Genomic DNA, 72,089 nt, shown 5'->3' with positions numbered 1-72,089 from the left:
ATAAAGATTTCTTCTTCCACATGGGTGCGCCTCCCTCAGTGTCATTCGGAACAGCTAGTCTGTTGGACCCTTTCCAAAGATTACGTGTAAATCATTGACCATAGCAAGGACGTGATCACCGTGACGTATGACGGGCTTCTTCCGGTGATCTGCCTCGCCTTTGAAATGCTTGCCTTTCTTTCGACATTGATGGTTGGTCGGAAGAAATCGACGATGGCCCAGGTACACATTCTTCATGCATTTGTCCAGGTATATACTTATGGTGTCAGCTAAATAGTGTGTGCATGCGTGGTATCCCTTGTTTGTTGATACGTCTCCAACATATCTATAATTTTTAATAGCTCCATGCTATATTATCTACTGTTTTGGACATTATTGGGCTTTATTATCCACTTTTATATTATTTTTGGGACTAGCCTATTAACCGGAGGCCCAGCCCAGAATTGTTGTTTTTTGCCTGTTTTAGGGTTTCGAAGAAAAGGAATATCAAACGGAGTCCAAACAGAATGAAACCTTCGGGAACGTGATTTTCTCATCGAGTACAACTGAGGATACTGGGACCCTACGTCAAGCCAACTAATAGGAGGCCACGAGGTAGGGGGCGTGCCTGCCCCCCCCTAGGCGCGCCCTCCATCCTCGTGGGCCCCCTGTTGCTCCACCGACGTACTTCTTCCTCCTATATATATCCACGTACCCCCAAACGATCAGAACAGGAGCCAAAACCCTAATTCCACCGCCGTAACTTTCTGTATCCATGAGATCCCATCTTGGGGCCTGTTCCGGAGCTTCGCCGGAGGGGGCATCGATCACGGAGGGCTTCTACATCAACACCATATCCTCTCCGATGAAGTGTGAGTAGTTTACTTCAGACCGATGGGTGCATAGTTAGTAGCTAGATGGCTTCTTCTCTCTTTTTGGATCTCAATACAATGTTCACCCCCTCTCTTGTGGAGATCTATTCGATGTAATATTCTTTTTGCGGTGTGTTTGTTGAGACCGATGAATTGTGGGTTTATGATCAAGTCTATCTATGAATAATATTTGAATCTTCTATGAATTCTTTTATGTATGATTGGTTATCTTTGCAAGTCTCTTCGAATTATCAGTTTGGTTTGGCCTACTAGATTGATCTTTCTTGCAATGGGAGAAGTGCCTAGCTTTGGGTTCAATCTTGCGGTGTCCTTTCCCGGTGACAGTAAGGGCATCAAGTCACGTATTGTATTGTTGCCATCGAGGATAACAAGATGGGGTTTTCTTCATATTGCATGAGTCTATCCCTCTACATCATGTCATCTTGCTTAAGGCGTTACATTGTTTTTAACTTAATACTCTAGATGCATGCTGGATAGCGGTCGATGAGTGGAGTAATAGTAGTAGATGCAGGCAGGAGTCGGTCTACTTGTCTCGGACGTGATGCCTATATACATGATCACACCTAGATATTCTCATAACTATGCTCAATTCTATCAATTGCTCAACAGTAATTTGTTCACCCACCGTAGAATACTTATGGTCTCGAGAGAAGCCACTAGTGAAACCTATGGCCCCCGGGTCTATCTTAATCATATTAATCTCCTACTACTTAGTTATTTACTTTGCCTTTATTTTACCTTGCATCTTTATCATAAAAATACCAAAAATATTATCTTCTCATATCTATCAGATCTCACTCTCTTAAGTGGCCCTATAGGGATTGACAACCCATATTTGCGTTGGTTGCGAGGATTTATTTGTTTTGTGCAGGTACGAGGGACTCGTGTGTAGCCTCCTACTGGATTGATACCTTGGTTCTCAAAAACTGAGGGAAATACTTACGCTACTTTGCTGCATCATCCCTTCCTCTTCGAGGAAAACCAACGTAGTGCTAAAAGAGGTAGAAAGAAGGATTTCTGGCGCCGTTGCCGGGCAGGTCTACGCAAAAGTCAACATACCAAGTACCCATGACATACCCTTATCTCCAGCATTACATTATTTGCCATTTGCCTCTCGTTTTCCTCTCAACCCAATTCACCCTTGCTGTTTTATTTGCCCTCTCTCTCTCTATCCTCCCTCTCCCTCTCTATTTGCCTCTTTTTGCCCGCTTCCTTTTTGTTTGCTTTCTTGTTGCGATGGCTCAAGATAATACTAAATTTGGTGACCTTCACCTTAAAAGAGTAGAAGAGATCGAAAGCAATGTTAAGAGTTTCATGGTTTTGCAATTTGAACATAATAGTTTCTTCAGAAACGAGCTTAAAGAACAGAAAAGTTTTATGAGTTTTATGAATAAATAGCTTGATGAGATGTCTAAAGAATTCGACGGTTTAAGATGCCAGCTTGCTTATCTTGAGAAATTAACTGCTAAAATTTTGGACAAGCAGGCTACCTTAGTTAATAAGATGGCCGCTAAACCGAGTTGCTATGAAAATAATGATGAAGATCTAAAAGTTATTGATGTGTCCCCTATTAAATCTTTGTTTTGCAATATGAATTTTGTTAATGATGGGACTGAATATGATCCACCTTAACCTAGAAGGTGTTCCAAGAATTCTGACTCTTTTGATCTTGATGCTAAATTTGATAAAAGTGAGATTGAAGAAATTAAAACCCTAGATGTTGCTAAACCCACTATTATGGATTTCAAGGAATTTAACTATGAAAATTGTTCTTTGATTGATTGTATTTCCTTGTTGCAATCCGTGCTAAATTCTCCTCATGCTTATAGTCAAAATAAAGTGTTTACTAAACATATCGTTGATGCCTTGATGCAATCTTATGAAGAAAAACTTGAATTGGAAGTTTCTATCCCTAGAAAACTTTATGATGAGTGGGAACCAACTATTAAAATTAAAATTAAAGATCATGAATGCTATGCTTTATGTGATTTGGGTGCTAGTGTTTCCATGATTCCAAAGACTTTGTGTGATTTGTTAGGTTTCCGTGATATTGATGATTGCTCTATAAACTTGCACCTTGTGGATTCCACTATTAAGAAACCTATGGGAAGAATTAATGATGTTCTTATTGTTGCAAATAGGAATTATGTACCCATAGATTTTATTGTTCTTGACATATATTGCAATCCTACATGTCCTATTATTCTTGGTAGACCTTTCCTTAGAACGATTGGTGCAATTATTGATATGAAGGAAGGAAATATTAGATTACAATTTCAGTTAAGGAAGGCATGGAACAATTTCCTAGAAAGAAAATTAAATTACCTTATGAATCTATTATGAGAGCCACTTATGGATTGCCTACCAAAGATGGCAATACCTAGATCTAATCGTGCTTGTTATGCCTAGCTAGGGGCGTTAAACGATAGCGCTTGTTGGGAGGCAACCCAATTTTATTTTTATTCCTTGCTTTTTGCTCCTGTTCAGTAATAAATAAATTATCTAGCCTCTGTTTTGGTTGTGTTTTTTGTGTTTAATTAGTGTTTGTGCCAAGTAGAACCGTTGGGAAGACTTGGGGAAAGTCTTATTGAACTTGCCGTAAAAAACAGAAACTTTAGTGCTCACTAGAACTGCTGTCATTTTTATTTGGAAAGTGATATTTAGTTAATTCTTTTTGAAGATTATTAATAGATAAATTCCTCACGTCCAGAAATTTATTTTAGAATTTTTGGGGTTCCATATCTTGCGATAGCTACAGATTACTACAGACTGTTCTGTTTTTGACAGATTCTGTTTTGCGTGTGTTGTTTGCTTGTTTTGATGAATCTATGGATAGTAAAATAGTTTATGAACCATAGAGAAGTTGGAATACAGTAGGTATAACACCCATATAAATAAAGAATGAGTTCATTACAGTACCTTGAAGTGGTCTTTTGTTTTCTTTCGCTAACGGAGCTCACGAGATTTTCTACTTTAAGTTTTGTGTTGTGAAGTTTTCAAGTTTTGGGTAAAGATTTGATGGATTATGGAACAAGGAGTGGCAAGAGCCTAAGCTTGGGGATGCCCATGGAACCCCCAAGATAATCTAAGGACACCTAAAAGCCAAAACTTGGGGATGCCCCGGAAGGCATCCCCTCTTTCGTCTACTTCTATCAGTAACTTTACTTGGAGCTATATTTTTATATACCACATGATATGTGTTTTGCTTGGAGCGTCTTGTATGATTCGAGTTTTTATTTGTTAGTTTACCACAATCATCCTTGCTGTACACAACTTTTGAGAGAGCCATACATGATTTGGAATTTGTTAGAATACTCTATGTGCTTCGCTCATATCTTTTGAGTTATATAATTTTGCTCTAGTACTTCACTTATATCTTTTAGAGCACGGTGGTGGATTTGTTTTATAGAAAATATTGATCTCTCATGCTTCACTTAGATTATTTTGAGAGTCTTAATAGCATGGTAATTTGCTTAAAATCCTAATATGCTTGGTATGCAAGATTAATAATAAAACTCTCTTATGAGTGTGTTGAATACTATGAGAAGTTTGATACTTGATAATTGTTTTGAGATATGGAGATGGTGATATTAAAGTCATGCTAGTTGAGCACTTGTGAATTTGAGAAATACTTGTGTTGAAGCTTGTGATTCCTGTAGCATGCACGTATGGTGAACCGTTATGTGATGAAGTCGGAGCATGATTTATTTATTGTTTGTCTTCCTTACGAGTGGCGGTCGGGGACGAGCGATGGTCTTTTACTACCAATCTACCCCCCCTAGGAGCATGCGCGTGATACTTTTCTTTGATAAGTTTTAGATTTTTGCAATAATTATATGAGTTCTTTATGACTAATGTTGAGTCCATGGATTATACGCACTCTCACCCTTCCACCTTTGCTAGGCTCTCTAATACCGCGCACCTTTTCGCCGGTATCATACACCCACCATATACCTTCCTCAAAACAGCCACCATACCTACCTATTATGGCATTTCCATAGCCATTCCGAGATATATTGCCATGCAACTTTCCACCATTCCGTTTATGACACACGCCATCATTGTCATATTGTTTAGCATGATCATGTAGTTGACATAGTATTTGTGGCAAAGCCACCGTTCATAATTCTTTCATACTTGTCACTCATGCATCATTGCATATCCCGGTACACCGCCGGAGGCATTCATATAGAGTCATATCTTGTTCTAAGTATCGAGTTGTAATTATTGAGTTGTAAAAAAATAAAAGTGTGATGATCATCATTATTAGAGCATTGTCCCAAGTGAGGAAAGGATGATGGAGACTATGATTCCCCCACAAGTCGGGATGAGACTCCGGATGAAAAATAAATAAAAGAGGCCAAAGATGCCCAAATAAAAAAGAAAGAAAAGAGGCCATAAAAAAGAAGAGAAAAGGCCCAAATAAAAAAATAAAAAAATGATAGAAAATGAGAGAAGGGACAATGTTACTATCCTTTTACCACAGTTGTGCTTCAAAGTAGCACCATGATCTTCATAGTAGAGAGTCTCTCATGTTATCACTTTCATATACTAGTGGGAATTTTTCATTATAGAACTTGGCTTGTATATTCCAATGATGGGCTTCCTCAAATTTCCGTAGGTCTTCATGAGCAAGCAAGTTGGATGCACACCCACTTAGTTTCTTTTTGAGCTTTCATATAACTTATAGCTCTCGTGCATCTGTTGCATGGCAATCCCTACTCACTCACATTGATATCTATTGATGGGCATCTCCATAGCCCGTTGATACGCCTAGTTGATGTGAGACTATCTTCTCCCTTTTTGTCTTCTCCACAACCACCACTCTATTCCACCTATAGTGCTATATCCATGGCTCACGCTCATGTATTGCGTGAAGATTGAAAAAGTTTTGAGAATGTCAAAAGTATGAAATAATTGCTTGGCTTGTCATTGGGGTTGTGCATGATTTATATATTTTGTGTGGTGAAGATAGAGCATAGCCAGACTATATGATTTTGTAGGGATAACTCTCTTCAGCCATGTTATTTTGAGAAGACATAATTGCTTTGTTAGTATGCTTGAAGTATTATTATTTTCTATGTCAATATGAACTTTTGTCTTGAATCTTTCGGATCTGAATATCTTACCACAATTAAGAAGAATTACATTAAAATTATGCCAAGTGGCACTTCGCATCAAAGATTCTGTTTTTTATCATTTAGCTAGGTGGGGATGAGCAGGAATTAAGCTTGGGGATGCTTGATACGTCTCCAACATATCTATAATTTTTTATTGCTCCATGCTATATTATCTACTATTTTGGACATTTTTGGGCTTTATTATCCACTTTTATATTATTTTTGGGACTAACCTATTAACCGTAGGCCCAGTCCAGAATTGTTGTTTTTTGCCTGTTTTAGGGTTTCCAAGAAAAGGAATATCAAACGGAGTCCAAACGGAATGAAACCTTCGGGAACGTGATTTTCTCATCGAATACAACTCAGGAGACTTGGACCCTACGTCAAGCCAACTAACAGGAGGCCACGAGGTAGGGGGCGCGCCTGCCACCCCCCCCAGGCGCGTCCTCCACCCTCGTGGGCTCACTGTTGCTCCACCGATGTACTTCTTCCTCCTATATATATCCACGTACCTCCAAACGATCAGAACAGGAGCCAAAACACTAATTCCACCGCCGTAACTTTCTGTATCCACAAGATCCCATCTTGGGGCCTGTTCCGGAGCTCCACCGGAGGAGGCATCGATCATAGAGGGCTTCTACATCAACACCATAGCCTCTCCGATGAAGTGTGAGTAGTTTACTTCAGACCTACGGGTGCATAGTTAGTAGCTAGATGGCTTCTTCCCTCTTTTTTGATCTCAATACAATGTTCTCCCCTGTCTTGTGGAGATCTATTCGATGTAATATTCTTTTTACGGTGTGTTTGTTGAGACCGATGAATTGTGGGTTTATGATCAAGTCTATCTATGAATAATATTTGAATCTTCTATGAATTCTTTTATGTATGATTGGTTATCTTTGCAAGTCTCTTCGAATTATCAGTTTGGTTTGGCCTACTAGATTGATCTTTCTTGCAATGGGAGAAGTGCCTAGCTTTGGGTTCAATCTTGCGGTGTCCTTTCCCGGTGACAGTAAGGGCATCAAGTCACGTATTGTATTGTTGCCATCGAGGATAACAAGATGGGGTTTTCTTCATATTGCATGAGTCTATCCCTCTACATCATGTCATCTTGCTTAAGGCGTTACTTTGTTTTTAACTTAATACTCTAGATGCATGCTGGATAGCGGTCGATGAGTGGAGTAATAGTAGTAGATGCAGGCAGGAGTCGGTCTACTTGTCTCGGACGTGATGCCTATATACATGATCACACCTAGATATTCTCATAACTATGCTCAATTCTATCAATTGCTCAACAGTAATTTGTTCACCCACCGTAGAATACTTATGGTCTCGAGAGAAGCCACTAGTGAAACCTATGGCCCCCGGGTCTATCTTAATCATATTAATCTCCTACTACTTAGTTATTTACTTTGCTATTTACTTTGCCTTTATTTTACCTTGCATCTTTATCATAAAAATACCAAAAATATTATCTTATCATATCTATCAGATCTCACTCTCGTAAGTGGCCCTATAGGGATTGCCAACCCCTATTTGCGTTGGTTGCGAGGATTTATTTGTTTTGTGCAGGTACAAGGGACTCGCGTGTAGCCTCCTACTGGATTGATACCTTGGTTCTCAAAAACTGAGGGAAATGCTTACGCTACTTTGCTGCATCATCCCTTCCTCTTCGGAGAAAACCAACGCAGTGCTAAAAGAGGTAGCATTTTTCTGTCCTGAAAGGTTACTGAGAGCAGGCCAATCTTTGATGGTTACAAATAGCAACGCGTGCAGGTTAAATTCCTGCTGTTTGTGCTCATCCCACACACGTACACCATTTCCATTCCACAGCTGTAAAAGTTCTTCCACTAATGGCCTTAGGTACACATCAATGTCGTTGTCGGGTTGCTTAGGGCCTTGGATGAGAATTGGCATCATAATGAACTTCTGCTTCATGCACATCCAAGGAGGAAGGTTATACATACATAGAGTGACGGGCCAGGTGCTGTGATTGCTGCTTTGCTCCCCGAAAGGATTAATGACATCCGCGCTTAAACCAAAACCATACGTTCCTTGCGTTAGCTGCAAACTCAGCCCAGTACTTTCTCTCGATTTTACTCCACTGTGACCCGTCAGCGGGTGCTCTCAAATTCCCATCTTTCTTACGACCCTCTCTGTGCCACCGCATCAACTTGGCATGCTCTTCATTTCTGAACAGACGTTTCAACTGTGGTATTATAGGAGCATACCACATCACCTTCACAGGAACCCTCTTCCTGGGGGGCTCGCCGTCAACATCACCAGGGTCATCTCGTCTGATCTTATACCGCAATGCACCGCATACCGGGCATGCGTTCAAATCCTCGTATGCACCGCGGTAGAGGATGCAGTCATTAGGGCATGCATGTATCTTCTGCACCTCCAATCCTAGAGGGCATATGACCTTCTTTGCTGCGTACGTACTGTCGGGCAATTCGTTATCCTTTGGAAGCTTCTTCTTCAATATTTTCAGTAGCTTCTCAAATCCTTTGTCATGCACAGCATTCTCTGCCTTCCACTGCAGCAATTCCAGTACGGTACCGAGCTTTGTGTTGCCATCTTCGCAATTGGGGTACAACCCTTTTTTGTGATCCTCTAACATGCGACCGAACTTCAGCTTCTCCTTTTGACTTTCGCATTGTGTCCTTGCATCGACAATGACCCGGCGGAGATCATCATCATGGAGCACATCGTCTGGTTCCTCTTGATCTTCAGCAGCTTCCCCCATTGCAGCATCACCGTATTCAGGGGGCACATAGTTGTCATCGTCCTCTTCTTCTTCGTTGTCTTCCATCATAATCCCTATTTCTCCGTGCCTCGTCCAAACATAATAGTGTTGCATGAAACCCTTATAAAGCAGGTGGGTGTGAAGGATTTTCCGGTTAGAGTAAGACTTTGTATTCCCACAATTAGGGCATGGACAACACATAAAACCATTCTGCTTGTTTGCCTCAGCCACTTCGAGAAAATTATGCAGGCTCTTATTGTACTCGGAGGTTTGTCTGTCACCATACATCCATTGCCGGTTCATCTGCGTGCATTATATATAATTATGTGTGTAAAAGAAAGAAAATTAGACAAGTATCTATCTAAAGTAAGAAATTTTTTTCTTTCAGAAAGAAGATAAGAACAAGAGGCTCACCACGGTGGTGCCGACGACGAGATCGGCGCGGGCGATCGGCGACGGTGAAGACGGGGATGGGGCGTGACGAACCGCTAAACCTAGACAAATCTCGGGAAAAATGGAGCTCGGAGGTCGAGCTTCGAGAGGAGAAAACTTAACTAGCGTGGCTCGGGCATTTCATTGAACACCTCATGTGCATAAGAGGTGAGCTAGAGCACCCAAATGCCCTCCCCTCGCCGGCCAAAAAAACAGAGAAGTGTGGACTGCTCTGCTCGCCGGCCAAAAAAACAGAGAAGTGTGGACTGCTCTGCTCGCTGATGTCTACTACACAACCTTCTCTTGTAGACATTGTTGGGCCTCCAAGTGCAGACGTTTGTAGGACAGTAGCAAATGTCCCTCAAGTGGATGACCTAAGGTTTATCAATCCGTAGGAGGCGTAGGATGAAGATGGTCTCTCTCAAGCAACCCTACAACCAAATAACAAAGAGTCTCTTGTGTCCCCAACATACCCAATACAATGGTAAATTTTATAGGTGCACTAGTTCGGCGAAGAGATGGTGATACAAGTGGTATATGGATGGTAGATAAAGGTTTTTGTAATCTGAAAATATAAAAACAGCAAGGTAACTAATGATAAAAGTGAGCGTAAACGGTATTGCAATGCTAGGAAACAAGGCCTAGGATTCATACTTTCACTAGTGCAAGTTCTCTCAACAATAATAACATAATTGGATCACATAACTATCCCTCAACATGCAACAAAGAGTCACTCCAAAAGTCACTAATAGCGGAGAAAAAACGAAGAGATTATGGTAGGGTACGAAACCACCTCAAAGTTATTCTTTCCAATCAATCCGTTGGCCTTTTCCTATAAGTGTCACAAACAGCCCTAGAGTTCGTACTAGAGACAAATAAACCAAAACCCTAATGTCACCTAGATACTCCATTGTCACCTCAAGTATCCGTGGGTATGATTATACGATATGCATCACACAATCTCAGATTCATCTATTCAACCAACACCTAGAACCTCAAAGAGTGCCCCAAAGTTTCTGCCGGAGAATCACGACGAAAACGTGTGCCAACCCCTATGCATAGGTTCATGGGCAGAACCCGCAAGTTGATCGCCAAAACATAAATCAAGTGAATCACTTGATATCCCATTGTCACCACAAATACGCACGACAAGACATACATCAAGTGTTCTCAAATCTTTATGGACTCAATCCGATAAGATAACTTCAAAGGGGAAACTCAATCCATTACAAGAGAGTAGAGGGGGGAAGAAACATCATAAGATCCAACTATAATAGCAAAGCTCGCGATACATCAAGAACGTGCCAAATCAAGAACACGAGAGAGAGAGAGAGAGATCAAACACATAGCTACTGGTACATACCTCAGCCCCGATGGAGAACTACTCCCTCCTCGTCATGGACAACACCGGGATGATGAAGATGGCCACCGGAGAGGGATTGCCCCCTCCGGCAGGGTGCCGGAACGGGTCTAGATTGGCTTTTGGTGGCTACAGAGGCTTCTGGCGACGGAACTCCCGATCTATTGTGCTCCCTAATTGTTTTAGGGTATATGGAGATATATAGGCGGAAGAAGTACGTCAGGGGAGCCACGAGAGGCCCGCGAGGGTGGAGAGCGCACCCCCTGCCTCGTGCCTCCCTCGTTGCTTCCTTGACGTGGACTCCAAGTCTCCCGGGTTTCTTTCCTTCCAAAAATAAGTTCCGTGAAGTTTCAGGTCAATTGGACTCTGTTTGATTTTCCTTTTCTGCGATACTCTAAAATAAGGAAAAAAATAGAAACTAACACTGGGCTCTGGGTTAATAGGTTAGTCCCAAAAATCATATAAAATAGCATATAAATGCATATAAAACATCCAAGGTTGATAATATAATAGCATGGAACAATCAAAAATTATAGATACGTTCGAGACGTATCACTCGCCGGCGATGGGGTATATATAGGCAACTCATTTATCCCGGTTTGTGGCTGTAACCGGGACTAAAGGCCCCCCTGCTATCCCGGTTCTAGGCACGAACCGGAACCAATGGATGTGGGCCAGGAGCGAGGCTCATTGGTCCCGGTTCGTGCCTAGAACCGGGATAAATGGGTCCACATAAACCGGGATAAATGCCTCCCGAGGCCCGGCCGGGCCCCTAGGTGCATGAACCGGGACGTATGCCCCCCATGGGTCCTGGTTCGTGACTGAACCGGGACTAATGGGCTTGGCAGGCTCGAACCAAAGCCATGTTTTCTACTAGTGCAGAGCCATCATAATCATGTCCTTCCTCCTCCATTGTTCGATCGCCATAGCCTGCTTCACCCTCTCCTTCCAGACCATCGGTGTCATTGAGATACGACAGGACATCACCTCCGCCAGGGATTATGTCCCCCAACACATGTTCTGCTTCGAAGTCTCGGTGCTCCATAGTTTCTGCAAATAGTACAACTTGGCAATTAATATACAAACATGACAGATGGATATATTAGTGGCAAACGTAGACCTAGCTAGCTAATCACAACAAGGAATTATATTAGTGGCCTCGACGCTTCTAGGGTTTGGGGTGGCCTCGGCAATGCTTCTAGGGTTTGGGGTGGCCTCGATGACAACGCTCTTTTAACTTGGTAAATTTGGGTGGCCTCAGCAGCGCTTCTAGGGTTTGGGCCGGACCGCCTCTCTCATGATTGTACGATGTCCTGACCGACAAGGGATTTAACAAAATGGCGCCATTCTGGATGTGCAGAAAATGGTCCATATTTTTCCTGATCTCATCTAGCCTTCTATAATTCAAGTTGTCTAGTGTCAAAGAATTCAAGAAAATCATGGCTTCATCATTAGCCGGAAATGACACGTGCATAATGGTACGAAGCTCTTCAAAGTTGTTTTGGAATGGAGTTCCTGATAGAATAATTCGCTTTTTGGTACAAAGTTCAGCAAGAGCCTTTTGAATATCGCTATTTGGAAGGCCTTTGCTGAAATTCGTACCAAAAGGTGAATTATTCTATTACGAACTCTGTTGCAAAACAAATTTGAAGAGCTTCGTAGCATCATACGCCTGTTACTTCCAGCTAATGATGAATCCATGGATTTCTTCAATACTTTGACAGACAACGTGACATATAGAAGAATATAGATAGATAGATAGATAGATGAGATTAGAAAAAAAATTGGATCAACTTGTGCACATCCATAAAGGGGGCATTCTTGATAAATCTGGACCCTCGACCCCTCGACGACCCTCGACCCCTCGGCGACCCTCGACCCTCGACACTAGTTCACGACCCTCGACCACTCGGTGATCCACGACCCTCTACCCTAGTTCCCGACCCTCGACCCCCTCATGTCACGTTTGTCTAGTGTCAATGGATTCAACAAAACCATGTCTTCATCATTAGGCAAAAGTAACAGACGCATGATGGTACGAAGCTCTCCAAAGTTGTTTTGGTACAAAGTTCAGCAAGAGCCTTCCGAATATCGCTATTTGGTAGGCCTTTGCTGAAATTTGTACCAAAAGGAGAATTATCCTATCTGGGACTCCATTCGAGAACAACTTTGCAGAACTTCGTACCATCATGCCCCAGTTACTTCCGGCTAATGATGTAGCCATGGATTTCTTCAATACTTTGTCACAAGGCCACCTCTCGACCCCTCGGGGATCCTCGACCCTCGAACCCTCGGCCCCTCGAAGACCCTCGACCCCTCGATGAACCTCAACCCTCGAACCCTCGGCCCCTCGACGACCCTCGAACCCTCGACCCTCGACCCCTCGGTGACCCTCGACCCTCTACCCTAGTTCTTGACCCTCGACCCCTCGGCGATCCTCGACACCCTCGTTCCCGATAAAAATTAAGAAGAGGAAGAAGAAGAAAAAAAGAGGAGAAGAAGAAAAAAAAGGAGAAGAAGAAGGAATAGAGGAGGAGAAGAAAAAATCTAAGGAGAAGAAGAAGGAATAGAGGAGGAGAACAAAAAATCTAAGGAGAAGAAGAAGGAATAGAGGAGAAGAAGAAACAATCTTCTTCTTCTCCTCTATTCCTTCTTCTTCTCCTTTTTTTCTTCTTTTTGCTCTTCTTATTTATTTTTCCTCTTCTTCCTCTACTCTTCTTCTCCTTCTTCTTCTCCTTCTTCCTCTTCTTATTTTCCTTTTTCCTGTCCTTCTTTTTCTTCTTGTTCCTTCTTCCTTCTTCCTCTTTTCTTTCTTTTCCTTATTTTACTTTTTCCTCTCGGATCCACTAACCTAAAATGTACTAACCTAAAATGCACTAACAGTACAACAAACCTAAAATGAACTAACCTAAAATCGATATCTACTAACAACTTAAATAAAAAAATTAATACATATATGAAAAAAACATCATCATATCATCATCTATGAACAAAAAAATACACTAACAGTTTCTTTCTTCTTTTTTTGAGAATTACAATTGTCTAAAGAAACTGTGGTTCACGTCTTGTGCAGTTCACGTCGACGTTGAGAACAAAAAAAAAAGCACTAACAGTTCACTAATTAACCAAAATACATTTTACTATTTTGCTAATCAGCATGTTTTGGTTATTTCGTTTCTTAACTGTCTCGTGCAGTTCACGTCGACATTGATGTTGGTTGCGACTGGGATCCTGTTAATCTCCTTTGGAGTGATGCGTGATCTTCATCTTTCATCCTGACCTGCGTGACTTGGTCTTTGTTGATTTCGCTGTCTTGCTATCAACAGCGGCGATGTTTGTTTGCTCAAAGTCGAGGAAATTAACAAGAACAAGATTGTTCGTGGAAAATGTGAAGATGCCTCAGATCTAGCTAGTCTAGGTCGAAAGCCTGGGTATCTAAAATGCAACTGCCTAACTCGTTTTGTTAATCTATATAAACTTTGACAAACCATATAGAAGAACTTGACCCGCGAAGCATGGTACCTGTGAGCGAAAATTCCTTTCTGCTCCGAAGCTCACTTGAGCTCGGTGAACATTAAAATCGAAAAAAATTCAAAAAACTCCAATTTTTTTCTGGGAGAAACATTGACAAAAGTTCAAAGTGCTTGCAAAAATTCATCGTGAAATCACATTCTTGTAAGATGTGGCAAAAAAATCAGTGCTCTAAAATACTTTCGTAAATAGCATTTTCTGAGTACCGATTTGTTTTTTTTTGCCACGCCTTCTAGAAATGTGATTTCATGACGGATTTTTGCAAGCACTTAAAACTTTTGTCAATGTTTCTCCAAAAAAAATTGATTTTTAAAAAAAAATCAATTTTGTTTTGATTTTAATGTTCACCCGAGCTCATTCGAGCTTGGGTGCAGAAACTCTGCGTCTGTGAACCACTTGTGAGTTCCTCTCTTCTCCTTTTTTGAGAATTCATGGTACTTATGAGTACTTTGGCATGCATGTACAAAGAATGCCCACTTCCAATTGTCCAAAGAAGCCCCTCTCCTTATGTCCCTACTGCAACGCACTGCTTGCCTCTACACCCACCCCAATCTAAAACGTTGGGGCAATGCCCAATTTAAAACATTTAGCACTGCACAGGCCCTCATGTACCTCTACTCAACACTAATGATCAGTCTTGCTATAAGGAAAACACCAACAAACTATATTTTACAACACTAGTAAGTATGCACGTGCAACGCACGTCTTGATGTCATCAAATAATTATGAAAATAGTAATATTGCACATGCAATGCATGGTTAGACTAACATAAATTTAAACAAAAACATTATAAGCTCATTAATGGTAGAGCAAGAAGTAAAACATCAAAATCTATGTCAAGCCCTTGTTTTCATATATCATTTCAAGGGCCTAACATTTAGCGATGTCATGCAACTTTAGTAGAGAAGCAGAAATCATCTAGGCATTGATAAATGGAGAAAATTATCTGTCTCAACATCATGCAACATGCATCGGGAATCTTTATTTAAACACTTGCTTGATAGAAAGTAGTAAGCAATATTTAGGATGCCTTATGTACTTTTGATCTATCGACTATTAATAACACTGTAATTCCTAAAAATGAATCACCACCTAGGGGTTGGTGACCAGTTTGCAGAAGAGGAGCAGATCACATTGTGTCATTTGAAATATCCATGGAGAGAGGAAATGAACAAATAAGTCTCTAGTAAACTCTCACAGGATGGAGACAGCAAAGTGATGAATCAGACGGCGGCGTCGGGATGCGTTGAGCCGTAGCAACCCCTGTCAAGTGGGACCAGTCACACACTGAAGGGATCAGGTTGACGGTGGCGTGACAACGCCCATGTGACATGATGGACAGTGAATCTCATGTGGTCATGCCCACGGGGCGTGATGAAGAGGTCTCAGGCTGCGGATTTTTGGCAGCGTACACAACATCAGCGGCTACCCCGAGCGGCGGCTGGTGCCTTATGGCTCACATCTATCGACATGGCAATTCACTTTTATTCATGCTGAAATTCATTGGAGAAATATTTAGCTTTTAGAAAACCCAAGTGTACAAACTCTAACGAAGATGAGCAAGGAGTTGTCTGCCACACTTGATTCTTGTGAGAGTCCGCAGAAGATTTAAAAATTTAAATACAAATGATAGTCCAAGATAAGATCAATAATTCAGTGTTCTTGTTATTTAGTCAATCGAGAGGAGCAAGAAAAGATTTGTCTTCAGCATGATAGTCAATTAGTCAGGAATACTTCAGATATAGAAGGGTATGAAAAGTAGTGTTTTGAGACTAATAATTGAGATGCCAAGAAGTACCTATTTCGTCTGAAATGTAAGTCTATGCAATACCAATTATGCCTTATATAATTTACTCCACTGATGAAAATGGCTACTTTTATTACAGTAAGTGTATGTAATGAGAAGAGAAAACTACACTACACTTACATAATTTAGCCTGGTGATGCAAGTGGCCACTGTTTTTACAGGAATGCTCATGGGGTTTGGAGAGAGAAAATATATAATGTTCACACTAGAAGATGAGACAGTTCCATATCAATCTCAATATGGAAACTGAAACCATATACATTGACATAACAGGAAGAATTGCAACAATACCCAGCAACAAATATCACATACACTTGAGAGCTATCAGCATCCATGTGACCTTGAAACTGCACAAGGAAATATCATGACAAAAGTTTTATATTGTCGGATAGGATACAACAACCATGCATCTTTTTAAGAAAGTTGACAATCAGCTCGTAAACAAAGTACCTTCCTAATTGCAAAACATCCTCTAGTATCATCTGTGTATTATCATGTAGCAAAGCTCAATACCGTATATTAGCCTAACAAACCTGCCGAAGCTAGCTGCATTTAGCAAACACAAAAGTCAGAACAAGTTAAGAAAATCAATATTAAGAGGAGATGAGTAGTATGCCTACGGGGATAAAATAATACGATGGACCGACATGAACACTGAACAAATAGGGGCACAAATATGCGTTATCACCCGAACCCGAAGACATTTCTACACAACTTTTTGGTTTTTTACCATGAGGATTAAATGAGCCTATGAGTGTGCAGTGTGTGTCAACGGTTCCAAAATCAGGAAGAGCAATATTGAGTTGAAAAACAACACACGCATCACATCAGTACATGCAGTTCAATAACCCAATGCCCTTAAGAATTTCTAGTGCTCCTGATCCGCATGTGTTTCCAATTTGCTCAAATAGGTTGTTACTTATCTTTGGCAAGTGTATCGTGAACTAATATTTGAAACTGACCATAAGTTCAATCAAGAATTTGGGCCCTGAACAATACTGAGTTTGTATTTATCTGCAGAGATGCATCATTATTGTATTTATCTTTCAATTTTTCAGAAAAGAAGTTTGAAGGATAGAGCAGTAGCAGCCAAAAGAATAGTTTAGAATCTAATTGAGTTTCAAACCTAATTTTCACACAAAGCCTCCGTCTTCTCCACCAAATCATTGTATGCCTTCTTATGAATTCTTTTGTTTTCATTTATGATGTTTTCCTGCACTATCAGAGCAGGTTATTTCAAATAAGCCCTAAATAGTCTATGTGAAGCAATAAAGTGGGAATTAGAAAAAATCAACAACAAAACTATGTCTTATGATTTAATAGCTTAAAAGGGATGATATTATGAGTTTAAACAAAGCAGTGATTGACATAGTCGCAAAGGTTCACCTGCCGACTTTCTTCCTCCCAGTAGATATGGAAATGAGAGTAGTCACTGATCTAGAATAAAATACAGGAAAAGAATGATGGAAAAGATAGAGCACCTGTGATAAACACAAACATCAGGGGACTTCAGTGTCCCATTGTTCTCGTCTTAGTCGCCACCACAGCTCTTCCTAGTGGCAACCTGACAAGCGACGATCGAGAGAGCAGTACAAAAGAACACATGTCATTGATGCCCAGGGATACTGGACTGTTGCTATGATTTACTGAAGTTAGTTGAAGGCCTCGACGGTTCCCTGTTTATGTAGTTCATGATGGTATGTTCAGTTCACATAGATGTATGACTTATAGGAAACACATTATCTGCCCTATGAAATGATTGTCAGTACTGCAGGAGTGAGCAGTAATGAAGAAGATATGTTGCACTGTCTTATGTTCCTCAGAAGTGGAGTATTTAACCAAAAACTACCACATTTCATGGAAATGTGTCCAGAAACTACCACGTTACGAATTTGTGCCGAAAACTACCACTTTTTTTGCTAATCTGTGACTAAAAACTACCATGTCGGGAAAATGCCCGATTCGCCTCTTCTAAACGCCTTTCTAACAGAATGGGCCCACAAGTCAGGTTGACCGTTAACTTTGACCGTTATTACAAATGGGACCCACACATTAACCCTCTTCTTCCTCCTCTCTCCTTCTCTTTGGCATTTCCACAAACACCCTGTGTGTGTGGCGGCCCTCAACGCCGGCTGCCCGGTCGTCCTCGAGCTCTCAGCCCCAGTCGTCACGTCGCCGTGAAGCGCCGACCACGGCCAGACCACTCGCGTGATGCTGTCTGCCCGCTGTTCCCGGTCTCCTTCTCTGTCGCCGCCTCCTGCGGCGCCGTCGGCGTCGCGGGGCTCGCACGCTCCGCCCGCTCGTTCTCGGCGCAGTTCGCGAGCATGTAGAGGGTCGCTAGCTCGTTCGTGTTGTGCCTCCCAGGCGATGGTGAAAGTGCAACTATCCCTAGGTGGTTTTGGTAATTCATAACAACATATAGCTCACTGAGCTAATGATATTTCAAGATGATTATTTTAGGAAAGCTCAATGATTGGCATGGCATGGATGTGAAAGTGGAACCCTCAAAATGCTAAGGACAAAGAATTGGCTCAAGCTCAAAAGTTCAAGACTCTTCATTTTATATTTTAGTGATCCAAGATCACATCGAGTCTTTAGGAAAAGCCAATACTATCAAGGAGGGATGAGGTGTTGCTTAATGAGCCTCTTGCTCTATGTGCTTGGTGATATGCTCCAAAATCCTCAACCACTTTTCCATAGCCACAAATGACCTAAACCCTAAGCCAAGCTCGGTCATACCGATTCTTTCATTCCGGCGCCACCGAGTTTCACTTGTCATTTGCCACTGCCAAACCCTAGCAATTTGGTCCTACCGATAAGGATCTCGGTCTCACCGAGATGGGGTTGCAAACTCTCTGTTTCCCTTTCGTAACTTTTCGGTCTCACCGAAAGAGCGAATCGGTCCCACCGAGATTGCAATGCAAACTCTCTGTTTCCTTCTTGTAACTTTTCGGTCTCACCGAAAGAGCGAGTCGGTCCCACCGAGTTTGCCTGACCAACTCTCTGGTTAGCTTATTGCCTAACTCGGTCTCACCGAGTTTGTGCAATTGGTCTCACCAAGATTACGTTATGCCCAAACCCTAACCGAATCGGTCCTACCGAGTTGCATGTCAGTCCCACCGAAATTCCTAACGGTCACTAGGTTTAATATTTCGGTCCGACCGAGTTTTCTGATTCGGTCCCACCGAGATTGGTAAATTGTGTGTAACGGTTGGATTTTGTGTGGAGGCTATAAATACCCCTCCACCTCCTCTTCACTCGTGGAGAGAGCCATCAGAACACATACATCATTCCAACTCATATGTTCTGAGAAGGAACCACCTACTCATGTGTTGAGACCAAGATATTCCATTCAAACCATATGAATCTTGATCTCTATCCTTCCCCAAGTTGCTTTCCACTCAAATCTTCTTTCCACCAGATCCAAATCCTATGAGAGAGAGTTGAGTGTTGGGGAGACTATCATTTGAAGCACAAGAGCAAGGAGTTCATCATCAACACACCATTTGTTACTTCTTGGAGAGTGGTGTCTCCTAGATTGGCTAGGTGTCACTTGGGAGCCTCCGACAAGATTGTGGAGTTGAACCAAGGAGTTTGTAAGGGCAAGGAGATCGCCTACTTCGTGAAGATCTACCGCTAGTGAGGCAAGTCCTTCGTGGGCGATGGCCATTGTGGGATAGACAAGGTTGCTTCTTCGTGGACCCTTCGTGGGTGGAGCCCTCCGTGGACTCGCGCAACCGTTACCCTTCGTGGGTTGAAGTCTCCATCAACGTGGATGTAGGATAGCACCACCTATCCAAACCACGGGAAAAACATCCGTGTCTCCAATAGCGTTTGAATTCTCCAAACCCTTCCCTTTATATTCTTGCAAGTTGCATGCTTTACTTTCCGCTGCCAATAAACTCTTTGCATGCTTGCTTGAATTGTGTAATGATTTCTTGACTTGTCCTAAGATAGCTAAAATCTGCCAAGAACTAAAATTGGGAAAAGGTTAAGTTTTTATTTGGTCAAGTAGTCTAATCACCCCCCCTCTAGACATACTTTCGATCCTACAAGTGGTATCAGAGCATTGGTCTCTATTTGCCTTGATCTCCATTGCTTTTGGTGGTCATAGCCTTGGTTTCACAACCTAGGAGAGCATGGCATCTAGCGAGGGAAATTATCACCGTAGAGGTCCTTACTTTGATGGCACTAATTTTGCTAGTTGAAAGCATAAAATGAAAATGCATATTCTTGGACATAACCCCGCCGTATGGGCTATTGTTTGTGTTGGTTTGCAAGGTGAGTTCTTTGATGGGAGATAACCAAACCGTGAAGCTACCGCGGATGAGTTGAAGATGTTGCAATACAATGCTCAAGATTGTGATATTCTCTTCAACGGATTGTGCCCCGAAGAATTCAACAAAATCAGCCGCCTTGAGAATGCAAAGGAAATTTGGGATACTTTGATTGATATGCACGAAGGTACCGACTCCGTCAAGGAATCCAAGTTGGATGTGCTCCAAAGTCAACTTGACAAGTTCAAGATGAAGGATGGTGAAGGTGTCGCTGAAATGTACTCTAGGCTTGCTCTCATCACAAATGAGATTGCCGGCTTAGGAAGTGAAGAGATGACCGATAGATTCATCATCAAGAAGATGCTAAGAGCCTTGGATGGGAAATATGATACCGTGTGCACATTGATCCAAATGATGCCCAATTACAAAGATCTCAAACCAACGGAAGTGATTGGAAGGATTGTTGCTCATGAAATGTCACTCAAGGATAAAGAGGAACTTCACAACAAATCAAGTGGTGCCTACAAAGCCTCATGTGAAGTCCCCACATCATCAAGTGAGAAACAAAACTTCAATGAAGAATTGAGCTTAATGGTGAAGAACTTCAACAAGTTCTACAAGAGTAGAAGCAAAGATAGAAGCTTCAAATCAAGGTCATACAATGGCAAAAGATCTTCTAGTCAAGAGCGAAACTGCTACAATTGTGGACGACCCGGACACTATTCCAATGAGTGTACGGCTCCCCACAAGAGAAGAGAAGATTCTCCAAAAAGAAGAAGCAAAGAATCACCACCAAGAGAGAGAAGGAATAGAGATGATCGTTATGAACGGAGATACTCACGGAGAAGCAAGGATTAGGAAAGGAAGGAAAAATCATCAAGGAGCTACACAAAACGAAGACATCAAGCTCATGTTGGTGAATGGGTATCCGGCTCCGACTCCGACAGCCACTCCGAGAGAAGTTATCACTCCGACTCCGAAGATACTCAAGATGAAGGTGTTGCCGGTCTAGCACTTGTGTCAACCAACTCCTACGACATATTTGACTCACCAAATGAAGGAATTGGAAGATGCTTCATGGCCAAAGGTCCTAAGGTAACACACCCCGAGTATGTTGATTTTGATAGTGATGAAGATGACTTGTTAGGTGATGATGATTTGCTTGTTGACAACTCAAGTGATGAGTACTATGGTGAAACATCAATTAATCATGCTAATCAAGATAAAACGAATGACAATGATAAGGAGAAGATTGAGGCTCTAACTAAAGAACTAAACACTCTTAAGTTAGCTCATGAAACCATCTTCGAAGATCATCGAGAACTTTTAAGAGCTCATGAGAAATTACGCTTTGAAAAGCTCAATCTTGAGCAAGAGCATGAGTTCTTAAAGGCAATCAATGATGATCTCCGCAAGAAAAGTTCTTCTTACATTGCCAAGCGTTTACTATTATCCACTTACATGCCTCAAGTCAAGTCTAGTAACAAGAACAAGAAAGATTCTTCCTCTAGTAGTAACGATGATCATGCTAAATCCAATATTGTTGCTTCTAGTAGTTCTCTTGATTCCACTAATGATTCTCTTAGCCAAGTTACAGTTGAGCAAGAAAATATCTTATTGAAGGGAATTATAGAGAAAGGTGTTTACAAGAGCCTTGCCGGAAGTAAGCAATTCGAGGAAATTATGCGCAAGCAACGAATGCACCGGAAGAATCAAGGTGTTGGTTTTGAACGAAAGTTCAATGCCAATGGAGTTGAGTGGGAAGAAGATCAATATCCCAAGACAAAGTTTGTTCCTCAACAAGAGAAGTATGATACTTCTTTCAAGGGGACACAAGCTCAAGATGATCTTCCACCACAAGACTACAAGCAAAAAGGCAGGGACAAGCTTCAAGAGGAGATTGATGCATTTGAAGAAGCTCCTAAGACCTTAGTCAAGTGGATTCCCAAGACTACTTCAAGTTCCACTTCATCAAGTACGACTACAACTCCAAGGATTCCCATCAAGATGGTGTGGATCCAAAAGAAGAAGAACTAGAGAGTTCTTGAGGGTGACTCCGCCAACATACTTCACTCTTATCATTTTGGCAAAGAACAAGTGCAATCAACTTCCACATCTTGCACTAGTTCAAGGAGTCACAAACCCTCTTGTTGGTAAGACAAGGGACAAGGTAACCTAAAGTTTTCATGGACCTCATCTTGTGTGTGCATCACTCTATGTCTATGGATATCCTTGTTTGTTCCTTGTGGGACTAACCCATGTAGGTATTGAAAGTGCAATTCACTCAAATGGATAGCTCCAAGAGATCTACATCAACATTGAGCATCCACATCTTCAACATCTACATGAAGTCATCATCGACAAAACCCAAGGTTAGTTCATCCCTCTTGGGGGGGATATCACATCTAGCGGGAGCTTTACTCTAAAACTTGAGTTAAAGCAACTCTAAAGATGTGAATACAACAATGCTTTATGTAAAAGTGGTAACCCCACTTGAGCTTAAATGATGAGTATGACCTACGATCAAGTGCTCTCACTTGACTCCTAAGTCAATATACTCATATATAGATGACCTAGTCATCGCAAATTGCTTGATAGATGCTAGAATTGTTTGTGCATGCTTTGCCACATATTTCATTTGCCATCTTATCGTGTGAGCATGTTGGTTGCATATTTTACTCATTCGAGGACATCCACTTGTTGCTTTGATTGTTTGGCTTTATCTTCTTTTGCCAAGTGGATGGACAAGAATGCCTAAGAACCTCCTCTAGCTATCTATGCTTTTCTCGTCTCAAACTCTATTCATGCTGCATCACAAAATTTGATCAAGTCAGATTCGAACCACTCTGTGTGAGGAGCGCTCGGAGTCCCCGATTCGTCATAGACTTAAACTTCCAAAACCTCTTTATGAATCTCGGTCTGACCGATACCATACTTTCGGTCCTACCGAGTTCATTAAGTTGATCTAGGTTTTCGATCTCGGTGCAACCGATTTGAACATTTCGGTCACACCGAGTTGCAATAATTGTATACAGTTTTGCATCTCGGTGCCACCGAGTTGTTCCACTCGGTCACACCGATAGGGTCGGGCTATATATAGTGACGGGCAAAATTTTGGAAATTTCTCCGAAACCTCTTCGCCCGCGCATAGCTCGCTCTGCCTCCTGGGTCTCCGGATCGTCCTCCTCGCCGCCAGCCGCCTCCAGTCGCTGGTCTCCGTCACCGTCAACGGAAATTCTGCCCCGCCGTTGCCGCCGTAGCGAGTCTCCGCCGAACTAGGGTATGGACTCAATCTTTGTGCTATTCTCCAATCCGATTCCTAGCACATTGTGATCATCATGATTCTTGCCACGTTTGATAAACTCCTATCCAGTCAATGAACTCGTAGATTAGGTTTAATTCGAAAATTTTAGGGTTAGGTTTCCGCCGGAACCATCTCGGACCCACCGAGTTGTAAAACTCGGTCCCACCGATTTGGCTTATGCCATTGCACAAGTAAAACTCGGTCTGACCGAGAATTACTTATCAGTGTGACCGATTTTGGAACTCTGTGAAACCCTAGCAGTCTCGGTGCCACCAAACTGTGACTCGGTCTGACCGAGTTCACTAGTTCTGCTGCCAAAACTGCTTCGGTGTCACCGAGTTTTAAAATCGGTAGATCCGAGATGATTTCAGTGGGAAACTAAAACTAAGTTTTTGAATTAATCTTTTGCAAAAAAGCTCTGCATTTTGTGATGCTTATCCACTCTACCTCATCTATAATCTATTCACAGGGTCAGCAGCCAGATTTGCATCATGTCAGACCAAAGAGACAGCCAGAACCTCTCAGAGCAGCAAGTGGTGATGAGTGAGGGCACTAGCCCCTCAAGCTCTTCAGATGATGGCAGCAGGAGCACCCCCAGCAATCTGCCTAAGGCTGCCACACGTCAAAGGAAGAAGAGAACTTCTGATTCTGAAGATGAAGACTATGTGGCAGAGGAAGAGGCCACATCAAAGAGAGTTGAGCTAGCTCAAGGCACAAAGCCAGGGCTGAAAATCAAAAGGCCAGCAGGCAGGCAGCCCATGTCAAAGGCTAGAGTTTCAACTGAGAAGCCTGCTCCCATTGAGCCCGTTGCTGCTGAGGGCAAAAAGAGGAAGGAAAGGGTCAAGAAGACCGTAGCCAAAGTGCTTGGAAAGGCCTCCATCATGGTAGATGAGGAGGAAGAAGAAGAGGTTGCTACACCAGCACCCAAGGCAGCCAAACTTATGGGAGATGCCATAAGGTCAGGGGCAACTGCATCCAAGCCCAAGGAAGCACCCAAGGCTGCATCTAAGCCAAAGAGTGCACCCAAGAGAAACACAAGAAGCATCCCAGCCACTGAGAAGAACAAGGCCCCAGTGCCTGAAGCTGCTGAAGAAGAGGATGAAGAGCAAGTTCTCAGAAAACTCAAGCCCAAGATCCCAGACCACAATGATGCTCATCCTGTGGCTGAGGACATGAAGCTCAGGAGAGACTCAGGGCTGAGGAAGTGGAGAGAAGCAGATCCGTATGCTTCAAGAAGAAGGACTGCCGTGGATTACAGGTTTCACACCAAGGAGCAGCAGGATTTCTATGAGACCATTTTGCTTGACAAGAAGCCAATCGTATGTGACATGAGATGGGTCGACTGGACCTACATGAAGGAAAATGAAGAGTACTACCCCGGAGTGTATGACAGCTTTAGTGCGTGTGGAGTTGCAGAATTTGTTGGGCAGAAGCTCACAAAGTGGAACGAGGAGCTAATCATGCAATTCTACTCCACAGCACACTTCTATCCAGATGGGAGGATCATTTGGATGTCAGAGGGTACAAGGTACCAATCCACTGTTGAGGAATGGGCGAAGTTGATCAATGCCCCAGAGGAGCAAGCAGATGACTTGGACGTTTATGCCAAGAAGAAGATGGATCACAACTCAATGTCCAACATGTACAAGGAGATCCCGAATGAAGCACTTGACACTTTCAAGTTTGGCTCAGTGCATTATCTTCTCTCTGGACTGCCCACTATCAATTGGATACTAAGGCACACTCTGCTGCCTAAGTCTGGAGATCACAAGATGCTCAGAGGTCACGCGATCAACTTGCTTCATGTCTTTGACGTGCCTCAGAAATTCAAAGTCATGAGCCTCATAGTGGAAACAATCAAGAGGACCGCAGCAGACCAAAAGAGGAGCTGTGGATATGCACCTCAGATTCAGGAGCTCATCAAATCAAAGATGGGCACGGGCATATACTTGTTGGATAAGGAACACCTGCCCATCCGTCCAGATTTTGAAGATAACCAAGTGGTTATGACTGAGAATGAGCCCTCATCTGTCCAAGCACAAGCTAAGAAGGAGAAGGCGAAGAAGGAGAAAGCTGCCAGGATGCCTACTCAAGAGGAGGCATCTGATTACTTCCTGAAAACCAAACAAGAGCAGCTTGGTTACCTGATTGCGTCCACCCTGCGGATTGAGCAAGGATTAGACACCCTGACTCAGAACCAGGCAAGCCTAGAGAGGATCATGGAACAGAGGTTCTATGACTTGGACATCAAGGTGACAGAGATACAGACTGCCGTGGAGCAGCTCCAGGATGACATGAATGAGAGGAGAGGCAGGACCGCGACTGATGCTTTTGCCAGGGTGCCACGAGGTCCGAGGTCGTCTGCACTGCCAGTTGCTGACACCAGAGCTACAACGTCTGCACCAGCCACAGCCTCAGTTCCACCAGCTCCAGCATCCACTTCAGCCTCAACTCCGACCACGTCTACCGAAGGCTTCGTCCTTGGAGTGCTCCGGACTCCACCACCACCTGAAGATCAAGCCTGAGCGTCGACTTAGCACTATGCATTTTCTAGGAACTTTTTGGTAACTTGTTGCCAAAGGGGGAGAAAATGTATAGATCATAGGCTTCGAGAGAGAGTGTTGCTTTTATTCTCTCTTGTTTTTATTTGGTGGTTTTTCGAACTTTGTTTGCTTGTGTGTGAGATACTACGTCCTTATACCTGTGAGACATCGATGATCATGTGTTTGATCATAAGCTACACTTAATGTTTGCTTAATACTATCATTCTATCTATCTTTTGTGATCATTCACTAGTCTTGGTGATGAGTGCATGCATTTCATTCTTATCATTTTTCAGCGCTCCACCAAGATGTATGTGACATGGAAGAGTAACCCATAACTCTAACTCTTTGTGCATTTGCAGTCCAAAGCAAATTCTAAATATGCACAAATTTAGGGGGAGCTCTTACTTATCACATACTTCTCAAAGCGACGATATATTTCATGATTATTATAATTTGTCGAAGCTTTGATCTATATGTTGTCATCAATTACAAAAAAGGGGGAGATTGAAAGTGCAACTATCCCTAGGTGGTTTTGGTAATTCATAACAACATATAGCTCATTGAGCTAATGATATTTCAAGATGATTATTTCAGGAAAGCTCAATGATTGGCATGGCATGGATGTGAAAGTGGAACCCTCAAAATGCTAAGGACAAAGAATTGGCTCAAGCTCAAAAGTTCAAGACTCTTCATTTTATATTTTAGTGATCCAAGATCATATTGAGTCTTTAGGAAAAGCCAATACTATCAAGGAGGGATGAGGTGTTGCTTAATGAGCCTCTTGCTCTATGTGCTTGGTGATATGCTCCAAAATCCTCAACCACTTTTCCATAGCCACAAATGACCTAAACCCTAAGCCAAACTCGGTCATACCGATTCTTTCATTCCGGCGCCACCGAGTTTCACTTGTCATTTGCCACTGCCAAACCCTAGCAATTCGGTCCTACCGATAAGGATCTCGGTCTCACCGAGATGGGGTTGCAAACTCTCTGTTTCCCTTTCGTAACTTTTCGGTCTCACCGAAAGAGCAAATCGGTCCCACCGAGATTGCAATGCAAGCTCTCTGTTTCCTTCTTGTAACTTTTCGGTCTCACCGAAAGAGTGAATCGGTCCCACTGAGTTTGCCTGACCAACTCTCTGGTTAGCTTATTGCCTAACTCGGTCTCACCGAGTTTGTGCAATCAGTCTCACCGAGATTACGTTATGCCCAAACCCTAACCGAATCGGTCCTACCGAGTTGCATGTCAGTCCCACCGAAATTCCTAACGGTCACTAGGTTTACTATTTCGGTCCGACCGAGTTTTCTGATTCGGTCCCACCGAGATTGGTAAATTGTGTGTAACGGTTGGATTTTGTGTGGAGGCTATAAATACCCCTCCACCTCCTCTTCACTCGTATGTTCTGAGAAGGAACCACCTACTCATGTGTTGAGACCAAGATATTCCATTCAAACCATATGAATCTTGATCTCTAGCCTTCCCCAAGTTGCTTTCCACTCAAATCTTCTTTCCACCAGATCCAAATCCTATGAGAGAGAGTTGAGTGTTGGGGAGACTATCATTTGAAGCACAAGAGCAAGGAGTTCATCATCAACACACCATTTGTTACTTCTTGGAGAGTGGTGTCTCCTAGATTGGCTAGGTGTCACTTGGGAGCCTCCGACAAGATTGTGGAGTTGAACCAAGGAGTTTGTAAGGGCAAGGAGATCGCCTACTTCGTGAAGATCTACCGCTAGTGAGGCAAGTCTTTCGTGGGCGATGGCCATGGTGGGATAGACAAGGTTGCTTCTTCGTGGACCCTTCGTGGGTGGAGCCCTCCGTGGACTCGCGCAACCGTTACCCTTCATGGGTTGAAGTCTCCATCAACGTGGATGTAGGATAGCACCACCTATCCGAACCACGGGAAAAACATCCGTGTCTAGCGTTTGAATTCTCCAAACCCTTCCCTTTATATTCTTGCAAGTTGCATGCTTTACTTTCCGCTGCCAATAAACTCTTTGCATGCTTGCTTGAATTGTGTAATGATTGCTTGACTTGTCCTAAGATAGCTAAAATCTGCCAAGAACTAAAATTGGGAAAAGGTTAAGTTTTTATTTGGTCAAGTAGTCTAATCACCCCCCCTCTAGACATACTTTCGATCCTACAGATGGCGACCGCGCGGGCGCGGCAATCTTCGGCGGCGGCCCTTTCTTCCTCACTCGCCGGGCTTACCGGCCGGCAGTCACAACGCTCCTGTCCGAGGGGGTCCCGCTGCGCCGCCTGTTCGCCGGAGACCCTGGCTACTACGTCTCGGTCAGCAATGGCATCGCCATGGACGGAGCGCGTGTGGCATTCACAAGCGCCGGTGCGCTCATCGTCGGCTTCTCCACCACGGTCCGCTACACGGAGCTTCGCCACGACGTGTACCGCCCCTTGATCGCGGCCTTCGACCGCGCCATGGGCAGGAGCGCGAGGAGGGTCAGGCCGGCGGTGGCGCCGTTCGAGCTCTGCTACGACTCCATGAAGTTGCTATCGTCGCAGACGGGGTACTCCGTGCTAGAGGTGGACGTGATGCTGGAGGGCGGGCAGAACTGGACGGGTTTCAGCGGCAACTCCATGGCGCAGCTGGCTTCGACCGAGCTGACGACGTCGTCTGGGCCGACGCCGAGGACGACCTTGGCCCTCCCCCGCCAGCGCCCTGGTCGGAGACCTGCTCGAGGAGTAGGCCGGGGACGGCAGCAGCATCCAGAGCCACGCGCTCAGCTCGCCCGAGAAGGGCGCGTCGGTCAGGATCTCGGGCGAACTGCAGCTGCACACAAGGTGTTTGTAGAAATGCCAAAGAGAGGGAGTGAGGAGGAAGAAGAGGGTTAACGTGTGGGTCCCATTTGTAATAACGGTCAAAGTTAACGGTCAATCCGACTTGTGGGCCCATCCTGTCAAAAAGGCGTTTAGAAGAGGCGAATCGGGCACTTTTCTGACATGGTAGTTTTTAGTCACAGATTAGCAAAAAAATGGTAGTTTTCGACACAAATTCGTAAAGTGATAGTTTCTGGGCACGTCCCCATGAAATGTGGTAGTTTTTGGTTAAATACTCTCAGAAATGAGTAGTTGATAAAAGGAAAGAAACCTGACTGGATAACCAACGCACATGATTCAGCTTTTTGGTGGATCAAGAGCTTTCTGATCTATGTGAGTTTGAGAAAACAAACAAGAGATGAAGAGATTGAGAGGGAAAAGAGATGTCAGGGGGCAGACCTGTATGGATGAGACAAGAGGGCATCGCTGGGAGCAGGTAACTCGGCAGCGGCGGGGAGGAGATACGTGCTCCGCGCCGCACACTCGCACGCGCACTATCGTTCACTCGCTGCCGGCCGCCCCGCGTGCGTCCACGTCCCTCGCGGCGCCGATCTGGCAGAGGACGGAATGGTGTAGCCGCCTAGAAGAGAACGTCGCCATTGGGGAGCAGAGGCGGCCATCTCACCGAAGCCGTGTGGTTTGGCCTGAACCTGAAGGCAACGGCACCAGCGGGCTGGGCAGAGGAGAGCTTCCTGCACGGCGACGACTCTTTTGCCTTGGGATTTCTCCGCTCAGCAAACCCCGGTTAACTGACCTCGGCACGGGCACGCGTGGCGGCGGCGCCAGGCACGGTGGCGACCCAAGCAGGACATCTGGAGCAAACGGCGGCAGCGGCGGCGGTGTTAGATTTCTTTTGCGTTTTCTTTCCTTTTGACGGGAGGCGGACGCTAGGTGCGTAATTTTTCCTCCGGTGCCAGAGCTGTAATTGATCGGGGTTGCTAGATGCAGATTAGGTTAGGTGTACTTAGCGATGAATATATTTACTTGTTTAATAGTAGTAGAGACTAGAGCCACCACACTAGCTGGCAATACAAACTTCCACCTGGGTCTCCTGGGCAAATCCCGGTCTCCCTTTTTTTTATTTTTACCAAATGGCACTTTCTCTAGGAAAAATCAACATGTCGGTTTTTAAAAATTTCAAACAATGTCACATGGCATTTTATTTATTACTCTCCCCTGTCCTAAATATAAGTCTTTTTAGAGATTCCAATATAGAATGCATATAGAGCAAATGAGTGAATCTACATTCTAAAATATGTCTATATACATCCATATATAATCTATATTAAAATCTCTAAAAAAGACTTACATATAAGAGATCGTATTTTTTTAAGATATGATCTTTGAACGGGAATATATATGAACACATGGCATTTCTATATTAAGAGATGATATTTTGTATGATTAAGAGATGTCGTATTTATTATTAAGAGACCGCATTTAAACAGATGACATGTTTTGGTCTATGGAAAAGAAATATTCTCTCATTTCTACAGCATAGCAATTTGAAAAAAAATCAGATCATGGTAATTTAATAATTTGGTTTCTCTGTTTTCCTTATTTAAAACAGTGTATTTTTTTTCAAATCGTTTTTATATTTGTTTTTTGTGTTCAAAGAAAATTTTAATTTCTATTAACGGTGGGGACGTTTTTTTTTTGCTCAAAGTTGTGAAAATTAACAGGAAGAAGATTGTTGGTGAAAAATGTGAAGATGGCTCAGATCTAGTCCAGGTCGAAAGCCTAGGTATCTAAAATGCAACTGCCAAGTTCGTTTTCTTAATATAATAAACTCAACAAACCTTATAGAAGAAGATCACCACTGAAGCATGGTACTTGTGAGTTTCTTTCTTCTTCTTTTGAGAATTCCAATTCTCTAAAGAAACTGTGGTTCCCCAAGCCCCTCTCATTATGTCCCTACTTCAACGCATTGCTTGCCCCTACAACCACCCCAATCTAAAACGTTGGGCCAGTGTCCAATTTAAAACGTTTACTACTGCACGGGCCTCCGTGTACCTCTACTCAACAGTAATGATCAATCTAGTGCTCGTCAAACACCGGGACGAGAAGAGAAGGGAACGGGAAAATGGTTATAATGAAGAAAACCCCACCAGGCCACAGGTATAGTAGATGGTTACCAGATGTATTGTTCCGCGAGTTCACTTGGCATGACTTATTCATGTGGTGTTGCATGCAGATGCAATTGACGTCAATGTTGATGTTGGGCAATGGGCATGAGAGGGGGCACGTTGTTGTTCTTGGGGTTGATGGTCTTCATCTTCCGGCTGGACTTGCATCACTTGGCCTTCATCGCGTTATTGGTCTCGGTTTCCACATCGTTGATAGTTTTAATCATGACAGTTGCGGAATTCAATCTGGAACGAATCTTAGAGAGAGATGCAAAGATCACAAGGCTCTAGTCTAGTCTGAAGCCTCGATTTGGAAGGTGCATTTTCTTAGTTATTTTCTAGGGTGAGTAATAATAAATTAACTCGACAACACTTCCACATTGAAGTCTGTTCTTCGTCAAAGAAAAAAAATTCTCTCCCGGCAGAGTTAAATTTCAGCACCCTAGAGTTCCACCTCGTTGGCGTTACAACGTCGGAGCAAATATATCTCATTGCCAACGCCTTTCTTTTTGTGGGGGGCAACCGTTTTTTTCTTTTCATGCCGTACCCGCACGGACAGAATATATATGAGAGAAGGGTGGCACAAGATCGCTTCAAACACCATCCCTACATGCTATATAACAATCTCAATCTTATGTAATTTTATTTTATTTGAGATTCGATCTTGTGAAAGTTTGTTGAGATAATGAGATTGAGAGGGTATGTTAAAAGGTGTACATTACGTTGCTGAAACGTTCACTTTCATCCAGCCGGTTGTTATGATCTGCCGAACGTCTGTTAGTTAGAAGATAGAGGTTGTTATACAGCATGTAAAATATCTAGGTAGAGGTAGGGGTTCTGCGTCGCAACCTTGTTACCCTCCCTCCCTCCATCCCTCCCTCCCTGATTCCACGCAGCACAGCGATCTTGTTCCTTACCAGCAGCATGACGAAGATAATCTCCGAGGAGCTGCCGAGCAGCACTTCAGTGGAGACCACCAAAGGCAAAGGGCAGCCGTCACCGGCGGCTGGATCAGCGGCGCACCTTGACGACGACGAGGAGGACGACGACAAAGTCTTTCAGGTACGTACGTGCTCTCTATATCATCAGCTACCAAGGCTAATTCGATCTTGGTGTGTTCATGTGAGTTTGTACGTCCATGATTCCATCAATGGTGCTTACTAATTTTGTGTGTGCATGCATGCCGCACGTGATGGTCACTTTCTTCATGTTCGTTTTCTTCGTCATGTACGCCTTGTTATTGTGGTCGGATCTAGGGCATTGGTACAACGTAATCTTCACCGCCATCACCTTCCTCTACTCCATGGTCATGATCCACCTGTGGCTTATCAAACGGCGGGACCAGAAGAAGACATGTGAGCCCGAACCATGCGAATTGACAACTGCTATTAGCACACCCGGAGTACCAGAGGTACTATTTGCCGATTGACGCCTGCAAGGGACCTAATAAACCAGTAGTACTACTGTAATTTTGTTTTCGCTAATCAACCCGTTTGTGATTCATTTTCGTGCATTACTTGTTTCGTGCAGTTGATGCTGCTGGCAACCGGGATCATGTTAATCTCCTTGGGGTTGGCAATCTTGGTATTTCGCCCAGATTCCTTTGACTTGGCCTTGGTTGCTTTCACGGTCTTTTTATCGACGGCGGCCATGTTTATTTTCCTGAAATGTGCGAAAGTTGAAAGGAAGCGTTTAGAAGAACTTAACGCTACCTCAGATCTAGTCTAGTTCCAAAGCATTGGCATCTAAAATGCAACTGTCATGTTTGTTTTATTTACTGAATATACTCGATATATAAACCCTACAGAAGAAGATCTTTTTTCATGTTACTTTTCTGGATTTTGGCATGCATGGGCATTGATGGCTGTAATCTCCATGAGTTTCTTTAAGGGGAATTTTTAGAGATACAAGACCCACATATTTAGTCTCATTCTGAGGGATAAAAGTCTTGATCGGGCCAAACCGGCATAACAGTTAGTAGTTCGCATTACTGTCTCTTCCGAAGGGCGCACATTCGAGTTCAGTACGGAACCCTGATTGCTTAAGGTTTAATACAATCATGTTGGATCTCCTAAAGACTGATTGCAACAGCTCAACCGGATGAGACATCTCTTATTTACCGAACGGCGTGTAGGCCAATAACCTTCCGCGGGGGGGGGGGGGGGGGGGGGGGTCTTTTATGCACCTTTATTTAGAATCTAACCAAATACTATATTGAACTTTATCCGGGAATCTTTTTAAAGAATCTACTGTCGGCAGGATCTCTATGGCCAAAGTAGGAGGAGCTCGATAGTCATGGTGTCGCCTCTAGCCGCTACCGCTGGTAGGAGCTTGCCGTCGCGCTGGCCTCTGTGCAGTCGGGCAACCTGGTTGTCGGCCGCCTCTAGTCGTTCACGTGGGCAAGAGCTCGCCGCCTCTGGGCGAGCGTTGGCCTCCACAGTCCGCGCAGCCGGGCGAGCTAGTTGTCGGCCGCCTCTAGTGGTTCTCGTGGACAGGAGCTTGCCGCCTCTGGGCGAGCGCTGACCTCCGCGGTCCGTGGAGCCGGGCGAGCTAGTTGCTGGCCGCCTCTAGCCACTCTCGTGGGCAGGAGCTCGCCGCCTCTAGGCGAGCGCTGGCCTCCGCGGTCCGCGCAGCCGGGCGAGCTAGTTGCTGGCCGCCTCTAGCCGCTACCGTGGGCAGGAGCTCGCCGCCTCTTGCCGAGCGCTAGCCTCCGCGGTCCGTGCAGTCGGGCGAGCTAGTTGCTGGCCGCCTCTAGCCACTGTCGTGGGTAAGAGCAGGACTCCGCTCAAGGCGAGCTGCTGGTTGTCGGGCGCCTCTAGCTGCTGCCGTGGGCAGGAGGACATGTATTTGTTGTGGATGAACGGTGTAAGCAGCACCAGCGACATGTCGGTGGTGCCAGTGGCGGAGCTAGCGAATTGCCAAAGACTGGGCACCCTATAAACTAAAATGTACTTTGGTCTATCAAACCGCCAACACACTAGTGTCACTAAATAATATGCTCAATTATGTAGTTGAAGAAACCTAATTAAAGTCGGATAACTCACCTAGTTGTCGTTTGTCGCTGCCGTTGGTGGCCATCGTCGTTGGCTATTTGCTGCCTCTTGGCCATGGCCTTGTGCAGGTTGGGCACTTGCTGGTGCTGCACACGTGACTAGTGCTCGCTGAAGTGCCGACGATGATGAGGATGAGCCACCATCCGTCGGGGAGGAATTCCCATCATAGGGGATGCCACTTTGACTCCTGCGCTTCCGCTTTAAATCCCGATCGTTGCTTGGTGGAATCGTAGCCTAATTGGAGGCCCGGTCATACACCATCCCTTGCAGTCTTGCCGGTCATCGGTGCTTCACCAGTCCATCTCGCCGGCCACCACCTGCAATGCCGGAATTGCTTGGGTACAGTCTTACGGCGCGGCGAACAACCGAACAGTGTGCGAGGTAGCCAAACAGGCGAGGTGAGCGATGCAGCCAGAAGGCTCGAGATCGATCTGACTACCCTAATGTGGCCCATGTAAAGAAATGATGGATGGCCCTTAGACGTTCTGGTTTGGCGTGAGTAAGCCCAAAAGGCAAAACAACGCCCAAACTAGCCCAATTCACTAAGCTGTCATATTTTTGCCCTATATCACACGTATTCATCGATTATGACTCCGACTACTCAAAAAATCTGCAGCGATCGAGCCCGGGCACGTGCCCAGGGTGCCCGGACAGTGAAATCACCCCTGGGCGGTGCGGTAGTCGGACTTGGAGAAGATGTCGCAGCTGGTTGCCGCCCACGTACGAACTTAATGGTCAACCAAACGGCGTTGACTTACGATGCCATGTCAGCACTTACATGCGGGCCAAGCCTGTCATAAGCGCATTTAAAATGGAAGAATCGGTTGATTTACAGATGTGGTAGTTTTTAGTCACAATTTAGCCAAAAAAATGGTAGTTTTCAGCATAAATTCGTAAAGTGGTACTTTGTAGGCATGGATCAATGAAATGTGGTACTTTTTGGTTAAATACTCCATCCTATCAGATATCCCTCATATCATCTTCATCTTCCCTTTGCCTAGCATAAAAAGCGAGGGAAGGAGGTGTTGAGAAAATAGGCAATTTTTTGACTAATTTAATCCATTGACAAATCACTAGCATGACATTGACAGAATTAACAACATGCTGATATTGAATCACGCAAGCACATGCTACGCTAATGGCAGATACATCTACGTATAACGCTAGCATAGCTATAACAGAAAATAGTAGGAGCGGGATAAATGAGTTATACCCTCCAGTAGGCCATGCAGAGGCAACAGTGGCGTTCTCGGCGGCCTTCTTTTCGGCTTCAAGTTTCTCAGCAGCGATATGGTCGGCGTTGGGATGCGACATGGTGATGATGAAGATGACGTGAAAGAAGTCACGTAGTCGCTTCCCAAAACCTATTCGCCCATCTCCTGTACAGGATATCGAGACCTGCTCTCCCGTCGAGAGACGTGGGCTCGACCCATGTCCGAGTCCGTGACAGCCAACGGTGTGAGCTCGGCTCAGCTCATTCCCGCAATCTGCGGCGTGGCGAGGCGAGGCACGGCGGGCGGCAGAGGAGGAGTGCGCGAGGGCCTCTTCTATTCTCAAGCTTCGATAGCATCACTAGTAGAAAACAGGGCTATGGTCCAGGCCGGCTCAGCCCATTAGTCCCGGTTCAGTCTAGAACCGGGACCAATGTGGGCATTGGTCCCGGTTCGTGAGCCCAGGGGGCCGGCCGGGCCACGTGGGCCATTGGTCCCGGTTCGTCTGGACCTTTTGGTCCCGGTTGGTGGGACGAACCGGGACCAATGGGCCTCGCTCCTGGCCCACCACCATTGGTCCCGGTTGGTGGCTTGAACCGGGACCAAAGGCTTCCCTTTAGTCCCGGTTCTAGTCATCAACCGGGACCAATGAGGTGCCTATATATACCCCCTCGGGCAAGAGCAGAGCACAGTGCTCTGTTTTTTCTGGCCGAGGGGGAGATGGCTTTGTGGTGCTCTAGCTCACCTCCTATGCACATGAGGTGTTCGATGGAATGCCCGAGCCACACTACTTAAGCTTTCTCCTCTCAAAGCTCGACCTCCAAGCTCCATTTTCCTCGAGATTTGTCTAGATTTAGCGGTCCGTCACGCCCCGTCCCCGTCTTCACCGCCGTCGATCACCCGCGCCGATCTCATCACCGACACCACCGTGGTGAGCCTCTTGTTCTTATCTTCTTTCTGAAAGGAAAAATATTCTTACTTGTATGTTTAGATAGATACTTGTATCATTTTCTTACATCTTTTATTGCATCTTATATAGTGCGATGGTTTTGGTATCCGCCCCCGTCGGCCCTCGTCCTGTCTATGATTCGGATTTGGTATGTATATTATCTTTATAACTATTGGTTCATTTATTGTTTATGAAAATTATGCCGACCAACGTGACATAGATTTTATTTATCTAGGATGTATGTGAATCGGAAATGCCAACCGACCCTATTGTCGAGAGGTTAAACTTAGTTGAAGAAGAAAACAATTTGTTGAAGGAAAAAATAAAAAAATTGAGGAGGAGAAGATGATATTGGAGTTGCATGTTGCGGATGTCGTCGATGATCACAAGATCAAGATGGATGCAATGCGCTTGAAGATTAGAAAGATTAGAAAATATGTCATTCATACCGAGGCTTGGTATCATTATGCCGTTGGATCAATTGTTACCTTGGTTGCGATTATGATCGCATTTGTTTTCGCAATGAAATGTTTTACATAGTTTCAATGTATGGTTTAATTAATTAGATGCTCTGGAGAGCTATATGTTATTAGATGAGAACTATGTATGCACTTTGGTTTTAATGTGATGATGAACTTCTATTAATTTGGACACTTAATTGTATATAATGCACGCAGATGAACCGGCAATGGATGTACGGTGACAGACACACCCGCGAGTACATTAAGGGCGTGCATGAGTTTCTCGATGCGGCTGAGGCAAACAAGCAGAATGGTCTTACTCTAACCGGAAAATCCTTCACTCCCACCTGCTTTACAAGGGTTTCATGCCACACTATAATGTTTGGACGAGGCACGGAGAAATAGGGGTTATGATGGAAGACGGCGAAGAAGAAGAGTACGATGACAACTATGTGTCCCCTGAATACGGTGATGCTGCAACGGGGGAGCTGGTGAAGATCAAGAGGAACCAGACGATGTGCCCAATGATGCTGCCACGAGTGAAGCTGCTGAAGATCAAGAGGAACCAGATGATGTGCCCGATGATGATGATCTCCGCCGGGTCATTGTCGATGCAAGGACGCAATGCATTAGTCAAAAGGAGAAGCTGAAGTTCGATCGCATGTTAGAGGATCACAAAAAAGGTTTATACCCCAATTGTGAAGATGGCAACACAAAGCTCGGTACCGTACTGGAATTGCTGCAGTGGAAGGCAGAGAATGCTGTGGCTGACAAAGGATTTGAGAAGTTACTGAAAATATTAAAGAAGAAGCTTCCAAAGGATAACGAATTGCCCGACAGTACATACGCAGCAAAGAAGGTCGTATGCCCTCTAGGATTGGAGGTGGAGAAGATACATGCATGCCCTAATGACTGCATCCTATACCGCGGTGCATACAAGGATCTGAACGCATGCCCGGTATGCGGTGCGTTGCGGTATAAGATCAGACGAGATGACCCTGGTGATGTTGACGGCGAGCACCTCGGGAAGAGGGTTCCTGCGAAGGTGATGTGGTATGCTCCTATAATACCATGGTTGAAACGTCTGTTCAGAAACGAAGAGCATGCCAAGTTGATGCGATGGCACAGTGAGAACCAAAAGAAAGATGGGAAGTTGAGAGCACCCGCTGACGGGTCGCAGTGGAGAAAAATCGAGAGAAAGTACTGGGATGAGTTTGCAAAGGACCCAAGGAATGTATGGTTTGCTTTAAGCGCGGATGGCATTAATCCTTTCGGGGAGCAGAGCAGCAATCACAGCACCTGGCCCATGACTCTATGTATGTATAACCTTCCTCCTTGGATGTGCATGAAGCGGAAGTTCATTATGATGCCAGTTCTCATCCAAGGCCCTAAGCAACCCGGCAACGAAATTGATGTGTACCTAAGGCCATTAGTTGAAGAACTTTTATAGCTGTGGAATGGAAACGGTGTACGTACGTGGGATGAGCACAGACAGAAGGAATTTAACCTTAAGGCGTTGCTGTTCGTGACCATCAACGATTGGCCCGCTCTCAGTAACCTTTCAGGACAGACAAACAAAGGATACCACGCATGCACGCACTGTTTAGATGACACTGAAAGTATATACCTGGACAAATGCAGGAAGAATGTGTACCTGGGCCATCATCGATTTTTTCCGACCAACCATCAATGTCGAAAGAAAGGCAAGCATTTCAAAGGCGAGGCAGATCACCGGAAGAAGCCCGCCATGCGCACCGGTGATCACGTGCTTGCTATGGTCAATGATTTACACTACGTAATCTTTGGAAAGGGTCCTGGTGGAATAGCTGTTGCGAATGATCCTGAGGGACACGCACCCATGTGGAAGAAGAAATCTATATTTTGGGACCTACCCTACTAGAAAGACCTAGAGGTCCGCTCCTCAATCGACGTGATGCACGTGGCGAAGAACCTTTGCGTGAACCTGCTAGGCTTCTTGGGCGTGTATGGGAAGACAAAAGATACACCTGAGGCACGGGAGGACCTGCAACGTTTGCACGAAAAAGACGGCATGCCTCCGAAGCAGTATAAAGGTCCTGCCAGCTATGCTCTTACGAAAGAAGAGAAAGAAATCTTCTTTGAATGCCTGCTCAGTATAAAGGTCATGACTGGCTTCTCGTCGAATATAAAGGGAATAATAAATATGCCAGAGAAAAAGTTTCAGAACCTAAAGTCTCATGACAGCCACGTGATTATGACGCAACTGCTTCCGGTTGCATTGAGGGGGCTTCTACCGGAAAACGTCCGATTAGCCATTGTGAAGCTATGTGCATTCCTCAATGCAATCTCTCAGAAGGTGATCGATCCAGAAATCGTACCAAGGCTAAGGAGTGATGTGGCGCAATGTCTTGTCAGTTTCGAGCTGGTGTTCCCACCATCCTTCTTCAATATCATGACGCACGTCCTAGTTCATCTAGTCGACGAGATTGTCATCCTGGGGCCCGTAATTCTACACAATATGTTCCCCTTTGAGAGGTTCATGGGAGTCCTAAAGAAATATGTCCGTAACCCCGCTAGGCCAGAAGGAAGCATCTCCATGGGCCATCAAACAAGGAAGCATCTCTGTGGCCCAACTTTCAACTTTTTCAGAGTTCATTTGAAATGATTTCCTGTCTTATGGTTCGAAACTTTGATACTTCGAAAGTGATTGTCCATTTTTACACGAAGTGCATCAAGTTTTTGTCATAACCCTCTCTACTTTTTGGAACATACTATGTGGGTGAAATGATGATACCATGCCAACTTTCAACCTTTTCAGAGTTCATTTTGAAATGCTTTCCAATTTCAGAGTCATTTAGCTCAAAGAATGAATTAATAGCAAACAGAATGAACTACAAAACTTTTATGAAAATAAAAACAATCAATTAAAATATTATGTTATGATCAACTAAAATAAAACTATAATATTCTTCAATAGCAAAAAGAATATAATTTTTGTGACCTAAAATTAAACTATAAGTATTTAATTGTAAGTATAAATAAAAAATAAATAGCAAAGAAGAAAAAAATTTCTATTTTTATAGTAAAGTTATTCATAAACTAGTGATTCACACAAATTTTAAAAAATTCCAATTTAAACTATTCAAAATTTTAAAACTAATGGCACTAACAGAAAGTTTATAATTTTTGTGACCTAAAATCAAAAGAAAATCACTAAAAAACTATAAGTATTTAGTTGTAAGTATAAATAAAAAATAAATAGAAAAAAATTCTATTTTTATAGTAAAGTTATTCATAAACTAGTGATTCACACAAATTTTTCAAAATTCAAATTTAAACTATTCAAAATTTAAAACTAATGGCACTAACAGAAAGTTTATAATTTTTGTGACCTAAAAGCAAAAAGAAATCACTAAAAAACTGTAAGTATTTAGTTTTAAGTAGAAATAAAAAAATAAAAAACCAAAAAAATGTAGAAATAAAAAAGAAAAAACAAAAAAAAATGCCACCTACTGGGCCTCCACGGCTTGAATATGACTAGAAACCCTACATGGGCCAGGATTCAGGCCCGCAGAGGCCCAATAGGCCTACAGGCAGTAGCAAGTTTAGGCCCGAAAGCCTGCATTAGAGAGGAGCTTGAATGGGGAGGCACAGCTGCGCTTATAAACAAGTGTTGGCGCCCTTCAGCTAGCGATGTGGGACTAAACTTTTGGGCGCGGGCAGCACAAGGGCATTGGTCCCGGTTGGTGGCACCAACCGGGACTAAAGGGGGGCAATGGTCACGGTTGGTGCCACGAACCGTGACCAATGCCCCCTTTAGTCCCGGTTGGTGGCGCCAACCGTGACCATTGCCCCCCTTTAGTCCCGGTTGGTGCCACCAACCGGGACCAATGGCCTTCGCTTCCCGCCCTTTCGGCTGCTGAAAATTGGCCTTTGGTCCTGGTTCGTGGCACCAACCGGGACTAATGCCCACCTTTAGTACCGGGTTGTGCCACGAACCGGGACTAAAGGCTTTGCTATATAAGTTCACACTTTGGAAATTTTCACTCCCGTCTCTCGTAGTTGCCGCCCCGACGCCGACGCCGCCAGGCTGCCCCGCCATCGCCGTCACCTCGCCCGTGCCCATCGTCGCCCGCGCCCTCGCCGTCGCCCGCCGTCGCCCGTGCCCTCGCCGTCGCCCGGGCCCCTGCCCCGGCCCACCCCTGCCCCGACGCACGCCGCCCCGGCCCGCGCCCGTCGCCGTCGCCCACGCGCCGCCCCGGCCCGCCCTCGCCGTCGCCCGCGCCCCTGCCCCGACGCCATCCTCGCCGTCGACCTCTCCTTAGCATGGTCCGGCCGCCGGCGCCCTCCCTTTGCAAACTTTTTTTAGGTTATTTTCATTTGTAGAAATTTTTTATGTATCTAGGAATATTTTTGTTCATAGATGATAGATGATCAAATGATGATTTTTTTGTTCATAGATGATAGATGATCAAATGATGTTTTTTTTGTTCATAGATGATCATATGATTTTTTTTAGGTTATTTTCATTTGTAGACAATTTTTATGTATCTAAGAATATTTTTGTTCATAAATGATAGATGATCAAATGATGAATATTTTTGTTCATAGATGATAGATGATCAAATGATGATTTTTTTGTTCATAGATGATAGATGATCAAATGATGTTTTTTTTGTTCATAGATGATCATATGATTTTTTTAGGTTATTTTCATTTGTAGAAATTTTTTATGTATCTAGGAATATTTTTGTTCATAGATGATAGATGATCAAATGATGAATTTTTTGTTCATAGATTATAGATGATCAAATGATGTTAACCTCTATTCATGAGAGAGGCGGAGAAGAAGGGGAAGAAGAGGGAGAAGAAGAGGAGAGGAAGAAGAGGATAAAAAAAGATCCCCTCTATTCTTTCTTCTCTTCTTTTTTCTTCTTCTTCTTCTTATTTTTTTATCGGGAACGAGGGTCGTCGAGGGGTCGAGGGGGGGGCGGCGAACATTCATGAGAGAGGCGGGGAAGAGGGAGAAGAAGAGGAGAGGAAGAAGAGGAAAAAAAGAAGGAAGAAGAAGAATAAAAAGAGGAGAAGAAAGAATAGAGGAGAAGAAGTTCTTCTCCTCTATTCTTTCTTCTCTTCTTTTTTCTTCTTCTTCTTTTTTTTATCGGGAATGAGGGCATGTCGAGAGTGTCGTCGAGCGGTCGAGGGTCAGGAAACTAGGGCTTACCCGAAGAAGGAGAAGAAGAGAAGAGGAAGAAGAGGAGTAAAAAAAGAAAAGGAAAAAAAGAGGAAGAAGAAGAAAAAAAAAGAGGAGAAGAAGATGGAATAGAGGAGAAGACTTTGTCAGTTCTTCTTCTCCTCTAGCTATTCCTTTCTTCTTCTCCTCTTTTTTCTTCTTCTTCTTCTTCTTCTTCTTCTTAATTTTTATCAGGGGTTCGAGGGTTTGAGGGGTCGAGGATCGCCGAGGGGTCGAGAGAGGTTTCCTAGTGTCAAAGTATTGATGAAATCCATGCCTTCATCATTAGCCGGAAGTAACCAGGGCATGTTGGTACGAAGTTCTGCAAAGTTGTTCTGGAATGGAGTCCCGGATAGAATAATCCGCCTTTTGGTACGAATTCAGCAAAGGCCTTCCAAATAGCGATATTCGGAAGGCTCTTGCTAAACTTTGTACCAAAAAGCGAATTATCCTATCTGGGACTCCGTTCCAGAACAACTTTGAAGAGCTTCATACCATCATGCACATGTTACTTTCGCCTAATGATGAAGACATGGTTTTGTTGAATCCTTTGACACTAGGCAACCTCCCGACCCCTCGGCGATCCTCTTGAACATGAGAGGAAGAAGAGGATCGTCTAGGGGTCGAGGGTTCCAGGGTCGTCGAGGGTTCGAGGGGTCGAGGATCGCCGAGGGGTCGAGAGAGGTTTCCTAGTGTCAAAGTATTGAAGAAATCCATGCCTTCATCATTAGCCGGAAGTAACCAGGGCATGTTGGTACGAAGTTCTGCAAAATTGTTTTGGAATGGAGTCCCGGATAGAATAATCCACCTTTTGGTACGAATTCAGCAAAGGCCTTCCAAATAGCGATATTTGGAAGGCTCTTTCTGAACTTTGTACCAAAAAGCGAATTATCCTATCTGGGACTCCGTTCCAGAACAACTTTGAAGAGCTTCGTACCGTCATGCACATGTTACTTTCGCCTAATGATGAAGACATGATTTTGTTGAATACTTTGACACTAGGAAACCTCCCGACCCCTCGGCGATCCTCTCGAACATGAGAGGAAGAAGAGGATAAAAAAAGAAGAGGAAGAAGAAAAAAAAGAGGAGAAGAAAGAATAGAGGAGTTCTTCTCCTCTATTCTTTCTTCTCCTCTTTTTTTTCTTCTTCTTCCTCTTTTTTTTATCGGGAACGAGGGTCGTCGAGGGACATAGCCTCGTTGGAATTTGAAAGTTAAAAAGGAGCATGACCTCGTTGGAATTGATCTGTTGCCTGTTCCATTTGAGGAGTTCTATCAGTTTTTCAATCAATTGGCCATCGATAAAACAACGGTCGCCTGCTACTGTCTGTAAGTAGTACTACTTCTGTCATTAAGTTTCTCTATATAGCTTAGCTCTTTCATTGCATGTATTTATAATCATCCTCACTATATTATGCAGATTGAAGATCGTCGAATTGAAGAAAAGACAAGTCGGTGATATTGGGTTCATTAACACATATCTCATAGATGCAACTCAGGTTAAATTTCATGCCGCAGAAACTGAGGCCAGCATGCTACAATCGTTGATAATAAATCAAAAAGATATAATACTCTTTCCTTAAAACTTCAAGTGAGTGTTACTGTCTTGTGCGTATTCGGTTTCCCTTATATATTATTCAAGGTTATAGTAATGTAATTGATGAGTTATGCATGCGTGTGCAGTTTCCACTATATTCTCCTACATATTAAGCTTGAGCAGGGACTAGTAACTGTCTTAGACTCAAGACGAAAAGATCCCAAGGACTTTGTAGACATGACTCAAATACTCGAGAAGTAAGTTAAATCGATCATTATCCACCATATCAGCAACTTTGTTCATTTCCTGATATATCAAGTAATTTTTTTCTTTGTCCGGCAGGGTTTGGAGAAAATTCACCAGAAAAGCTCCGGGACTGCCGAAGGAGCTGCAATTTAGACACCCGAAAGTAAGTACTAGCTATAGTAGCATTTTAAGCGCATCTACTAGTCATTCAAGCGCTAGTTTCATCAATACCATTTGGCATTCTTGCTTATCAGTTTGATTAACCTCTCTTTCTTGTAAAGTGGTTGTGGCAGGAACAAGGGAATGATTTCTATGGATACTATGTTTGCGAGTCCATCCGCCACACGACCTGTGAGCGGGGCTACACTGACGAACAATATGAAGTACGTAAATAACAACATTCACAATTTTATTTTATTACCATCATTTGTGTTGAGTTTCATTCATTCATATATATATGTATTGACCCCCTTCTTTAAATTAGATGTTTCGGAAGCGGGATGAACTCCTAGCACCAGCTCGCATGCGAGGAATTCAAGAGGAATTGGCGGCATTCTTTCTTGACCACGTGATCCCTGAAGACGGACAATTCTATGTTGACCCTGAGTCCGTATGATTATATTTGTAAGAGATAATTAATGTATATATGTAGCCGGTAGTGTCAGATAGATATATGAGAACTTGTTGTTCGACCAATCTCTCGGAGAAAGAGAGGTGGTCGATATCACTTCTCTCTGTATGCATATATGTTCATCACGATCTTCTCTTTCCTTCGTTTGCTTACTAGCTAGCCAACGTGTCTAGTCCTCTCTATATGTATGTATAGTACGTAGCGTCGACCAAGCACGGACATAAGAGAGGACACTTCTCTCTATTAATTATAGCTAGCTAACACAATATATGAAACACCTAAATTAACCCCCCAAAACCCCCAACCCCCCCCCCCTTCAAAAAAAACAAAAACCCCAGCCACAGAAATGCTGACGCGTGGATGCCTATTGGTCCCGGTTGGTGCCACCAACCCGGACCAAAGGGTCTCCTGACTGGGCTCTGCGCACTGCCCATGTGGAGGCCCATCAGTCCCGGTTCTGGATTGAACCGGGACTAAAGGGTCGGGGCATTAGTACCGACACTTTAGTCCCGGTTCAGGAACCGGGACTAAAGGCCCTTACGAACCCGGACTATAGGCCCTTTTTCTACCAGTGCATGTGGAAGACAACCCCTTATAAAAAGGTCCAACTCTTTCTCCACTAGCGGGGTGGGACTAAACTTCCACTACACTTGTGCCAATAAACTCACATGAGCCCTTAGAGATATTCAAAAATTGCTAGATGGGTCTAAATCCCACCCCAAATTTCAGCAAGAGGAAGCTTTGGTGTGGCTGGAGGCGGACGGTGTGGAAGTGCATCCCGACTGCCCGAATTCTCTTCTCTCTTCTCTCTTCTATCTTGAGTGCTGGGCGAACAGCCATCCTGACGCCCCCGCCACTGGCACCTGTCGGAAGCCCCGTACACGGACGGTGACAAACAACACTCCCTTTCCGAACGTCTGTATCGCTGTCCTCCCGCACTTGCGGAGACACCGTCCAGTGGAATCGGTACACGGGGTGTCACATCCCTAGTTCTGGTATGACCTAGGCTAGCCCTTCATGTTTGCATCATATTTAAATTTCAGTTAAACTTGAAATAGGGGATAATAAACCCTAGCAGCAATGAAATTCAACCAGGTTCAAACTTAAATCTTTTCAAAGACCCCAAAATGCCCTTTGAAAATGTTCATGATTTATGATAAAGGTGAAAACCCCTGCCAAAAATGATGAGCATATTTCTTGGCCATTTATGGATTTTTGATCTAATACATATTGTATTTGAGTTGGAGCAAATATATGTTATAAATATATTTAATGCTTCAATAATTCTGTTATTTTGTGAGGGGCTTTAGAATATTTCTTTCAGTCCCTGCAAAAATTACCAGAAGAAACAAAAATGATTTAGTGCTTGAACTAAATCAAAACAAATTGAAACAAATAGAAAACAGTAACTAAAGACAAAAACAGAAAGCTTACCTGGCGCCTCAGCTGGCCCAGTGGTGCGGCCCACTCGCCCAATCGCCAACCGTCGTCCTCCTGGCGACGACAGACGGACAGGGGCACGCGCCGGCGCGCACGGCCATGCAGCTGGCCATGGCCACGTCTCCCCGCCACCTCCTGCTTCCCCTCCTCATCGCTCTGGTCTCCCGGGACGTCGCCACGATGCCCCGCACCTCTCTCCCTCTCCCTCGCTCTCCCTCCTCCCCTGGTTCTCTCTCGCGAGCATCAACGAACAAGCCGTTGCCGCCGCTCGCTGTTGACGCGCTCCCCGCCGTCCCCTCGCCCCTCCTTCGAATCCACGAGCTCCGCGCCGTCACCTGCTACCTCTCCGTCGAGCCACACGCCTCGGGAGGCCCTGGAGCATCGCCATCGCCGTCGTCTTCAAGCTTCGGCCGACGAGATCGCCGTTGTTGCTCCGGCTGCCCCAAGCCTTCCCCAAGCTCGCCGACCCCGCCGTTCGATTCGCCGTGAGCTCCCACCTCGAATCCCCCTCTCCCCCTTGTCTTTTGCATGCTGCAGCCGCCATTCCGGTCAAGGCCGAACTCCGACCGCCGCCGCGAGCTTCGCTCCGGCGAGCTCCGCCACCCCCACAGCATCCCGCCTGCTCCCCTGGATGCAGGCGACGATGGGCTACGCCCCGGTGGTCCCCGCGCGTCCAGCCGTCGCCCGTAGTGCAACTCCGGCGAAGAACCGCCGTGGCTCGAGGTTGTCGGCGGCCAAACTCCGGCGAGGCCGACGTGGCTGTCATTAGCGCCTAATCCCGCAGCCTAAACCACCCCACCAGCCGCTGACCGTGGGCCCCAGGGCCAAGTCAAACCCTGGTCAGTGCGGGTTTGACCCGGGCTTAACCACTGTGTCACTGACGTGTGGCCCCCATATGTCAGGTTTGACCCAGGTTGACTGCTGACGCAGTGCTGACCTCAGGCTGACGCAACAAATAATTTCTGGAATTATAATAAATCAGGAAATTCCAGAAAATAGCCAAAACTTCAAAAATTCATATAAATTCAACCGTAGCTCAGATTGAAATAATTTATATATGAAAAATTATCAGAAAAATTCAATCTATCCATCTGTACCATTTTCATGCATGACAAACCATCTATACATGCTGTATACATGAAAACACACTTATGGCATTTTAAGAGCTTATTTTGGAGTTGCATTTGAACCCTTGGTTCAAATGGACCTCAAACCAAATAAATGCTAGATGCATTAACTCAAACAACATCACATACTCCTGCCATGTTCATGCATCATAATGTTGCATATGCTTGTGTTTGATTTCCGACACCGTTCCTTCTCGATAGGTCCTGCTCCGGAAAGTGTTCGAGAGTACCTGTCTGAGGAGCAGTGCCCCCCTGTTGATCTACCAGGCAAGCAACCCCCTTGTTCATTCCGATACAATCCTACTCTCTCGCTGCTGCTCTCTTTTATTGCATTAGGACAACAATGATTCAACTGCTACTTTATACTGCGGTAGTTGAACCCATTCCTCTGCATGACCTGTCATTGCCAAAGTAAATAGTTGAAACCCACTAGCATGTGTAGGAGTTGATTGAGCCATGTGGTGTTCCTACCATGCCATGCCTGCTATTGCTTAGAGTTGGGCCAGGTCTGATTCATCGGGAATGAATTGGAGTGTTATGATATGTTCTGGTGCTGAGAGTTAAGCGTGTGAACACGATCTGGTAAAGGTAGCGGTGAGAGGCTATGTGTTAGTACATGGTGGGTTGTCTCATTGGGACCGTCCTTAAGAACTGAGTTCTGTGTGAGTTGTCCAATGACTAGCTACTACCACACATTGGGCTCCGGGCGCTCCAAGCTCTCTCGACTTATTAACCGCCTTGATCTCTGTCCAGGAGTTGCAAATAGTTTCTGGTGTTTGTAGGTAGTGCTATTTTTCTACTGAGTGGCACCCGGCAGGGTGGGCTCGGGACAGACTAGGCACAGGTGGCACGGTGTACCAAGTGGCACCCGGATGGTGGGCTTGGGAACCCTGCTCACATCGTTTGGGGCTGTGAGCGACACCCCGGTCGGATCTCCTTGCGGATGGAACCCAAATAGGTGATAGACCTGGACTAGAGTCTTGCGTGGTTAGTCAGGTCGTGGCCGACACCCTCGCCAGGCTTCCGCTTGAAGGTTGCCAAGATACATGACGTGTACATGGTGATAAGTGGTGAGAGCGTGTATGATGAAGTACACCCCTGCAGGGTTATCATGATCTATTCGAATAGCCGTTTCCTCGGTTATGGACTTCTTGGATGCTTACGTGGTACATAGACAACTTAAAGTGGATACTCTAAAATGCTCAAGACAAGTGTAAGTGCTATGGATGGCCTTCTCGTAGGGAGACGAGGATGAATCCATAGTAGTATATTGATGTGGTGATTAGTGGACTCGTGTGTGCTACCTCATCTCAAAGAAGTTTCTCGTTGTCGTAGAACAGGATAACCACTGAGTCAAAGCTGGCTTGCTGCAACTAAACCCCACATTACCTTCTTGACACAAATGCATATATGGTAGGATCTGATGTAAGTCTTGTTGAGTACCTTTGTACTCACGTTTGCTTTATTTATATTTTGCAAATGAGACATCTGTCTTACTAGTAGTTCCGCTTGGACTTCGACGAGTAGCTTGTTACCTCAGCTACGATCTTGTACCCTTGGGAGGGTCTTGTAGATAGTCAGGCTTCTCAGCCCTTTTCTTTTGTAGTTGTATGTACTCAGACATGTAATGCTTCCGTTGCTTGTATGCTCTGAATGATGGGTCATGTGACCCCTGTTTGTATTTATGCTATGTGGCTCTTCTGAGCCTTTATCTATATGAGTTTGCATTATGTTGTGATGCCATGTTGTACAGCACATACTTGCATGTTATGCGTACGTGTGACGTGTATTGCTATGTGTGGGATCTGACAATCTAGTTGTTTATCCTGGGCAGTCTCTCTTATGGGGAAATGTAGTCTCGTGCTTCCTTGAGCCATAGTAGTTCGCTACAGCCCAGTTCGCCGGAGTCCTGCTAGCCCAGCACTACTGCTCAGGACACTTGACTGGTCGGCATGTGTTTCACTTCGTTCCTGTGTCTGTCCCTTCGGGGAAATGTCACGCGGTGACAACCGGAGTCCTGCCTAGCCTGCTACAGCCCGGGTTCCCCGGAGTCCTTTTAGCCCAGTGCTACAGCCCGGATTCACACGCTGCTGACCAACACGCTCGATGTGAATCATGTATGCCTGTTCCCATAGGTTAGTGCCGCTTTGGGTTCACGACTAGCCATGTCGGCCCGGGTTCTCTGTCATATGGATGCTAGAGACACAATCATATACGCGAGCCAAAAGGCGCAAACGGTCCCGGGCCAGGGTAAGGCGACACCCGTGTGGATACCGTGCGTGAGGCCGCAAAGTGATATGAGGTGTTACCGGCTAGATCGATGTGATTGGGAATCGGGATCCCGACAGCTTTGGTATCAGAGCCTGACTGCCTGTAGGATTGCCAAGCCAACCTGGTCGAAGTTGAGTCTAGAAATTCTTTAGCTATATAGGGGAATTGATTGTGAAAGGGAACGTAAGGCTCTTTTTACTCCTTATGCCTCATGCCTTCTGATCTGAGTCATCCTATCTTTCCTACGGGGTTAAGGAACTAGGCTTTCTCTTCCGTCTAGCAGGATCACGTGTTACTACTCCGTAGTCTCTAATGTTTGGTTGATCTGAGTCATATCCCAGTTTGAGTACCTCCGGTGTAGCCTGTTTAGTAATATCTCAGAACCTTGAGTAATGATGTTGAGTATGGTGCTACCCCTTCATTTGCAGGATGTTTCATTTTGAGCATTTTACTGCCGTTATGCTGCCGGAATTGTCCTAGGAGTTTGAGAGATACTAAATTTCCTTGTGCTACATGTTGCATCCTATAGTTGTTGTTGACCTCGTCCTTAGTTCCGCTTCTCAGGATGTCGTCAGTTAACCGAAGTTCTGTTGCTCGTTGCCTGAACCACGGAGGTGGTAGGGATGAGGAGGATCCTCCCGACCAACCTTCATTGGCAGAGTTCATGTTAGAGATGGAGAGGAACAAGCGTGAGTCTAACCGCTTGTTGGCACTTATCGAGGAGAACACCGCACATCGGTGCAAAGAGTCAGCGACCATCCATGATTTCATTGGTCTGAAACCACCCACCTTCCATCATTCCATTGAGCCACTCGATGCAGATGACTGGCTTCGTAGTATCACTCACAAGCTGCGTTCTGCGAACGTAGCTGAAGGTGACAAGGTCATTTATGCTGCATATCACCTAGAAGGTCCTGCTAGTCTTTGGTGGCAGAACTATGAGGCTATGCTTCCAGCTGGCCAGATAACCACCTGGAGAGATTTCACTGAGGCTTTTCGCGAGCATCACATTCCTCAGGCTCTCATTGATCGCAAGAGAGAAGAGTTTTGTAGTTTCACCCAGAGTAAGATGGCTGTTGATGCTTGTAGTAGAGAATTTGAGAACCTTGCCCGCTATGCTACAGAAGAAGTGTCCACAGACGCCAAGAAGCAGGCTAGGTTCCGGAAGGGTCACAACCCCAAGTTGCGTCGTGATCTCCCCTTGCACCATTGCAATACATTCCAGACTCTTGTGAACAAGGCCATTAATGCAGATATAACTCAGCTCACTTACGAGGAGTCTCGTAAGCACACCCGTGATTTGGTTTCTTCGTCCGGTTCTACTTCGCAGAAGCGCCGGATTTGGGTTCCGAACTCCGCTCTTCCACCCGGTTACTCACCGAGGCCCTCTTATCTGGCGCCTCACCCAGTTCAACCGTATGCTCCACCTAGGCCTATCGGTAGACCGCTTGTCAATACGGGTCCACGTCCTACTTCAGGGACTTGTTTCACATGCGGAGAGCCAGGACACTATGCACGTGACTGCTCTCAAACCAACTATGCTCCACCCCAGCCTTAGAAGTCTGTTGGCCGTGGTAAGCCATCATGAAAGATGATTAGTGTCAAGTCAGCTCCCACTGAACATGGATGTGTGCATCACGTCTCAGCTTAAGACACTCATGATGATCCGGATGTCGTTCTTGGTACACTCCTTGTCAACTGTCATCCAGCTTCGGTTCTGTTTGATACCGGAGCATCTCATTCCTTCATTTCCGAAAGTTATGCCAGCTTGCACAACATATCCTTTTGTGATATGCCCTCTCCACTAGTAATTCAAACTCCTGGATCCAAATGGCAAACTTCTAGTGTAAGCCATGGTAATGAAATCCTTGTTGACAGACTTGTATTCCTTGCATCAGTTATAGCCCTCAAGTCTACAGATATTAACATCATCTTGGGTATGGACTGGATGAAAGCTCATTATGCCAAGATTGATTGTTACACAAGGTCTGTTCAGCTTACACACCCATCTGGCAAGATAGTCACCATCTCCACTAGAGTTGCAAAGCGTCAGCTCTATTCTCTTAATGCCAACCCTCTTCCTGACCTTGAAGATATCCCGGTAGTCCGTGACTTTCCAGATGTCTTTCCAGAGGAACTGCCAGGTATTCCACCTGACAGATATGTAGAATTTGTCATAGATCTTATCCCAGGAACCGCTCCAATCTCTAGGAGACCTTACAAGATGGCACCCTTAGAAGTAGCTGAGCTTAAGAAACAACTCGATGAATCCTTGCAAAAGGGTTTCATCCATCCTAGCTCTTCTCCCTGGGCTTGCCCCGTCCTCTTCGTCAAGAAGAAGGATGGTACGGACCGGATGGTTGTAGATTATCGTCCCGTTAATTTGGTCACGATAAAGAACAAGTATCCGCTCCCCAGGATCAACGACTTGTATGATCAGCTCGCTGGATCCTCAGTATTTTCCAAGATGGATTTGAGGTTAGGCTACCACCAAATCAAGATCAGAAATGGGGACATTCCTAAGACGGCTTTTGTCACTCGTTATGGCCAGTACGAGTACACCGTCATGTCGGCCACATAATCTCTGGTAAGGGCATTGTCGTCAATCCCGAAAGATTTCAGGCCGTTCTTGATTGGACTCCGCCTTAAACAGTTAAGCAAGTTAGAAGTTTCCTTGGTCTAGCCAGTTATTGTTGCTGCTTCGTTGAGAACTTCTCCAAAGTGGCCAAACCTCTCACGGAACTTCTGAAGAAGATAAAAAGTTTGAGTGGTCCCCACAGTGTGAGCACAGTTTTCAGGAACTGAAAAGACGTCTAACTTCTGCTCCCATACTTGTGCCACCGGACTTCACTAAGGACTTTGTTATCTATTGTGATGCCTCACGACAGGTACTAGGTTGCATTCTTATGCAAGATCGCCATGTGATTGCCTATGCATCTCGACAGTTGCATCCACACGAGGAGAATTATCCTACACATGATCTAGAGCTTGCAGCCGTAGTCTATGCACTCAAGACCTGGCGACATTACCTTCTTGGTAAACGTTGCGAGATTTACACCGATCACTAGAGTCTCAAGTATATCTTCACCCAACCAGATTTGAACCTTAGGCAAATACGTTGGTTGGAGTTGATCTCAGATTACAACTTAGGGATTACCTACACCCCAGGCAAGGGGAATGTCATGGCTGATGCGCTAAGTCGTAAGTCCTATTGCAACAATCTCATGTTGCAGCAGGGCCAACCATTTCTCCATGAGGAATTATGCAAACTTAACCTTCACATTTCTCCTCACGGATTCCTTTCTACCTTGGTGGCGAAACCTACTCTTGTGGATCAAATCATCTCTGCTCAGAAGCAGGATACGGGAATTTCCCGGATCAAGAGAAACATTAACAACGGAATTGGTGGTAGTTTCACTATAGATGATCGTGGTGTTGTTTTCTTTGGGAGTCGCTTGCTGGTTCCCAAGAATCAACATCTTCGACAATTAATCCTTAAGGAGGCGCATGAATCTCCTCTCACCATTCATCCCGGTAGTACTAAGATGTATCAGGACCTACGCCAGAGGTTCTGGTGGACTAGGATGAAGAGAGAAATTGCTCAGTTCATTGCTAACTGTGACATTTGTCGCGTTAAGGCAGAACATCAAAGACCTGCTGGCACCCTTCAACCTTTAGCTATTCCTGAGTGGAAATGGGATAAAGTTGATATGATCCAAGAGGCAGAAGAGCAAGTTCGCATCATTCGTGAGAATTTGAAAACCGCCCAATCTCGTCAAAAGAGCCAGTATGACCGTCGTCATAAGGAAGTGGCTTATGAAGTTGGCGATAAAGCTTACCTTCGGGTTACCCCTTTGAAGGGTACCCATCGATTCGGTATCAAAGGCAAGTTGGCTCCTCATTACATTGGTCCCTTTCTCATTCTCGCTAAACGAGGAGAGGTTGCCTACCAGTTGGAACTACCACCACATCTTTCTCGAGTTCATGATGTCCTCCACGTCTCTCAACTCAGGCGTTGCTTCTCGGATCCCATCCGCGGAGTGGACCACGAAACTCTTGATCTCCAGGATAACCTCACATATCGAGAGTACCCTGTTCGCATCCTTGATCAAGCAGAGCGTGTCACCCGACGTCATAACATCAAGTTTCTCAAGGTTCAGTGGTCTCATCACTCCGAGAGAGAAGCTACCTGGGAGCGTGAAGATCGTCTTCGACTGCAGTACCCCGCTTTCTTTCCGCCAACCCCTGAATCTCGGGACGAGATTTCTTCGAGTGGGGGCGAGTTGTCACATCCCTAGTTCTGGTATGACCTAGGCTAGCCCTTCATGTTTGCATCATGTTTAAATTTCAGTTAAACTTGAAATAGGGGATAATAAACCCTAGCAGCAATGAAATTCAACCAGGTTCAAACTTAAATCTTTTCAAAGACCCCAAAATGCCCTTTGAAAATGTTCATGATTTATGATAAATGTGAAAACCCCTGCCAAAAATTATGAGCATATTTCTTGGCCATTTATGGATTTTTGATCTAATACATATTGTATTTGAGTTGGAGCAAATATATGTTATAAATATATTTAATGCTTCAATAATTCTGTTATTTTGTGAGGGGCTTTAGAATATTTCTTTCAGTCCCTGCAAAAATTATCAGAAGAAACAAAAATGATTTAGTGCTTGAACTAAATCAAAACAAATTGAAACAAATAGAAAACAGTAACTAAAAACAAAAACAGAAAGCTTACCTGGCGCCTCAGCCGGCCCAGTGGTGCGGCCCACTGGCCCAATCGCCAACCGTCGTCCTCCTGGCGATGACAGAAGGACAGGGGCACGCGCCGGCGCGCGCGGCCACACAACCGGCCGTGGCCACATCTCCCCGCCACCTCCTGCTTCCCCTCCTCATCGCTCTGGTCTCCCGGGACGTTGCCACGACGCCCCGCACCTCTCTCCCTCTCCCTTGCTCTCCCTCCTCCCCTGGTTCTCTCTCGTGAGCATCACCGAACAAGCCGTCGCCACCTCTCGCTGTTGACGCGCTCCCCGCCGTCCCCTCGCCCCTTCTTCGAGTCCATGAGCTCCGCGCCGTCACCTGCTACCTCTCCGTCGAGCCACACGCCTCGGGAGGCCTTGGAGCATCGCCATCGCTGTCGTCTTCAAGCTTCAGCCGACGAGATCGCCGTCATTGCTCCGGCTGCCTCAAGCCTTCCCCGAGCTCGCCGACCCCGCCGTTGGATCCGCCGTGAGCTCCCACCTCGAATCCCCCTCTTCCCCTTGTCTTTTGCACGCTGCAGCCACGATTCCGGTCGAGGCCGAACTCCGGCCGCCGCCGCGAGCTTCGCTCCGGCGAGCTCCGCCGCCCCCGCAGCCTCCCGCCTGCTCCCCTGGATATGGGCGACGACGGGCTACGCCCCGGTGGTCCCCGCGCGTCCAGCTGCCGCCCAAAGTGCAACTCCGGCGAAGAAATGCCGCGGCTCGAGGTCATCGCCGGCCGAACTCCAGCGAGGCCGACGTGGCTGTCATTAGCGCCTAATCCCGCAGCCTAAACCACCCCACCAGCCGCTGACCGTGGGCCCCAGGGCCAAGTCAAACCCTGGTTAGTGCGGGTTTGACCCGGACTTAACCACTGTGTCATTGACGTGTGGCCCCCACATGTTAGGTTTGCCCCAGGTTGACTGCTGACGCAGTGCTGACCTCAGGCTGACGCAACAAATGATTTCTGGAATTATAATAAATCAGGAAATTCCAGAAAATAGCCAAAACTTCAAAAATTCATATAAATTCAACCGTAGCTCAGATTGAAATAATTTATATATGAAAAATTATCAGAAAAATTCAATCTATCCATCTGTACCATTTTCATGCATGACAAACCATCTATACATGATGTATATATGAAAACACACTTATGGCATATTTAAGAGCTTTTTTTGGAGTTGCATTTGAACCCTTGGTTCAAATGGACCTCAAACCAAATAAATGCTAGATGCATTAACTCAAACAACATAACATACTTATGCCATGTTCATTCATCATAATGTTGCATATGCTTGTGTTTGATTTCCGACACAGTTCCTTCTCGATAGGTCCTGCTCCGGAAAGTGTTCGAGAGTACCTGTCTGAGGAGCAGTGCCCCCCTGTTGATCTACCAGGCAAGCAACCCCCCTTGTTCATTCCGATACAATCCTACTCTCTCGCTCCTGCTCTCTTTTATTGCATTAGGACAACAACGATTCAACTGCTACTTTATGCTGCGGTAGTTGAACCCATTCCTCTGCATGACCTGTCATTGCCACAGTAAATAGTTGAAACCCACTAGCATGTGTAGGAGTTGATTGAGCCATGTTGTGTTCCTACCATGCCATGCCTGCTATTGCTTAGAGTTGTGCCAGGTCTGATTCATCGGGAATGAATTGGAGTGCCGAGAGTTAAGCGTGTGAACACGATCTGGTAAAGGTAGCGGTGAGAGGCCACGTGGGAGTACATGGTGGGTTGTCTCATTGGGTCCGTCCTTAAGAACTGAGTTCTGTGTAAGTTGTCCAATGACTAGCTACTACCACACATTGGGCTCCGGGCGCTCCAAGCTCTCTCGACTTATTAACCGCCTTGATCTCTGTCCAGGAGTACATGGTGGGTTGTCTCATTGGGTCCGTCCTTAAGAACTGAGTTCTGTGTAAGTTGTCCAATGACTAGCTACTACCACACATTGGGCTCCGGGCGCTCCAAGCTCTCTCGACTTATTAACCGCCTTGATCTCTGTCCAGGAGTTGCAAATAGTTTCTGGTGTTTGCAGGTAGTGCTATTTTTCTACCGAGTGGCACCCGGCAGGGTGGGCTCGGGACAGACTAGGCACAGGTGGCACGGTGTACCAAGTGGCACCCGGATGGTGTGCTTGGGAACCCTGCTCATATCGTTTGGGGCCATGAGCGACACCCCGGCCGGATCTCATTGCGGATGGAACCCAAATAGGTGATAGACCTAGACTAGAGTCTTGCGTGGTTAGTCAGGTCGTGGCCGACACCCTCGCCAGGCTTCCGCTTGAAGGTTGCCGAGATACATGACGTGTACATGGTGATAAGTGGTGAGAGCGTGTGTGATGAAGTACACCCCTGCAGGGTTCTCATGATCTATTTGAATAGCCGTGTCCTTGGTTATGGACTTCTTGGATGCTTACGTGGTACATAGACAACTTAAAGTGGATACTCTAAAATGCTCAAGACAAGTGTGAGTTCTATGGATGGCCTTCTCGTAGGGAGACGAGGATGAATCCATAGTAGTGTATGGATGTGGTGATTAGTGGACTCGTGTGCGCTGCCTCATCTCAAAGAAGTTTCTCGTTGTCGTAGAACAGGATAACCCGTGAGTCAAAGCTGGCTTGCTGCAACTAAACCCCACATTACCTTCTTGATACAAATGCATATATGATAGGATCTGATGTAAGTCTTGCTGAGTACATTTGTACTCACGTTTGCTTTATTTATGTTTTGCAGATGAGACATCTGTCTTACTAGTAGTTCCGCTTGGACTTCGACGAGTAGCTTGTTACCTCAGCTACGATCTTGTACCCTTGGGAGGGTCTTGTAGATAGTCAGGCTTCTCAGCCCTTTTCTTTTGTAGTTGTCTGTACTCAGACATGTAATGCTTCCGTTGCTTGTATGCTCTGAATGATGGGTCATGTGACCCCTGTTTGTATTTATGCTATGTGGCTCTTCTGAGCCTTTATCTATATGAGTTTGCATTATGTTGTGATGCCATGTTGTACAGCACATACTTGCATGTTATGCGTACGTGTGACGTGTATTGCTATGTGTGGGATCCGACAATCTAGTTGTTTATCCTTGGCAGTCTCTCTTATGGGGAAATGTAGTCTAGTGCTTCCTTGAGCCATAGTAGTCTGCTACAGCCCGGTTCACCAGAGTCCTGCTAGCCCTGTTGGGGAACGTTGCAATAATTCAAAATTTTCCTACGTGTTACCAAGATCTATCTATGGAGAGACCAGCAACGAGGGGAAGGAGAGTTGCATCTACATACCCTTGTAGATCGCTAAGAGGAAGCGTTCAAGTGAACGGGGTTGATTGAGTCGTACTCGTCGTGATTCAAATCACCGATGATCCTAGCGCCGAACGGACGGCACCTCCGCGTTCAACACACGTACGGAACGGAGACGTCTCCCACGCCTTGATCCAGCAAGGAGGAGGGAGAGGTTGATGGAGATCCAGCAGCACGACGGCGTGGTGGAAGTAGCGGGATTCCAACAGGGCTTCGCTAAGCGCTGCGGGAGGAGGGAGATGTGTCACGGGAGGGAGAGGGAGGCGCCAGGCCTTAGGTATGGTTGCTCCTCCTTTTCCCCACTATATATAGGGCCAAGGGAGAGGGGGGAGGCGCAGCACTTGCCCCTTCCTCCAAGGAAGGGTGCGGCCAAGGGGGGGGAGGAGTCCATCCTCCCCAAGGCACCTCGGAGGTGCCTTCCCCTTTTAGGACTCTCCCCTTTTTTTCTCTCTTGGCGCATGGGCCTCTTGGGGCTGGTGCCCTTGGCCCATATAGTCCAAGGCACACCCCCTACAGCCCATGTGGCCCCCCGGGGCAGGTGGACCCACCCGGTGGACCCCCAGGACCCTTCCGGTGGTCCCAGTACAATACCGGTGACCCCGAAACTTGTCCCGATGGCCGAAATAGCACTTCCTATATATAATTCTTTACCTCCGGACCATTCCGGAACTCCTCGTGACGTCCGGGATCTCATCCGGGACTCGGAACAACTTTCGGGTTACCGCATACTAATATCTCTATAACCCTAGCGTCACCGAACCTTAAGTGTGTAGAACCTACGGGTTCGGGAGACATGCAGACATGACCGAGACGTTCTCCGGTCAATAACCAACAGCGGGATCTGGATACCCATGTTGGCTCCCACATGTTCCACGATGATCTCATCGGATGAACCACGATGCCAAGGACTTAATCAATCCCGTATACAATTCCCTTTGTCTAGCGGTATTGTACTTGCCCGAGATTCGATCGTCGGTATCCCTATACCTTGTTTAATCTCGTTACCGGCAAGTCTCTTTACTCGTTCCGTAACACATCATCTCGTGATCAACTCCTTGATCACACTGTGCACATTATGATGATGTCCTACCGAGTGGGCCCAGAGATACCTCTCCGTTTACACGGAGTGACAAATCCCAGTCTCGATTCGTGCCAACCCAACAGACACTTTCGGAGATACCTGTAGTGCACCTTTATAGTCACCCAGTTACGTTGTGACGTTTGGTACACCCAAAGCATTCCTACGGTATCCGGGAGTTGCACAATCTCATGGTCTAAGGAAATGATACTTGACATTAGAAAAGCTTTAGCATACGAACTACACGATCTTTGAGCTAAGCTTAGGATTGGGTCTTGTCCATCACATCATTCTCCTAATGATGTGATCCCGTTATCAACGACATCCAATGTCCATGGTCAGGAAACCGTAACCATCTATTGATCAACGAGCTAGTCAACTAGAGGCTTACTAGGGACATGGTGTTGTCTATGTATCCACACATGTGTCTGAGTTTCCTATCAATACAATTATAGCATGGATAATAAACGATTATCATGAACAAGGAAATATAATAATAACTAATTTATTATTGCCTCTAGGGCATATTTCCAACAAGCCCAGCACTACTGCTCAGGACACTTGACTGGCCGGCATGTGGTTCACTTCGTTCCTGTGTCTGTCCCTTCGGGGAAATGTCACGCGGTGACAACCGGAGTCCTGCCTAGCCTGCTACAGCCCGGGTTCCCCGGAGTCCTGTTAGGCCAGTGCTACAGCCCGGATTCACACGCTGCTGACCGACACGCTCGATGTGAATCATGTATGCCTGTTCCCATAGGTTAGTGCCGCTTTGGGTTCACGACTAGCCATGTCGGCCGGGTTCTGTGTCATATGGATGCTAGTGACACAATCATATACGCGAGCCAAAAGGCGCAAACGGTCCCGGGCCAGGGTAAGGCGACACCCGTGTGGATACCATGCGTGAGGCCGCAAAGTGATATGAGGTGTTACAGTCTAGATCGATGTGATTTGGAATCGGGGTCCCAACACGGGGCGCCCAAGAAAACAACGACGTGCAGCATCCCGAACTCATCGGTCCGCCACACAATCTTGCTCAGGCGGATCCGTCTTCACTCCCCACCGGTCACCGATGAATTTTTTTTTCTCATTTTGTTTTCGCGGCGGCTGAGCGCAGCCGGGGCGGTGGTCGACGGATAGAGGAAAGATAGAGGGAAAACGATGCGCGTGGAGGAGCGGACCATATAAATAAGCCAACGAAGCTGACAGTCCACAGGACCGATGTACCACCGCGAACGTACATAGTTTCGTGGAGCAGTGTCCCAAGAAACGAAGGAAACGCTCCAACGGCGTGCGATCTATGCAATCGGACGGCCAACAAGGCTTGCAGGTCGCCTCATTGTACTGTTTCTCAATTTATAGCTATATATATAATAATCAAATGCAACATATTATATCTATTTAAATTTCCAGTTAAATTTTTTTCAAAAAATCGTGCCACTAATCCCCGCAGCAATGTGCAGGATATCATCTAGTATTACCATGTTGGAAGAGTCATAAATAGATTAAAGAGAAGGTTTTCCCTATCTTGTCTTAGAGATGAGGTATAGTTACACATTTTTAGAAACAGGGACATGCCACCCACCACGTCGGCCAGCAACCTGCACCCAGCCCCATCGTGCCGGAGCATGAGCCGCCTGCCTCCAATGCCCCGTATCCTGCACCCGGACCCGTCTTGCAAGAGCACGCGTAGCCCACTCTTGTCACCCAGTAGCCTATGCCTCACCCCTTGGTCTTTGGGTTTGAGTTGGAGGTTGATCACCTTCCATCCCCGGCCGACGGCCTTGAGGAAATATAGGAAGTTGCACGATCCCTGCACAGAAGAGCGGGCAGACAAGCGCGTGGAATTAGTCGACACCACACACAGTAACACCAAACATGTAGAGGCTGAGGCCTGAGTCACCGCCGCATGCCATTTTGTAGCCATATTTGAGGATGCTGCGGGCCGCGAAGTGGGCACGAGTCGATCAAAATGGCGGAGGTGTTTGTCAGCCACATGGATGCCACCCACGTGTTTTTCGTCGGTGCCGAAGCACAAAGAAGTCTAGCTAGCTATATATAGTTAGATAATTTAGTTTTAAACTTTCACATTTCACCTACATAAATATTACTCCGATATTTGATCTTATAAATTAATTACTTTTGCTGTTGAAGTATATTATGTTTAAATTTATCTTGTAAACAACTTTGCACATAAGTGATTATTAGGAACCATCGATGATGCTACAAATTATCATGCAGTTAGGCTGATCGTAATGGTAGTATCATAGCTAGTATCATGCATGCCAACTAGGCAATTTTGATGAGGTGGCATAGTATTAAATGAAGAAAGAGAGTATGTAGTATCATACCATAATACTGTATCATAATAAATGCTATGCTACTTTGTGTCATGCATAGCAATAAATAAAGTACTACATGATACTAATATATGATACTATGCATTAGAAAGGTAGTATCACACACTAGTATCATATGCATGATACTAGTATATGATACTCCCCATTACAATCAGCCTTATGCAAGCCAGGTGTGTGCATGTATCGCACACGATGCGCCGAACTAAAATATCAGTAATGTGCTCAATCATCACACTGGATTAAATTCCATGAACCATGTGCTAACATTCACACACAATGTGTTCCCCCGAATCACGTGGGATGTTTTCAAGTCATATATAGCACACACTTCGGCCAATACAACAATATGTAATGTAGCTCACACGGTTGGACAAAGTCAATCGTGCATGATGGGTCAGAGATCGCACATGGTCCCTATATTTGCACACAGTTCATATTTCAAATGTGTGTGCGATGTCTTCATCACACACAGTTGGCCTTACAGGGCTTAATAGGACCTGCACCAATGAAAGTTAGATCTAGTAATGTTGAAACCAGAGCTTCGGTCCTTGATGCGACCTAAAGCAGTTTAAGTGATACGTGTCCTAGTTTTCTACGGAATGTGATCCCTACCTACTGTCACATCAAGCCTAGTCACCCATTGGACACATACGGCATGCGGAGCTCGCTGAGCAAATGTTACACATGCACATGCTGTAACATGTTCATTAGGTCCCCGCCAAAAAAAACATGATCAGTAGGTGTATTTGTTTCTAAGGTAAATTCCAAATTATTGGGTACAATTGTCAGGACCCCGATTCCAAGCCACATCGATCTAGCTGGTAACACCTCATATCACTTTGCGACCTCACGCACGGTATCCCACGGGTGTTGCCTTACCATGGCCCAGGACCGTTTGCGCGTTTTGGCTCACGTTTATGATAGTGTCACTAGCATCCATATGACAGAGAACCCGGGCCGACATGGCTAGTCGTGAACCCAAAGCGGCACAGACCTATGGAGACAGGCATACATGAATCACATCGAGCATGTCGGTCATCAGCGAGTGAATCCGGGCTGTAGCACTGGCCTAACAGGACTTCGGGGAACCCGGGCTGTAGCAGGCTAGGAAGGACTCCGAAAGTCACCGCGTGACATTTCCCCGAAGGGACAGACATAGGAACGAAGTGAATCACATGCCGGCCAGTCAAGCGTCCTGAGCAGTAATGCTGGGCTAGCAGGACTCCGGTGAACCGGGCTGTAGCGGACTACTATGGCTCGAGGAACACTAGACTACATTTCCCCATATGAAAGGCTGTCAAGGATAAACAACTAGATTGTCGGATCCCACTCATACCAAGCATTTCAATCATACACACAATATGCCCGATATGAGTACATACAACATGGCATCACAACAAAACTCTATAACTCAAGTACTTTATTTAAAGGCTCCAGAGAGCCATACATAACATGTTCATACAGATAGGGGTCACATGACCCGACACTCAAGTCATACAAACATACAAGCACATGCGGAAGCAACTAGTCTGAGTACAGACTGTAGAAAGAAAGAAGGCTTCTTGAAGCCTGTCTATCTATATAGGGCCCTCCATGGCCAGGATCACCACCTGGGTGGCTAGTCACTCGTCGACGTCAAGGTCTACGTAGAACCCATCGGAGGGGGCGGTGTTGTCGTCTAAAAACAGTAATTAAGCAAACATGAGTACAAAGGTACTCAGCAAGTCTTACATCAGAACCTACTATACATGCTTATTCTCAAGAAGGTGGTGGGGTTAATGCAGCAAGCCAGCTTTGACTCTTGGCTAAGCTATCCTACGGAACTTTACCAGTAAAATAGTTTTCGCACACGAGTCCACTACTCACCAACACAATACTCCACCGGGGATCCTCCCTCGTCATCCTACGAGAGGGCCATCCTCGGTACTCACACTTATCTTGAGTCTTTTAGTAGTATCCATTAACTTGTCTATGAACTGTATAGGCAACCAAGTAGTCCTTTACCGCGGACGCGGCTATCCGAATAGTTTTATACCCTGTAGGGGTGTACTTCTTCATACACGCTTTCACCACTTACCGCCGTTTACACGACATGTACTCGGCAACCTTTAAGCGGAAGCCCAGCGAGGGTGTCGGCCACGGCCTACCTAAACACTTAAGTCTCTAGTCCAGGTTTATCGCCTATCCAGGTTCCATCCGCAGGGAGTCCGGCCGAGGTTTCCACATACGGCCCCGAACGATGTGAACAGGGTCCCGAGACGCCAAACGGGCGCCCGGCATACCCGGCCACGGTGTATCTACCGCAACATAGCCCACCCCTAGGGTCAGCACTACGCACGGCCGCCAACACATAACCTACAAACACCAGAAACTATTTGCAACTCCTGCACAGAGTACTAGGGTGATTAAGAAGCCGAGAGGGTCCATTGGTTTCGGGCCCAATCTGTGGTAGTATCTGAATCTTAAATCATGCATACAGATCTCAGTTCTTATGGACGGCCTCAATGAAACAACCAACCATGTACTCCTACATGGCCTCTCATCGATACCTTTACCAAAACATGTTCAACACATCCCTCACATTACCGACATAAGCATTTCACTCTAGCCCATCACCCAGATGAACCAGACCTGACACGACTCTAAGCATAGCAGGCATAGCAAGGTAGGAATCACATACATGGCTCAATCAACTCCTACACATGCTAGTGGGTTTCATCTAGTTACTGTGGCAATGACAGGTCATGCAGAGGATAAGGGTTCAACTACCGTAGCACACAGCAGTTTGAATCGCGTTGTCTTAATGCAGTAACAAGAGCAGAAGCAAGAACATGGGTTTGTATCGGAATGATCAATGGTTGCTTGCCTGATGGAGTGGTAGTGGGATACTGCCCTTCAGCTGGATACTCATGAATATCCTCGGAGGCAGAACCTACCACGAAGAACACATCAGAACACAATCAACACATGACGATATGCAACAATATGATGCATGCTATGACATGGAAATATGAATGTTTCTTGGCCTAATGCAAGCTATAACAGAAAGGAATGAACTCATTTGAATCAAAGATTGAAATATTAGCTCATTAAACATGGCCTTAATAGTGCATTTCCTTATTCTGCTTAAACAGCAAGGTAAACTTGTTTTGTCATGCATGAAACCATTACAGATGGATAGATTGAATTTTTCTGATAATTTTTCATATATAAATTATTTCATTTGGAGTTACGGTTGAATTTCTGTGATTTTTAGAAGTTTTAAACATTTTCTGGAATTTCCTGAATAAAAATAAATCCAGAAAATGCATTACTGCCTTAGCATTGCGTCATGCTGACCTCAGCAGGTCAAAGGCGCCAGCCCAGGTCAAACCTGACTGGTGGGCCCCTTCTGTCAGCCTCTCAGTTAATTAGCAGGATTAGATTAACACTAATTAGCTGTCAGTGGGGCCTGGGCCCATATGTCAGTGACTGATTTAATTAAAATTAATTAAAACTAATCCTAAATTAGTTAGCAGACCGGCCCCACCTGTCATAGACTCAGGAGGGTCTACCTGGGCCCACCCAGGGGTCAAACTGGGTCAACTCGCTGGCGACTCGACGCCGACGAGGCCCGAGACGGCGGAGGGCTTCAGATTTGGTCCTCCGGTGACCAAATCGACGGCGGAGAAGTGCTACGCGTAGCTGGGGAGCTGCCGCATCCAGTGGTGCAAGTTGTTGGACACGGGGACGCCGGAAACGACGCCGGTGAGCACGACAGCGGCGGCCGGAGTTCGGCCAACGGCGGGTTAGGCGACGCAGGGTGGTAGAGGAGGCGCTGGTGTGTGCTACATGCTCCTGGTGAGGTGTGGAGCACGGTGGTGTGCCCGGCTTCAAGCCACTGTGGCTCTGGCCATGGCGGCGACGAGGCACGGCGCCGGCGAGCGTCGGCCGTGGTGGAAGATGGAGCTACAGGGGCCAAACGAGCACGGGAGCTAGGGGAAAAAGAAAAGGAGCTCACAGCGGGGGCGGAGAGGGGGTCAGCGAGCTCGGGGAGGTCCCGGCGACGGCGAATCGACCGGAGATGGCTCGGGTGCCCGAGGTTGAAGACGAGGGCGAAGGCGGCGTTGCAGGGCCTCCGGCGATGCGTGGCTCGGTGGGGAGGGCGAGGTAGTCGAGGCGGAGCTAATGGGCTCGTCGGAGGGGCGAGGGGATGTCTCTGGCGGCGACTACCGCGATCGGCGGCGAGGTACGCACTCGGCCATCGCGGGAGAGGATGAGGGAGACGAGGGGGAGAGTGAGAGAGGATGAGAGGGGGACGTAGGGGTTGCGTGGCACCTCTAGGCGTCTCCCGGGCGTCGGCGGAAGCAGGAGGTGGCCGGCGCGCGGCGAGCACGCGCCCCTGCCTTCTGGCGCAAGGAGGAGGACGACTGGCGAGGCCAGTCAGCTGGGCCGGGCCAGGTGGCTGGGCCAGCACAGGTAAGGCCCAGGTGGGCTTCCTTCTCTCTTTTTTTGATTTTGTTTCTGTTTTCTATTTAACTGCAACTGTTTAGCTTTATTAAAAATACTAAAACGTTTCCAAAAATCCTGAAAATAAATGTGGCCTCTGTTTAGATTATTTCCAACAGGAACATTTATTCCCAGAATTATTTGAGAATTTAAATTATTTTATAGCATTTAAATGCCCAAATTCAAATACTTATGATTTAATTCAATGACCTTCTGTTGACCTAGAAAATTGTGCACCAATTTTTGCCAGAGGTTCTAACCTAAGACAAAGAGGGTGAACTTTTTAGAAGGGCATTTCAGGTTCATTGAAAATAATTTTAGTAAACCCTAGTTGTTTCCAGGGGGGTGTTGGGGGTTTCTGCTTTCGCCATTTCAAATTTAAGAGAAATTTAAACATGATGCACACTCTAATGCTTGAACTAGCTAGGGTGTGACAACTCACCCCCACTCAAAAGAATCTCGTCCCGAGATTTAGGATCCTCCGGGAAGAAGGTGGGGTACTCGAGTCGAAGGCGATCCTCCCTTTCCCAAGTGGCTTCTTTCTCGGAATGGTGTGACCATTGAACCTTGAGAAACTTGATATTCTGGCGTCGAGTGGTACGCTCGGCCTGATCAAGGATACGAATGGGATATTCCCGATAGGAGAGGTTATCTTGTAGATCAAGCGTTTCGTGGTCCACTCCACGGATAGGATCCGTGAAGCAACGCCTGAGTTGTGAAACGTGGAAGACATCGTGAACTCTGGAAAGATGCGGAGGTAGTTCTAATTGGTAGGCAACTTCTCCTCGTTTGGCAAGAATGCGAAAGGGTCCAATGTAACGAGGGGCCAAGTTGCCTTTGATACCGAAATGATGGATTCCCTTTAACGGAGTAACCCGAAGGTAAGCCTTCTCGTCGACTTCATACGTCATAGGCTTATGTTTACGATCATATTGACTCTTTTGACGAGATTGGGCTGTTTTCAATTTCTCATGAATAACGCGAACCTGCTCTTCTGCTTCCTGAATCATATCCGGGCCAAAGAGTTGTCTTTCCCCGGTTTCTGACCAGTTAAGAGGCGTTCGACATTTTCGTCCATAGAGAACTTCGAAAGGAGCCTTGCCCAAGCTGGCTTGATAACTATTGTTATAAGCAAACTCCGCGAATGGAAGGCATTTCTCCCAACTCATTCCGAACGAGATAACAGAAGCTCGGAGCATATCTTCCAGAATTTGATTGACTCGCTCTACTTGACTAGTTGATTGAGGATGGAAGGCGGTACTAAAAGAGAGACGAGTTCCCATAGCATTTTGCAAACTTTCCCAAAATAGAGAGGTGAAGAGACTCCCATGGTCTGAGTTAATTTCCAATGGGACACCATGAAGAGACACTATTCGGGAGATGTATAATTCGGCTAGCTGGCTAGCGGTGATACTCTCACGAACAGGTAGGAAATGGGCTACCTTGGAAAGTCGGTCGATCACAACGAAGATGGAATTATTCCCTCTCTTGGTCCTGGGAAACCCAGTGATGAAATCCATACTTATTTTATCCCATTTCCATTCAGGAATAGCCAAAGGTTCAAGAGTGCCAGCAGGCCGTTGATGCTCTGCTTTAACACGACGACAAACGTCGCAATTAGCAATGTATTGAGCGATTTGTCTCTTCATCCTAGTCCACCAAAACCTCTGGCGTAGGTCTTGATACATTTTGGTACTACCGGGATGAATGGTGAGAGGGGATTCATGAGCTTCCTTAAGGATCAGCCGCCTCAGGTTTCGTGCCTTTGGAACCACTAGGCGATTCCCAAAGTATACGACACCTTGATCATCAATGGACAAACAATTCGCGACTCCTTTCTTAATGTTTCTTTTAATACGGGAGATTCCCGGATCTACCTTCTGTGCCTTGATGATCTGATCCATAAGGGTAGGTTTCGCCACCAGGGTGGATAGGAATCCTCAAGGAACAATGTGAAGATTAAACTTACGAAATTCCTCATGGAGAAGTGGTTGACTTTGTTGTAACATCAGGTTGTTACAATAGGACTTACGGCTTAGCGCATCAGCCATGACATTGGCTTTGCCCAGGGTGTAAGTTATTCCTAAGTCGTAGTCCGAGATCAACTCGACCCAGCGTCTTTGCCTGAGATTCAAATCTAGTTGGGTGAAGATATATTTCAAACTTTGGTGATCGGTGAAGATCTCGCAACGATTACCGAGAAGGTAATGTCGCCAGGTTTTAAGTGCATGGACTACAGCTGCAAACTCTAGATCATGTGTGGGATAATTTTCCTCACGTGGGTGTAATTGCTGTGAAGCATAGGCAATTACCTGACGATCCTGCATGAGTATGCAACCTAGTCCTTGTCGTGAGGCGTCGCAATAGATAATAAAGTCCTTGGAGAAATCTGGTGGTACCAGTACGGGAGCAGATGTCAGGCGTCTTTTCAGCTCCCGAAAGCTAAACTCGCACTGTGGAGTCCACTTGAACTTTTTATCTTTCTTGAGGAGTTCAGTTAGGGGTTTAGCAACCTTGGAGAAATTCTCGACGAAACGGCGGCAATAGCTCGCTAAGCCAAGGAAACTCTGAACTTGCTTGACCATCTCAGGTGGAGTCCAATCAAGGACGGCTTGAACTCGCTTGGGATTGACAGCAATACCCTTACCAGAGATTACATGGCCTAGATAGGTTACTTCTGGCAACCAAAATTCACACTTGGAGAATTTGGCATAAAGGCGATGCTCTCGAAGTTTCATCAATACCATCCTTAGATGTTCGGCATGTTCCTCTTCATTCTTGGAGTAGATGAGTATGTCATCGAGGTATACTACGACAAATTTGTCCAAGTACTCCATGAAAACCGAGTTCATTAACCGGGAGAAGGTGGCTGGGGCATTGGTTAAACCGAAGGACATAATGGTGTACTCGTATTGGCCATAACGAGGAACAAAGGCCGTTTTGGGAATGTCCCCGTTTCTGATTTTGATTTGATGGTAGCCCAACCTCAAATCCATCTTGGAGAAGACTAGGGATCCAGCGAGCTGATCATACAGGTCGTTGATCCTGGGAAGCGGGTATTTGTTCTTGATGGTGACCAAGTTGACAGGTCGGTAATCCACAACCATTCGATCCGTTCCATCCTTCTTCTTAATGAAGAGGACGGGGCAAGCCCAAGGAGAGGAACTAGGACGGATGAAACCCTTTTTCAAGGACTCATCGAGTTGGTTCTTAAGCTCGGCTAGTTCTAAGGGTGCCCTCTTGTAGGGTCTTCTAGAAATTGGAACGGTTCCTGGAACAAGGTCTATCACAAACTCGACATACCTGTCAGGTGGAACACCTGGCAGTTCTTCTGGAAAGACATTCGGAAAGTCTCGGACTACCGGAACATCCTCAAGGTCTGGAAGGGGGTTGGCATTTAGGGAGTAAAGTTGGCGCTTGGCCACTCGAGTTAAGACATTGACTGTCTTGCCCGACGGGTGAGTAAGTTGAACGGTTCTAGTGGCACAATCAATCTTAGCATAATGAGCTGACATCCAGTCCATACCCAAGATGACGTTTATGCCCGAGGACTTGAGAGTTATTAAGGATGCAAGGAAGACAAGTCTATCGACAAGAATTTCGTTCCCATGGCTTACTTTAGAAGTTGGCCATCTAGAGCCAGGGGTTTGAATTTCCATGGTAGACGGCATGTCACAGAATGTCGTGTTATGCAATCGAGCATAGTTCTCGGATATGAATGAATGAGATGCTCCAGTATCGAAAAGAACAGATGCCGAATGGCAGTTAACAAGGAGCGTACCAAGGACGACGTTAGGATCCTCATGAGCCTCCTCGGCTGAAACATAGTTGACATGGCCTCGGGCAGTAGTGACTGGCTTGGCGTAGAATGACTTTCCCGCTGGCTTACCACGGCCAACGGACTTTCTAGTTTGAACGGGGTTATTGTTCTGGGGACACTCTCGGCTATAGTGACCTGGCTCTCCACACTTGAAGCATGTCACCACATTGGGGCGTGGAGCAGCATTAGCAGCGGGGCCACCATAGGGCTTGGGCGGTGCAAATTGCTGGTTGGGATGAGGCGCCTCAAAGGATGGCCTCGGGATGAACCTGGGTGGCAGTGCCGTGCTTGGGATCCACACCCGGCGCTTCTGAGCTCCAAAGCCGGATGAAGAGCCAAAGTCACGAGAGTGCTTGCGTGAAGCGTCATAATCAGTCTGGCCTGTCTCAGCACTGATGGCTTTATTGACCAACTTCTAAAAGGAGGTGCACTCGTGCAGACGAAGATCGCGGCGAAGCTCAGGGCTAAGTCCCTTGCGGAACCTTGCTTGCTTCTTAGCGTCAGTAGATACCTCTTCGGGAGCATAGCGTGCCAGATTCCCAAATTCACGACTATAAGCATCCACAGTCAGTCTTCCTTGGGTGAAGTTGCAGAACTCCTCCCTCTTGCGATCCATGAGACCTTCCAGAATGTGATGCTCACGGAAAGCCTCACTGAATTCAGCCCAAGTAGTGATTTGGCCGACCGGGCGCATAGCTTCGAAGTTTTCCCACCAAAGGCTAGCAGGGCCTTCGAGGTGATAGGCAGCATAAGTAACCTTGTCAGCTTCGGCTACGTTGGCAGAACGTAGGTTGTGGGTGATGCTGCGAAGCCAGTCATCCGCGTCGAGGGGTTCGACGGAATGGTTGAACTTTGGTGGGCACAGCTTGATAAAGTCATTGATTGACACCAAGTCATTTCGTGGGTGGTGTGCAGTGTTCTTCTCAATCTGTTCTAGCAGGCGGTTAGTCTCACACTTGTTTCTTTCCGCCTCCAGCATTACTTCGGCCAGAGAAGGCGGGTGAGGCAGATTTTCATCTCTAACTGCACTGGCTTCCCCCTGCTCCGGGGCAGCAGGGTTGCTGCGGGTGTTAACCATCCTAGGAGAAAACAAGACAACGGTTTAGACAAAGATGGCTCAAACTTAGCAAGGGAGTGCAGAATGTAATGGATAACACGGAATGCAGAGATGTTCATCCGTATGTCATGGTAATATAAAACTGCCATATATATACCAACGGTCATACACATCATGCATAGTTTAGTACAAGCCCAGGCTACAGTACAACTATGATGAAAGACGTTACATCTCATCGGAGGCATTCCAAGCTCCTATACATTATTTGTCTACACCTCCGGAATCGATTACACGCAAAGTCATATTCCACAAGTCACACAGGACAGTGGAGATACAACTACTACAATACTAGTGGTACTACTACTAACTTAGACAGCTCCGTAGTAGTTCTCATAGCAGTCACCCCCATAGCCTGGAAGTTCAACGTGACCATCCGGGAACAGACGGTCATGAGAAGCCTGTGGACCATAGGGGCTAGGATGAGGTCTTGGACCAACAAACGGTGGCCTGCGGGGACCACGGGGTGGGGTGATGCCTCCCACATCACGCCAATCCACCATGTCTGGCAGAGCTGATCTCACAGGATACAGATCCCTTGTATCCATACATCCAGCTTGCACCGCAGGTGCAAACCGAGTCAATGTGGCCCAATGATCAGCACGGGTATTGAAAAGCTCCAGCCTCAAGGCCCGATTCTCTCGGTCCTTATCTTCGAGCATCTCGGCAGTGATACGAGTTAATGAGTCCTCGTGAGTGGAGTCAGCATAGATAGCCTGAAGATACCCTTGCGCTCCCGGAAGTGAAGCTGGCATGTAACGGAAGTCGGTGTTCCGAAGCAGACCAGTCCAGACTCGCAAGATGGTCATCATGGAATAGGCAGCATCCTGCACAGCCATCTCAATAGTAACCCCGAGTCCATAGGAACAGTGAAGGGGCTCGGTAGATCCAGGATAAGAAGGAAATATCCTGACGGTGCACAGATATTGGCTTTGATTAAAGTCGCGGAACTGCTCTTCGACGGTGTATTCGGGATACCAACGGTAGCCCGTCTCAATCATTACCCGGACTAAGATAGCAGTATGACCAGGCACGTCGAGGCACCGGGTCAGGCGAACCACTTGGTTTTGAGCATGGTTGGCCATCTGAAAGCACAACCACAATGCAAAGACATCAGAATTTCTAGGGAAAATTGGACAGCATAACAACTATAAATTCTCAGAAAAATATTTGAGACATCCACAACAGTTCGCAATACCACTCAACAACATCATATCAAGATTCTGATCCAATTAGCAACATACCAAAATAGTAGAAACTAAACTGGGGCTTGTAGCATCAATCCTATAAGCTACTACGGATTAGAACACGTGAACCTGATCGAAGAAGAGAGCCTAGTCCTTAACCCACGTTGAATGAGAAGAGAATGACTCAGATCAGAGGCATAGGGTAAAGGAGTAAAAGAGCCTTACGTTCCCTTACACAATCAATTCCCCTACATATAACTAAAGCATTTTTAGAATCGACATCGACCAGTTTGGCTCAACGAACCTACAGGTAGTCTGGCTCTGATGCCAACGCTGTCAGGACTTTGATTCCAAGCCACAACGATCTAGCTGGTAACACCTCATATCACTTTGCGACCTCACGCACGGTATCCCATGGGTGTTGCCTTACCATGGCCCGGGACCGTTTGCGCCTTTTGGCTCACGTATATGATAGTGTCGCTAGCATCCATATGACAGAGAACCCGGGCCGACATGGCTAGTCGTGAACCCAAAGCGGCACAGACCTATGGAGAAAGGCATACATGAATCACATCGAGCATGTCGGTCATCAGCGAGTGAATCCGGGCTGTAGCACTAGGCTAACAGGACTCCGGGGAACCCGGGCTATAGCAGGCTAGGCAGGACTCCGGAAGTCACCGCGTGACATTTCCCCGAAGGGACAGACATAGGAACGAAGTGAATCACATGCCGGCCAGTCAAGCGTCCTGTGCAGTAGTACTGGGCTAGCAGGACTCCGGTGAACCGGGCTGTAGCGGACTACTATGGCTCGAGGAACACTAGACTACATTTCCCCATATGAAAGGATGTCAAGGATAAACAACTAGATTGTCGGATCCCACTCATACCAAGCATTTCAATCATACACACA

The 72,089-nt window shown here is 45.7% G+C and overlaps 1 protein-coding gene and 1 pseudogene across 1 annotated transcript; both read left to right on the top strand.

Moving 5' to 3' along the window:
• The first annotated feature begins 17,984 nt into the window (after window positions 1-17,984).
• Window positions 17,985-28,848, top strand: LOC125528534 (chitinase CLP-like; annotated as a pseudogene).
• Window positions 28,849-31,883: 3,035 nt separating this feature from the next.
• Window positions 31,884-32,687, top strand: LOC147962286 (uncharacterized). The gene is made up of 3 exons (XM_087531393.1): window positions 31,884-32,020; window positions 32,145-32,370; window positions 32,490-32,687. Exons 1-3 carry the CDS (start codon window positions 31,884-31,886, stop codon window positions 32,685-32,687), a joined length of 561 nt encoding a protein of 186 aa, XP_087387519.1.
• The last annotated feature ends 39,402 nt before the right edge of the window (window positions 32,688-72,089 follow it).

Source organism: Triticum urartu, chromosome 7A (assembly GCF_056163025.1).
Source record: "Triticum urartu cultivar PI428250 chromosome 7A, HENAU_Tu73, whole genome shotgun sequence".
In the NCBI taxonomy this organism is placed as follows: Eukaryota; Viridiplantae; Streptophyta; class Magnoliopsida; order Poales; family Poaceae; genus Triticum; species Triticum urartu.
This window is presented reverse-complemented; position numbering and strand designations above follow the sequence as displayed.

Excerpts from the sequence above, each read along its gene's own strand:
- LOC147962286 (XM_087531393.1), top strand. The coding sequence starts at position 31,884 with ATGACGAAGATAATCTCCGAGGAGCTGCCGAGCAGCACTTCAGTGGAG. Across the intron at positions 32,021-32,144 it reads GACGACGACAAAGTCTTTCA|GCACGTGATGGTCACTTTCT; the intron begins GGTACGTACGTG and ends TGCATGCATGCC. Across the intron at positions 32,371-32,489 it reads GCACACCCGGAGTACCAGAG|TTGATGCTGCTGGCAACCGG; the intron begins GTACTATTTGCC and ends TGTTTCGTGCAG.